This window comes from Temnothorax longispinosus, chromosome 10 (genome assembly GCF_030848805.1).
Source record: "Temnothorax longispinosus isolate EJ_2023e chromosome 10, Tlon_JGU_v1, whole genome shotgun sequence".
Taxonomy (NCBI): Eukaryota; Metazoa; Arthropoda; class Insecta; order Hymenoptera; family Formicidae; genus Temnothorax; species Temnothorax longispinosus.
The window spans coordinates 19009575-19081663 of record NC_092367.1 but is presented as its reverse complement, the minus strand read 5'-3'; the positions used below and the strand labels follow the sequence as shown (position 1 = coordinate 19081663).

Sequence of the window (72089 nt, the reverse complement as noted above, 5' to 3'; positions counted from 1 at the left end):
TTGTGCAATTCTATCCGCATTGATTTAAATAAATTTAAATAGTAATAACAGCTTTCAATATGTGCGATACCGCTTTACCTATTTATGAAATACGATAATAGGTAGTTAGTATAATATTGGTATAATCGAAAATTGATTATGCAAAATCAATTGTGGGAAAACTTGGGGAACATATAATTTATCGCAATAGATTTTTTTTCTAATAATGAAAAGACGGATCTGAGCGCAGAGCGATTCGCGTAATTGTTTCCCATCAAAGTTTATAAATTTTCCAAAGTAGCGGTAATATAGATATCTTTAATAACATAAAACGAACCCGAGAAAATTGGATTCCACGATCTTAAATTACCGTTTATCAAATTAATTAACATTATTTAGATCAAATGCATTTAAAAAATGCGAGAGTTGATTAGTTGCATGTCTTAAAAGGGACCAAAATATTTTTAAAACCTAGTAGGCATCTGAAATATGATTAAATTGAAATGTTAGGTGTGGAAGGCCGAAGCCGATGATTTGACAGGTCATCAAGGCACGACCCGATTAGTGGCAGTAAAAACTGTCAAAGAAGGTGCCTCCGATCGAGAAAAGGAAGACTTAGATCGAGAACTCGAAATCATGAAGCAATTGGGCAGTCATCCAAACGTCGTAACACTTCTAGGTTGCTGCACCGAAGAAGGTAAGTTGTATATAACATGAATCTGTTTATACTTTTAATTTTTCTTCGAAAATAATATACAGAACTTCATGAATTAGTATTAAAACATTAAAATACAACTTAAAAATTTCAATTAAAAGTGGAATAATTTTAAAACTTGAAAAATAAGAAATATATAGGATTGGTAACATTAATTTAATAGCCAACATTTCTCAAACGTAATTGCATGAAACCAACCGAACCTTGTATCATATTTTTTCAATTAACGAAAAATTGCTTCCAACCTGATTTCTGCGTACGTTGCGCATCGTACAGTATAATCAACAGAGAGGAGAAATATACTATATGGTATCAACACGTACCCCGACGGTGCGACATGCATCGCGCAATTTCCCGCGGAAACGTATCCTCGCACGCGGCCCCTATTTCGATTTGCATCGGCGAGCAATCGGCGCTGCACCTGCAGCTGTACTCAGTGAATCTTCCTCATTACCGTCACTTATCTACGACCTTGCATGTCGCCGCTCACGCACGAACCTTGGCAGCGTAAACTTTATAAAAACCGATGGTAGTGTTTTAAGTGGCGGCACTTCGACGCAGAATGCGCGGATCGCCGGTATATAGTAATTAAGTAATCAAGTCCCGCCGAAGAGAGGTATACAGAGATAGAACCGTGTCTGGATTGCGACTCCTCCAATCGGGTCGCCGCCGCCGCCGCGATGCGTTCGCGATGCTTCTTCTACTAGTCGTCCTTGTGGTTTAATCGAAATTCGCGGACGAGCAATGAGTTAGCGACCTAGCTCATCATTTAAATTATTAAAATTTCCGCGAACAATATATTCCATGTAATTAATAAATAAATTAAATATAATGAAACGATAAATCTCTGTCGCAATCTCATTCAATCTATCGCAATCTTGTACATGACTTTATCTACTTGTAATATCTAAGACGCGCCGAAATTATAAATCGCTTTGAAAAAATTTTATTGCTTCTTTAAATCGCATATTTGCATTAAGAATCGATGATTTACGTGTGTAAAATGTGCAAAATGCATTTTGCATGTTGTTGACTGACTCGTTTGTATGTTTTAAATTCTTTAATGATTGCATAAGAAGACAGTTACACAAGAACGATTAAACGGTCAGCGTGAAAATGTTTGTCTTTACGATTGTGTTCGTTAGGGGTTAGGACGATAAATTAGATAGCCATTATGATAATTGCATGAGAATCTCTTTGTTTTGTACATACAGGAAGATTTATCCGTTTCGTTGTGTTGTTATCTATGCCATAATAGATAATTACAGTTAACATCCACAAACTTGACAGCTGCAAATTAAATCGTCGTGTAAAAAATTTATGCATTATGTATTTTACTTGCAATGTTGCTTCGTCGACGTTAAATCAAAATTGTCTATCTCGAAATCTGGCTTCGTGGACGCAATTGGATTTATTAATATTTTTCAATCAAATCAATTTTTCACTTGATATGACGCAGTCGTTTCATCATGCATAAGTTTGCATAAAAATATCAATGATTGCATCTATTTGCAAACAAAGGTATAATCGACGTATGGTTCTCTGTTATTCCATCGTATCTCTTGATTGATTAAAAATCGCAGCATCCTGCTTCCATAATATCGAATCAAGTACTCGAAGAAACTTGATATGCCGAGGGTTTATTATTGGAAGCATACGCGCAACGAATTGGCAAATAATTTTCTTGCGGATAAGTGATTACTCTTTTGAAGATTGGTCCTTATTACGAAAAATTGAGAGAGAAAATTAATTACGCCTTTCCAGAACTTTAACAACGTTCAGTAGAAAAAAAAACATACACAAAATTCTGTGTGCAGTAAATCATTTATAAAACTCAGAAATGTTAAAAATTTTATTTCACGTATTACGTTTAATTCTAATATATATATATTTTTTTTGTTTTATAAAAATTATTTTAATTGAACATATATTTTTTATACATACAATATATTGCACACAATATATACATCAATATCTTAAAATCTTAATTCAAATAATATAATAATTATTATTTCTGAAATCTTACTCACAGTATTGTGTATTACTTTTTTATTTTTAAATTTGATAATTTGACGAACGAGAAAGTACGTATTACAGATCGTAAATTAATTTATTTAATTTTGCATTTTTTACGAGGAACAAATTTGCAATAGAGACGTCAAAAAAGTTCGAGCAATTTTGAACGTGTCGAGATGAATCACGGAGAGGCAGAGACCATTATACCTATGTCTTTCTCTTCTTCCACGCGCTGTTCGGTATCGTCATTCTCATCGTTCGTATAAATTTCCATACGCATCCCCGCGAAGTGCTTCTTCCCGGCACAATACGTTTATTAAGTAGGTATCCTCGCGATACGGTCGTTCCATTCGCGAATCAAAGGAAACTAAATAAAATAGCAGGCGACGATACGATCTGGACGGATGCTCGACTCATTTAAGTGCGACAATTCGATTTATTTCGATTAATGAAATTACGTCACTATTATTTCAATCAATTAATTAAAACATGTTTAAAAAGTTAAGCTAGTTATAATGATCTCGTTTCAGCGGAATTTACATACGTGTAATTTTTTTTTTAACAAGTTTCTGATTTATGGATTTATACATTTGAGAGAAATATAAATCTTTCCTTAGTAAGAGTAAGAATCGTTAAAAAATCATGACGTTAAGTTGTTACTAAAAAAGTATGAAGAATACCGATTGTTTTAGTGTTTTCTACTCTCATGAATAGCGAAACGAATGTGCTAATGGAGCTAATGAAACATTTAATCACTGAAAAAGATCGTTTACGAGAGAAATAGGCGAAAAATAAACTCGGCGAGGAAAGATATTCGTTCAGTGAGCCCGCAATCGTAACGATAAAATACTTATCGTGGGCGCAGTAAAGGTCGAGATGATTGCTGTGGCAAATCGCGGACTTTAAAGGTGTGTCTGCATTTCGGGCGTCACTAACGCATCTCAAGGTGCGGACCTTAAAGGGTTCTCTCTGTAGCTTTGCCCTCGCACAATGGTGAACGTGGAAAGTTCCTGACGGTCCAAGAACGCGAGACGAGCCATATAAAATTTACGACATTTAAATTTCGGCTCCATCGCATTTATCGTTCGCGGCCACGTCCAAATTTCTTTCCGGCGACGTTCGTCAAAGGAAAGTCTTTTTGACCGTTTTACGATCGTCGTTTAAACGAAAATAAATCTTGTGTCGAACAGTCATGCTTCGACCGCCAAGAAAATGATTAACAATCAGAGAACTGTGACAAATGAAAAAAGTTTAACAAATTCTTATATTTTTAATGTAAAATATTTTTAATAGAAAAAAAATTATTAATTTTGTCCATCTCAGAAACACAAATTAAGCTATAATATCTTCAACATATCGCGTGTCGTTAAAGTCTCGCATTAATGCCTGATGAAGACATCATCATACTTGCGTTGGATTTTTTATCGCTAAACGATTTTCTCTCCGTTTCAATTAAAAAATGCTTCGTGTCTGATAAAAACGATGAGCCTCTCTTATTTAGCTATCGTCTTTCTCTTTTTGTCCCTAATCAAGTTTCGGCTTATTTGCTTTCGCGACGACGTATGAAATAGGAGCAACATTAAAAAGGCGGCATTCTTTAAAACCTACGAACTTAAGAACGCGGTACTCTTCCTTTTAGAACGAGTTTTTCATTTGGATAATATTTTGGAAGTTTAAGAGACTGATAATATGGTTTAGACGTTTCGCTTTATGATGAAACTTCTCATTAAATAAGTTCCTGATATTTCGCGTCTTCTCAGAAACGAGTTCTCCCTAAATTCGCGGTATTAACTGCACGTCATTATACTTCACGATTTAAAAACCGTCGATTGGCGTCAAAATCTCCAATGCCACCGCGTTTATAATTTTGTTTACAGTCGACTGTTTCCGAATAATTTGCATATGATGTATGATTAAAAAGAGATCCGAAAGGAACTTGTTTCAACGCATCGCGTCGGCCGAATATATTATCTTGCTTATATGTATTGTCGCTTCGTTGTTTCGCGAATATGTTTCTATCAGTAATGCGTGCGTAAAATATGATCTACGTGAAAATGAAACGTGAACGATACCACAGCCCACGTATCGCCGTTGCGCATTCGTATGGCTTTGCATTCGTCACGGCTATTGTATCATGCGCGTGCCATATCGATCGACATAGGCGTGGATCCGCGATTTTTGCAACGAAAGCATTACAGTGTACAGTTAACACGAATTCAACGCGCGTATTTGATAATGGAACCTCGTAATATTATGTGCCAACGAGATAATAACAGGCATTGCTCTTGAAAAGAGATCATTTTCTTTATATGCAGCGATTGCTTTAATTTTATATTTTTTATTGCAATTTTCTATAACATCTAAATTATTAGATAATATATATTATATATCTTAATTAGTTGGTCACACGAATGAACGTAAAATTGCAGCAAGAAAATCTTTAAGTGTGATTTTACATGTAAACTAATCTTATCTTTTTTCCAATAAGTTATTACGTAATTGCAACTTTAATAAAGATCTATTTATTTTTACTTTTCCATTAATTGACAGTTTCTGTCAGATTTAATTAAAGTTTATGGATATATTAACGTTCGTGTACAAACATGCATCGTGTAGCATGGTAATTTGGATGCAAATTATTCATTACTGTGTCATGATATTAAATTGTTAATACACGTTTAATAACACACGACTTAACGATCGAAACAAGCATTGTAAGCATTACGTTTAATCTACTTGGAAAAACGTACTAACTCGATTAATTCGAAGCGAGGAGCGTACGCTAACATATGCTACTTAGCGAACAAGAATTATTAGGGAGAATGGCAATATCGGCCTAATATGAGAATTACGATTCGACGCGCCGACAAAAGTGGCTCCATAAGTTACAATCAAGCGGGTACTACCTAAGCGAGAGCTCTTCCAAGTGTGCATCTCTCTTAAATTATTTCAAACGTAAAATATTTCTCCAACATCCTCATCATGTGTTCCTCTAATCGTCTGTATACATTTTTATATAGCCGTTGTTACGATGAAAGCATTAAAATTTAATATAATATAATTAAATAAATTCCACGTAAAATGTAACTTCATTAAAGCAATCATTAAATATTCAAAATTGTTATCTCCGACAAATATTTTATTTGACGTCAATAATGACAAATAATTGTACAGGTTGCAATTAATTTATTGCACATTTGATATTCTGATGTTTGATTGAATTATTTACATTTAATAAAATTATACACATAGAGGCTCATTTACATGTTTGCAATTCAAGCGCGTCGATTACACTTACATCTTTTTCGACTATATTACAATAAGAGGTCACGTCGATGCAGTCGGGAAAAATTCGACCAACCTTATAGAAAGCGTAATCGATGCCCGAGAAAAAAAATGCCGTTTTTCCTTATATATGACAATGTTTTCAATTTATTGGATCACGGTATAGTGTGCCTTGAATAGTAAATCGCCATTAAAGCAAATCCATGCACGCCTCGTAATACTATACGTTCGCTTCGTCCTGTAAAAATCGCATTACTCATTTGAATCATGAGTAAGAGTTGATGAATAAGAGTTATCCTTGGTTGATTGAGATCCCCTTATTCGAAACGCAGGAGCGACACGCTCCAATGCGTTCTTCCATGAATGAACATAAACGATTTAATGATTTTTTCTGATTGCAGAGCCTCATTATCTCATACTGGAGTATGTCATGTACGGCAAACTGCTCGCGTATCTGCGTGATCACCGCACCAGGCAGTACTTTTACAACTTCAGCGAGGATTCGGCAGCCTTGACATCGAGGGATCTCACGGTTTTCGGATATTGTGTGGCCAGAGGCATGGAGTATCTTGCATCAAAAAAGGTACGAATATTTTCAAGACAGGTTTCTCGGTATATAAACATTGGCGTTTATCAAGATTTAACTCTAATGATACAATTAGACTGAGAGAACGAGTTAAATCTCAGCTGACTTTAATGTTCGTGAGAACGGCCGACATGCTTTTAATGCTCATATTTCATATTTATGGAAAAAATTAAGGGTTATTTCCCATACGATGTGTCCGCATAGAATAGAACAATATCCTCTTTTGCTTTCTTTTCCGGCTTTTCTACGACACGTGCATCGTCACATTGAAGTCCATCAAGAAAAATTCGACGAATACGAGAAAAAACGAGTCATAGTAAATTTCATTACAATATTTTTAGATTTGATGAAATCAATGCGTATGGTGTGCATTTTTATCATCTCTTTTTTAATGCACCTTTCTCTGCAGTTCTTTAATTTATATAATTTTAAAAAACTTTTCTAACTTAATCACTCGATCATTGTAATATCGTGTTAATTTTTTTATACACGACCAAGATACTTACTTATAAGTTAAAAATTCGCAAGGTCTATAACTAATCGTCGTCCGCCAAAGAGAAAAAAAAATTTCTTCCAGTATACAATAAAAATAATAAAATCTCACATTATTATGCCAATGTCTTGGCAGTTCTCAATGACATCACATCAATGTCGCGACACCGCTGCGATCGATGTTTAATAATGCGTGCTAATTAATTTTTCTTTATGGCGCATTTATGAAGGTTCTTCAGGTTTCTCTAGATAATTGTTGTTCCGTCGTATTAGGAGAAAAAGTAGCTTCAAGCCTGATCGCGCTTAACAATTGCTCGGCCGTTCGTCCCTCGTGATTTTCCTTCTTTTTTTTGCGTTACATACCGCCTAAAGGATAGGATAGTGAGACGGCTAAAGAAGAAAGGAAAGGAATCGCGATAAATTTCGGCGCGACACCTCGCCGATCGATACGCACCACAGTCGTTTAAAATGCTTAGATAGAAGCCCTCTCGTTAATCTCCCCACAATTTAACAAGCCTGAAATACTTTAATGATTAAACAATATAATACTTAACGTATACTTATATATAATATTATTTGTGTAATACTCAAGATACTGTAATCATTTATTTTGTTTAAAATTTTTTAAGTTATTAATTTCGTTATTTAGAGTTATTTTTGTAAGTCAAGGTTTCTTGTAACGTGCACGATTTTTTTTAATCAATCAATATTTTTATTACTTGCGAGATGATGAAATCACATGTTTAACAATTTTTACGACCAATTATTAACATCCTGTCGTTTGTTAGAAACATGGTAAATAGTTTTTACATTGCGCAATTTAAAATATAGATAGGTAAACTTGCAGTTGTGGGTATGCAGCGATGCGAATATAAAGAATAATGTACGTAATAATGCAAAATTATACCCATCCTTGTAGCTGAGTTGCTTCGTGCGCGATTTTAATATTTCTTCTTTATTACCGAAAAAAGATAATAGCTTCGCGAAGCACTTATGAATTCGAAGTAATACCTCGGTAATACCTAGCGTATTTTTTTTTTTATCGCGGAAGTTTCAGTCGTTTTAATTTGATAAATTAAATCCCATTTCTGTCTATATATAAAGATGAAGTTAAGAAAAGACCTCACGTAAATTTTTTTGTGCTTTGCGAAAAAAGATAAAAAGTGAAAGTCTTTCGAGGACATTTGACATCTACCTGTAGAAGGTCGCGGAGAGCATCGACTGCACGACAAATAATTCGTTAATGATGTTTAAACTCAAACATTTTCACACAGTCGTAAAATGTACCTCCATCGTATTCGTTGAAGGAACATTCCTGCCCGCAGATCTGTGTCACTAGGCAAAGATTAAGTTTTATATCTCATAAAGAGCGAGTTTAAGGATGTTCGTGTTATTCGTCCAATATTTTTTCACTCGATTCGAGAACGATAAACGGCCCCCAATAGGGTTTTTACAATCTACGCCATTTGACTAGTTTCGTGACTATCATAAGATATGCATTTTGTAGTAAAATATGGACAAAGATTTTATGTCATTTATATGTCACCGAGCAAACATTTATAACTTTTAAATTACAGAGATTTTTTGCTATGTCTTCACAAGAAAAATAATTTTATTTTTAATTTTTACACATGAATATCAATATCGCACTAAATAATATTTTGATTTTTAAACTTTTATTTGGTTGCTATTAACAAAGATGACGTATTTAGTATACATTTCTGTTTATATGTGTAGATAATTTAGTTTTATTACTAAATGCTTAGGCAGGCGATCAACTGGCTTCGGATAATATATTCAGGATCGTAATACGCGCAGCTGCGATAAACAAAAATTAACATAACGTCGACGGAATATTGGCCATGTGATACAAGTATCGCGATGCGAACCGGTATCTGCCAAAAATTCAGCCAGTGTTTTATGCAGATAGCCGAGACGAAAATTTACGCGCAATTTATTTTGCTCGATGCGCATATTATTGATTAAAACGAGAATGATGGAGTAAGTATTTCTTCATTCAGAAATTGTCATTTAGAACGGCTTCTATTACGCGTCGCAGAGAGGAAAGGGAAAATTTGCGCTTGCCTGTGGAAGAGCACGTAGCGACTCTGAGGAGGATACACCTGACGATTAATAGATAATTAGGGAAACGAAGAGCCCGAACCCTTCCTGCGAGCACCCGATCGTTCTCGTCGAATGTTGAATTACCAGTTTCCGTTCGTATAATAGTTTCCAGGAAACGGCGCAGCAAAAATTATTCTCCCAAGTTAATAGACAATTACGTAGTCGCTAAATGATAGTGTACGCGTGCCATACCATCAGCTGCGAATGTGGATGCATTCTAGACGCGCTGTTGCATTCAATACGAGAATTTTCAACAGCGAGCGCAGCTGATGCGCTCGACGTTTCGTAACGTCGTATTTGCATCATCCAGTCTCATTGCGTATAACAATTATCATCTTGGTTTGTCATTGCGGCTTTCGGAGTCGTTTAGCGAAACTTCATTTGGCCGAATGCACGTTGAACGGTTAATTAAAATATAATTAATAGTAATGGCGAGGCTGCACGAAATGGCGCAACGCGAGTATCATAATCTTCGCGATTGGGTTACATATACCTCAATTACATTTTTTTGCATTCGAATTGTCTATACCTTTGATGGCTAGGCAACCATGCAGATGTTTCTTTCACTTGTCATTGCAAGACCAAAACCCACTGAAAAAATTTAAATTCTCGTTTCTTCATTCTTCTCGGATATCCTTGCTTTCCAGTAGCACATTTGGTTGAGCACATATCGGCGGATTAATATTGCTAAATTTATCGGATCTATCGACGAGCACTCGACACTCGTGTCGCTAAAACAATATTTGTCTTCGCGCAGACACGCACTGGTCCTTTCCAGGTACCGCGAATCCCGTTTTGTCGCGCGCGAGCTCGGACTCAAGGCTGAGTTTTTCTCGAGACGACTCGCTGCACCGAACTCGTAATAGCGTGTAATTCCCCGTCATGCGGGCAGACCGTAAGCAATCGCACACGTAATGGAACATGCACCTCTCGAGAGCGAGCGCCGGTCGTTCATCGGTGTGACTTGGTTCTCTCTCTTTCTCTGCGCAGATCATCCACCGCGACCTCGCCGCCAGAAACGTCCTCGTGGATCACAACAAGCTGTGCAAAATCGCCGACTTCGGCATGTCGAGGTTCGCCAACGAGGATGGCGAGGTGATCGAGACTAGACACGGCAGAAATGCCTTACCCATCCGATGGATGGCCCCCGAATCTTTGATCTACTCCCTATTCACGACGAAGACCGACGTCTGGAGCTTCGGGATTCTGATGTGGGAGATCGTTACTTTAGGTAAGTGCCTTCATCGCCTGTCATTCGAGAATGACTAAGTGACTTGCTTGATTTCGGTAGCTTGTTATTGGAATAAATATTATTTTTTTTACTCAAAGCCTCTTAAAGTAAAAATATAAAAGATTGAGAATCCTTTTGTTGCGTTGTTATTATTTGATATGAAAATAAAGGTATGCTTGTGCAGACACGCTAATAGTTTGGAAGTAAACTTATATATTAAATGTAAACTTGTGTTATTAATTTTATTTAATTAACAAAATTACAAAGAAAAAGAAATTAATCTGCAAAATATGTCATTAAATATATCATCAAAATTTTATAGCGATTTCCTGAATCTTCCATTTTTTGTCGTCCTTATATCAGTTAAAAGAACCCGATGTGGCTACACACATACGATCATCTTGAATATCCACTAGGGAAAAAGAGAAAATATCCAATTTATACCTTGTTAAAGCATGTACTTTAATCAATGGATGGTAGCTTCTTCCTACCGCGACCTATCGTGCTGACATCCCGTCGTAATAATCGCACCACTTTGTGCTCTCTGTTCAGGTTCAACACCGTACCCGGATATGACGGCGCGGGAAGTCATGCGGAACGTGCACAACGGTTATCGGCTGGAGAGGCCTTCGCACTGTCGAACCGAGCTCTTCAGGGTGATATCCCGATGCTGGCACGCCGATCCCGACCGCAGGCCGGAGTTTCAGATCCTACGTAGGGATCTCGCTCAGCTGCTGGAGGACAACATGAACGGGCACTACGTGGACCTCGAGAGCTTTGCCTCCGAGTGCACCGATTGAGAGAGGTCGACGGAGGAAACCTCAGGCTCATCCTTGATCGCACCGGGAAATTGACCCCGTGGAGAAATTCGCGCTCAGCACACGCGTTGGTGCTACGTGAGCAGGGAGATTTTTTGACATACCATTGATCTTCGAAGCGACTTTCCTTCGCGAGTACAGAACGTAATTGAGATTATCCCAAAAGATCGAATTCCGCGAGGTCTGGGACGTCTTACTGTTTTTGACCTCCAAAATTCGTAGGAATTTTGTACGAAGTGTATTCTATATTTTGTAAAATACGCTTGAAAATAGAGTCGATAACTGGGGGCTACTTGAGATAACGGAGAAATATCAAAAAATGTTTCGTTGTAGGAAATTCGTCGATCCGCACGTAAAAATCGCAATCCGTCCACATTTGCATGGGTCTTATTATCGCTGTGCAATAGCAGAATGTAATGACAAGATACGATGTTAATTTATTATTACGTGAATACGACGTATACTCGGCAACAACATCGCATACATTCGTAATAATTACGAATGGATTTTTATCATTGGATGCTTCTACGATTCGTTGAAGTACATGTATAATTAATTATGCAATTTCCATCTTGTTGAAGAACGCAGAACGTAGAACAGAGGAACGCTGTAACGCACGATGCTGTGATAAATGACGAAAAATAAAAAAAATTACATAAGCGCGATACTGAAGCGCAATGAGAGAGTTTATAAAGTCCGCAAAATATAAGTATTTCATCTAGAATAGAGTATTATTGGGTAAGTAGAATTTTTGCAATGAATTATACACGACATTGGTTAATCCTTCAACATTTCGTCTTAATAATTTTATTTATAAACGAGAATGTATACATTGGGCAATGATTGTGCACAATTGATGATTTACGCATTTTAAAGACTTGCTTGTTGCATGTAATGTATTTTACATAAATCATTTTTTTAATATTAGAAAGGCATTTAGATATCAATTTATCGAAACAATAGCGGACATTATTTTTAAAGAATTCTGCTTTAAGTTTTTGATATTCATTTATTACTTCGAGGGAAAGAGAAGGCAATTTACAGAAAGACTTAGTTCTCCACGTTAACTTGGAAAACACAACGAGACTCAGCTCTGCGTCGCGACATTTGTACATATTATGTCCCTTACGTAATATATATACATATATACATATACATATATAGATATAACAATGAATATTATATTTGCCAGAAATCAAAAAGAGACGCCCCACTCTTCGAACCGCATTACTCGTAATACTGTAACAATAATTCTCGTTATTAATTGTCGTTAGGTATGTGCATCCCGTGTTTTTAATCGCGCCCGACGCGTTTATTCTTAATCATTCTAGTCTTTCGCGACGCGTTTTGGGGCGACGATCGGTATCGATTATATCGCACGCTATTTTTCTTTTCATTCTCCGCTTTCATAAGCGTTACGAATTCGCCCGAAATTGCGATATCAGCGACATAATATAATATATTGCGGTCGTTTTAAAGAACATATATTAATTGAAGCTCCGCTGTCAGTTGATTATAGCATTTTTTTATCTTGCTATCTTTTCCTGCGACATTGTTTCCGCTCTTTAATACGGCTCGTCTCCGTTTGTCATTATTATTCGAGACATCGTTCTCGGATATATCGCATTTTGCGCGTTACTATCGCGAAAAAAATAGTTGCGACCAATACTGTATGTAGGCTCGATTGTATTAAGAACTTTTGTCAGTAAACGTTGTGAGAAAATTCAATCGTTTGCGCATTTTATCGATTAAATTGAATTCCCATAGGAATTGAGCGTATAACGACGCTCATCTTTCCAGATTTGACAAAGGCACGATGTAAATCGTCGTGTACGCATGCGACAGTATCTTCCGACTGCCACTTTCTTCGTAAAATGTTTAAATAGCCTCGGAAGTGCGAAAAATGACAACGTGAATTATAGCGAAATCGCTATCGCGCTGCGCGCACGCACATTAATTATCTCGACGCGAAAGATCCGCGATCGTTCTGCGGTATGTAGTAAAACGTAATCTTCTTCGTTAACCCTTTATCCTTACCCCGGTGTAAAATTACCGAAGTCATTTATATTTGTTTTTTACAGGAAACGTGAATAATTTTTTCAAACGTCAAAAACGAGCTGGTTCTTTGCAAGGAGTAGATAAAACAAGTATTTGCGCATAGCCCATCTTGCTTGGAATAATATGTTATTTGAAGAAAAAATATCTTGAGATACTTACTTTGCAATAAGATATCTTATTGCAAATTGTTTCTGTCGGACTACACAATTTTCATTTCTGCTAACACATCAAATAAAGCGCATTGCAGCAATGTGTCTGCCTCGTGCAAAGTTATTTCGAAATAAAAGTGCAAATACGCTTTTTATCCACTGTTGCATATGTCAAATAAAATTTTTCTTATTAAAAAAATATAAAAATAGTTTTGAATGTAATAAAATTACAATGTAATATATAAGTGTTTAACATAAGTATTTGATATTTCAGCAATAATTTATACGATATTTATTGCTTCTTCTCCGTTAAATTTGAAGAGAAGATTTTTCAGTTCTGGAAATAAGTAAATTTTGTGATACAATAATGCAAGAGCTCAAAAAGACGTTACGATAGTTTTAAATCGTGCATATTGAATTGTCGAAAGTGTTGAAACGTTGAAAAGAAATTACAGTCCGAAATTTTCTTTCGGAGTTATCCTGGACCGCGTCGGCCGAAGACGCTTTCTTCTCTTTCAATTAGAAGGAGGGTTTTGCCTTCGGCCCTCGTGATTTATGAAATCGCGTCCGCGACGGACGCTGCAGATTTACTGCAACGGGAATATGGATTTATGCGCGCAAACGCGCGCCGGACGAGATAAAGGCGCGGTATGCAAATACGTCCGGCGCGTTTTGTCAAAGTCCGCGGGCTAAAAGGAGGTGGGCAGTGGAGATTTACAGGTGCCATCGAGCTATACTCGGGAGGAAGAGGAGGAGGCAAGGCCGAAGGAATCAAATTCCCGACCGGGATATCGATCTGGCGATCGCCGTTTCCAGACACGAAGGCGCGAAGAAGATGGCTTAATGAAATTAATTAAGACCTCCCCATCGCCGTGGCGATTTCGTGATCACGCGAACGAAACGCTCTTGTGCCGGTCTTAACTTATCGTTTTTGCAGCGTATGAGTAATAACGATATTTTAAGAGAAACAGACTTTTTTAAAACATTATATTTCTGCATTAAAAAAAATCTCAAAAAGATTGCTTTTTAAGAACGCAATTGAAACGTAGCAAATATAATAAATTAGATCGTAAAATTAATATATTTTATATTTTAGGGACTGAAGAAATTACTACAATAATTAAGATTGATATTTATAATGTATGTGTTTTATCATTGCGTAAAACGTATTCTTAAACTTATATCAAAAGTTGGAGCATTTTTTACTTTTCACGTGAGTAATCACGCAATTAATTTTTATATTTAATTTCTACTATACAAGCCACACCATAATCAGGTTTTTATGTAATAGCGACCTTGGTTGTTGGATTCGTGTCTCGAAGTCGTAAGTATCGACTTACTCGCATCAGTATCCATGATAGGGTATCCACAGAGTCGGTCGAGTGATCTTATCCGCCCCATGCAGTTGCCTTCGCTCTTCAAAGCTTGGGACAAGTACGACGTGTGTCCGACGCTGTGGATCGTTATCGTAAATTGGATCGCATTCTTGAAATCTCGAGAAATAACCATAAAATGTCCCGGACTCGTTCAAGGCAACGGATTCCCCTGCGTTCGATGACGAAGCGATGAATTCGATTACCTCGCGATCAAATCGACGTTTTCCCAAACATAAATAAATAAAAATAAAAATTGAAAAGTATGATAGAAGAGGATTGTCACTTTATTAACGAAAAGCTTATTTGTAATGTTTTAAAGGCTCAATATTTCAAAGCAGAAAAATTGGGCCAATCTAAAAGCATAACTTGCATATATTTCTAATTTTTCAAAAGCAAAAGAAGCGAGAATTATAATAATTGTGGTAAGACTAAAGTGGAAGAGAGAGTCTATGATTTTAGTTACACGTTCGTGATATTGCACTTTTCTGCGTATCAAGGAAATTGAGAGCTTCATTGATCTTTCCACGATGAACGTCATATATTTCTATGATCAGTACATTGACTGATGATGTCTTTTAGATGAAGAAATTAATCATACTTTTAACGTATACTTTCGAAAGTTCAATTAGAAGATACTTATATCCACATCGATCGACGTACGTGCCAAGCGATCGATCTTCTAGAAACATAGTGATAGCCATAAATTGCAATTATATGGAACTATTACATGGAACTCTCTTCTTGTATTTTAGATAGTTTAATGATGTGTTTGACCTTACGACAGGAGTCGAGAGAATTTCTACATTAATTTTTCAGTATAACGGAAGTTTATTAAAAGTAAACACACGCGAGATATTCTTATTTAAATTAAATAATTATAGTATTTTGAAATATTTTATTTCTTATCATTTTTGCATACTTTTTTATTTTATTTTATTTCTTTTTCTTGTAAATAATTATATATTATTGTTTTACTCTTTATGCTGTAATATTTTTATCTATGACTAGTTTATGCTAACTTTCTCTGTTTTCCAGTCGATCCCTGATCTCTCTCTAGAGTCTAGGTCTCTTTCACGATTGTCTATAATTATGACAAACTATTTCACAGGGTCACGCTCAATTTCATCGAGGTTACGATGTACGCATACGACGGCGATAAAAATGTCAACGTCCGGCTATCTTTAACGAAAGACTTTCGCCGCAGAATCTTCCGAGAGTTCTCGCAGTCGTAACCCGCGTGCGCTCCTTTCTAATCCGTGGGAGTTAAGAATCGAAGCGCGATCAAGGGAAGACCCGCGAACGATCCGCGCGTTCCACTTTCATTCATAACGCCACCCAACTTACTTTTTTTTATTGCTATTTTTCTCAAAGGTGCCTATCATCGTAATCTTTTAGAAATCGAGCGTTAGGAAAGCCATATATAGCATCACCATGCTGATTCACAGCTTCCTTATTTTCCCACCATAGATCGTTAGAATATTTAGATAGTCAGGGTACTGGAATACGAGATTAGACTATGAAGATGAGCTGTTCAATCGTCTCTGTTCCACTTTAGTACGTATAGACATAAATATATTTTTTGTTTCAAGTTCCGAAATTATATAAGTATTTTGAATGTGTGAAAAGCTAATAGAACAAACTTAGTAAAAAATATCTCAATACAGAAAATAGATAATTAAAACGTGTGATATTTGTATAACCATAAAATGTCTGGTTCTCTTTTATCACTAATGATTACGTAATATTTTACAGAACAATTACTCTCATAATATATTTTCGGAACGTAGAATCTATCGAGAATCTCCGGTACGTTCTAATCGGCACAATTTTGCGAATGTATAGAGATTCGTGAGACGCGACCCACATTTTCTGTGGCTCTTCTGGTCGGCGCGTTTCACCTGTCCGCGATTCGGACGCGAATCCGGAAAGGGAAGAATGATACAATCAGACTCGAAGAAATCTCAAAACAACGATTAAGAAATAAGAGTAAAACCTGTTTCCAGAATGGGACCGGCGCCACGCGAGAATTATTTGAGAGACTCATTTACCTACAAATTCAACAATGTTCCGTTTCAAGAAGGAAGAGAGAGACGTATTGCCTTTAAGATGTCTCACATGCAAATATCTATGACACATCTTAAAGATAACATATATAATTTTTTAAGATATATATAACATATTTTTCGAAGAAAGATAGGATTTCACAGAGAATTTCTGTGAACAGGTTTCCGTTTCTCTTTCCGATTGTTGATTCTTCCCACGCTCACCTTAGTATCCGAATTTACTCAGAGTTCTCACGATTTATAGCGTTTATTCTGCTCACTCCTAGATGGTAACATCGTCAGATCACGTAATGCCGATTTACGAATTGATATAAGACGCGGCGAACTCGTATATTTCGATCACCTGTCTGTCAATCACCTTATAAAGTGACAAGAGAAGCCGCCAAAGGTAAACAACGAAGTAAATTTATCAGAGAGAGTCATATGTAACTCTTTAAATAGCACTATAATGACGCGGAAATTTTTTATTTTGATATTCATATTACAATATACTCTCTAAATCTGAATCAGTGAATAGTTACTGATTCAGATTTAGAGAGTATAATACTTAATATACATTTTGCAAATTTTAATACCTTAGACGCTCTTATCTTATTTCAGTCATGTAACTATAAGTCGCTCCGTTTTTCAAGATCACGTTATTATATTTTTATCCAATTAATTTAATTCCCTCGTGAAAAAAATGCAGTAACAGTTTGATTAAAAAGCGTGGTAACGAATTGCTAGTGATAAATAAACACTTTTAAAGGCCCTATTTCCCAGAATGAGTGTCCTTTTTTTCCATAATACTCATCCTCTCACGAAAGTAGGCTGGTAATTCTTAATATCGGTAAATTAGCTGCACGTTTTATTCACGACTTCTCTGAAACAATTTAACCGCACACTAGATAAACGTCGGCATGCGTATCGCACGCCGCCGTGGTAACGTTAGCACGTCGCTAAGTGAAGACAGTATAAGTACTGTCTATCATACATTGAAATGCCATTTGAGCGTAGCGTAAAACCGCCGCTTTCACCCCTTCCGCCGTCATCAAGCAGCTGTTATTGGAAACGAAGTGCTGCGTTCGAGAGGAAACCGAGGGAATTTCGAACGGAATAAAGCTGCGGCGAATTTCGGACGCAGCGTTGTTTCCGCGAAGAAGAAAGTCATTTAAAATATTTTAAAGCGTACGACAGTTTCCGTTATTTTACCGTAAATTGCTCTCACCACGAAATGAAAACGGAAACGTCATGACTTCCATCAGAAATTCTGGTTTGGATACTGGATATTGAACTTTCTGTGGTTAATAACATCTATGTGTGATACATTTGATTTAGAAATTAAAAAACCATTTAGAAGGCTATACATACATAATAATTATTATACTTGTGGCAAAAATTAAATTTATAAAGCAGAAAAAAATCTTGATTAAACCCGACTCGTATAGAAGAAAGAGACAATAATTCTTAAACGACTTTGCATGTAACATATATTTAAATACTATTTTAACGAAATTTAGATTTCACGAAAACGAGAGGATCGAGAAACTCGTTAAAAAATGCACTAATGACAATCATAACAAATGCAAAATATATAATTAATGTGAGAAAGTGTTCTTGTACGATACGTGCTTATCTTAACGCGATCTTATCTTATTAAGCTTGTAATGTGTCTCGCGTCGAAATGGACGCAAATATTGCTATGTATGCTGTGTAAAATAACACTTTCGCCGTTTACCATTTCACGGGTATTACATAGATCACTTGATATTACAGTGTTTGGTGCGCTTTCCAAGCAATTTCATGTGACTCTAAAGTGAGAAAGTTTGCGATTGCATGGTATTTCCAGTAGTAAATGTGGTATTATACAATTTTTTTCTTAATTTAAATCTTAATAGCCGAACTATTTAATTCTGCAAATGAGACGATGTGGTTAACGCAAAACCAGTCTTGAATTAAATACTCGTCAATATAGTTTCTGAAATTATTTTTAAAAGTTGTTACGACGAGTACGTTAAGAGTAATGAACCACATGATCGATATCCCATCGTGTAGAAAAACGACATTGGATAACTTTCTCTAAACAATCGTATACTGTTAATCGCGCTGTAAAAAAAGAACGGCAAGAGAAAATAACTATATTCGTTAATTCATTACGGCGCTTATGCCGATTAATTTCTTTCGACGATATGCCATTTTCTAAACGAGATGAGTACCTAAGTATAGCCAGCCAAGCGTGATATTTTATAATAATAAAAACACGTTTTCGCGAAAGCGCCATGTACCTCGAGTTGAATCATGCGTGACAATTCAAATAGCTTTCGAGTAACAAGTAAAAGTGCCTATATTTTTTGTTGTCTCTATCGCAATTTTAACATTTTTTTAAATAACTTTAAGTGATCTTTTATTTATCACGTACTTTACCAGAATATTACACAAGAGTCCAGGCTTAATTGATTAGAAAAATATTTAAAAAAATATACTAATATTCTAATTTTAATTTAAAATGCATACACATTAAGGAATTAACGATTGTCCAAAATTAATGAGAAAAAACTCGGACTTTCTATCAGTATATAGGTTGCCAAAGACATTCTGTTTATAGATTTATATAGAGTCACCTGCTTCACGCACGCGACAAAAAGATCGTTATGATCGATTGAGAAGAAAAACTTTCTCGACACAATAGAGTGTCACATCGAAAGTACGAGACTACGAGATCCGGAACAGCAATCACAGAAGGAACAGCGTGTTGATCATCTGTTAACCTAATGGGTATAGCGATAGTATACATGGTGTCCTATGTTCTTCTTATTTCCTTCAACTTAATTCTTTGATCAATTTAAAGTCGATTTTTTAGAAAAAATTGTTTTTTTTTTTTTCAAAATTTTAAGTATTTTTATATAACGAATGTTTAAGTAAAAAATTGATTATATTTTGTTGAGGAAGAAAGTTCGTTTTAAATTAAATAAAATTTAATTTATGAAATCTTCGAAAGTTTATTGCCACAAAAGTTATCGGGATCCCAACATCTTTTAGGGAAGATACTTAAATTGATGAGAAAATAACTAGATGGAAGAAAGTGCGATGAACCTTGAATACCGTGTATACCGTAATACAAGTGTGCGATGCTGTGTAATCTATTGACCGAGAGTATAAAGCCCGCGCTCTCTCGCACGGACGGAGAGGAGGAGCTCGGCTGGCCGACTTCTTCCTTCTCTTCGCGGTACGACACGCTTATCCACCAACCCGACGGCGGTCCGGTTTTCTCGGTCACGGCTGCACGAGGGGGAGATCCCGTGTTCCTACATTATCCCCACGTGGACCATGCGGGGAGGCTCTTCATCTCCTACCACCTACGAGAGAGCTGATGTTTTGCGCCAGTTCAAAGAGCAGATCGGCAGCAGGTGGTTTTGGCGAACGGATCTCGGTACCGAGAAGAGTCTCTCTAGAACGGAGATCTTTCGTATTTCGTGGTTTCATCGGTCAATCGTCAAAGAGGTTCCGCGAGCGCAATCTGCGCGAATACAATTGAGTGTTTAATGATATTGCTCTATGATAGTGCTGAGAGATTGATAAATCATTGCAGTGGTAGAGTGACAGTGGAATCTGTGATAATTGTAAATCAGTTCACACTGAAACTGTTGATGAGTCTTAGTGGTTCGATAGGATGAGGATAGGACAGTCGTACTGGGTGTTGTTGGTAAGATTAATTATTCTTTCGGTAATATGTAGTTTTAATTTTTGCGGCTGGTTAAAAATAGTAAAATTTTTTGTCTTTATTTTGATCCTTTTATTGTTAACTGCTACTAATTCTATCATAATTTTTAGCTTTAAGATTTTTAATGCTTATCTAATCGCACTATAACTGTTCAAAACGAATGGACGAGGAATCTTTATAATATTTTTATGTACACAAAATATCTAAATTTTTTCTTCTTTAGTATTTAAGCTAATTATTAAAGAAATAATCACGGTGCTATTATTATTTTTTTGATCAATAACTGAATTAAAAAGTAATTAATTTTATCAGCTGTTAATTCTTGAATCGCGCTTTCAAAGAAAGTTTTATTTCCTGTTTTTGCCGAATGAATGAAGTTCCTCATTCCTTCAGTTTACTGACCGCGTGATGCTCTCTGCGTCAGTTTACCTGGTCCAAAGTGAAACAACGTTTGTCGCGACCTTGATCCAGCCGCTCGTTAAAGTGAGGAAAAGTAATAGATGCTTCGCACCTGCATTGGAATATCGAGTTTGCTCTCGCGCGAGAATTCTCGAAAGGTTCTTCATTAACGCGATAAATATGGAAATTGACTTGAAATAGCCGTCATGAAATGCTCAAACGCAGTCACGCGATTTTGTTTATTGTCGGAGAATCCATTGAATCAAGTGAAATCATCTGTTTGCCTCGACCATTATTGAGTCGTTACAGTATAAAATTACGGCATGATAGGTTCTTAATCTTAACAGGATTGTGTAAAAGAAGCATGTAAGAAGACTAAGAAGATATTATAATAAAAATGAATCAACTAAACATAATTAAATATTATTGTCTTTATATATATATTTTTTATTTTTAGATCTAGATTCTTTATTCTAAAAATGAGTGAGAGCAAGAACTAGCTCGATCCTTGATAAAAATGTATAAAGATTGATTCTCCCTTTCTCCCTTTCTCTGGTAATTTTCAACTTTTATAAATTTGCTTACAAATGAGCACTGTTCGACGTATCTTCACACACATTTCACCAAATTAAAAAGAAGAATACATTTTTAATGACTGGGTAACAATCGAGGCATTCATGTTCAAGCTGAGAAATGGATTGTTTTGGGGTTGCAGGCGCATATGCTGCATCGCGTGATGTATCATGGTTAATGGCATTCTCATGCATACATCCTGCATTGTTGTTCCGAGCTCGATTGCATTTTAGCGAAACTAAGTTGTCTTTATTAGAGTATCGAGAAGAGATTTCGCTTATATGAAGCGGTTCCATTAATTGTTAGAGCGCAATAAGAAATTAATAAGCGTTAAACATAAGAATAACGATCCAATCTATTAACATTGATGGAACTTGAGCACCAATAAATACTAGCCCCCATTTATTAATACGCCGGATATAAATCTACGTTCACGGCTAATGACTAGCTTTCGACATAATTATCTCTTATTTATGATAATTAACTTGTTTCGTTGAAAATAATGAAATTCGAGAATAAATTTATCAAGTTCAATTACAGGTTGCCAAGAGTCAGCTTAATTGAAACTTACGGTCATTTACTTTCACTAAATCCAACTCTTGGCAAAAATAATATACGTATAAATTACATATTCAAATTATCAGGTGAAGTCTCATATTTACCAAGTCATTGAACCTGCATAAGGGATATATACTTTCGCGACGGGATGTTTAAGAAGCTCCCTTTTCGATGATTGCGCAGAATCGCACTACGATCTCTTGCATCCTGCGAAAGCTCATTGCAACCACTGCGCTTCCGGTGTAACGAACGTAAACGCGCAGCCGACGTTTCTTCGGACAGACTTCCTCTTCGTAAAAAAAAAGAAGACGAAGAGAGATCTCTTGCGCGATAATCGGTCCACGTTCTTGGCAAACAAGAGATACGTGTAACGTAATTTACGCTTCCTTGCAGTTCACTCGCGGCTATGTATAGCGGCTTTGCACGCTCGTTACGATTGTTCTTTCCGGAAGTTGCATTTTATTGTCTCCTCGCTGAACCACGCGCGTCGTTTTCACTCGCGATTCAATTAAATCAGCGTCTCGCGCGCGACGCTCACTAATTAGCGTTATCAGGAGTTAATTAACATACTATTTAATTCGCTTATGAAAATTTATATTTTGATTCGCAACCACGATTTCCTAGCTAACGGTTAATTATAATTTACCGTATTAATAAGATTTAGATAACATCCATTTTAACACTTCTGACAATTAATTAGGCAGGTAACAACGTAACAATGCATAATGTAGTCCCAGATTTATTAATACGTTGCACATAATGCTTTACAAGATGTAATTACTAAATTATCTAATAATATTATCCACAGCAATTATAAAAATTGTACATCGCAATATACGACGTGCAACTTTTTGTTTCATTTTCTAGACAGTCGTGCTACTGTCTCCAATCCATGCCGAGAAGAAGAACAATGTCAGCAATGTCGATGATGGCGAGAAAGTTCAGGAGAAGATATCGACGTCCCTCAAACTCAGTGACGAGGACGTCAAAAACAGAACGACTAAAGTACGAGAAGTAATGGCATCCGTGAGTGAGCACGTTTGCATAGAAAACTTTCGAATGACATTTATTTAATATTGCTTCTTTTATTTATCATGAGATATAAATTGTGTAAAACATAAGATAGAAAATCTCTATAGAAATATGAAGAAAATTTGTGGCACGGGAAAGCAGTTGCTGATTCAGAAATAAACCTTTATAGATATAATACTCGATTGAATAAACAGCATTATACATATTTTGGTATATTATAAATTATTTTATTTAAATCGCCGTAAAATTAATCGATAAAATAATATATTATTCGCAGAATACGTGTCTTCTAAATAAAACTAATCTTCTTTTTGTCTTTTCTAGGCGATGCCGGAGAAGCGGGAACAAATCGGCGAGGTAATACCAAAAATACGTAGCACGTCACTGCCGCAAAAGCTGGCTACGCTAATCTCCACGAAAATATCCAACAATGACACGACCTCACCGCCACTCGAGGAAGTCCAGTCTCTTGTCGGCGGCGGAAACAGAGAAAACGCGAGTAGGGAATTGATGCTACCGAGCAATATGGCCATAGCGAAGATCATATCCAACGATTCCGACTCCGAGGAGAGCGAGGAGGAGGAGGATAGTGACGAGATGCCCGAAGCATTACCCGAGGTGAGTTAAAACGCGTGCAGATGAAAAAATAATATTATCTTAATGTGATGCGCGCGCACGCAGTGATCTATCGCTTCGACTTATCGCTTCGACTTTTTCCCACTATCTGAAAACGGTAGAAAGTCGAGTTTGACGTGTCCACTTGTCGTAAATTTCAACGAGATTTATCCCAGCGGTTAATAAATATGTATATTTTCCCCGGCAGTCGAGTTTCTCACGGCGCGATGTCTGTAAATATCAGTTTTTATATACATGCAATCACTAATAAATTTGAGCTTTACAGCGATTTCTAAACTACCAAGTTCATGTCTAGATTGGTATCTGCCACATAAGTATGATTATATTGATCGTTGATTACTTTTATGCAGATTCTAGATCGATGCATCATTTATTTTTACTTCCGACTGAGAGATTGAATTGTAATTGAAAATCCTTACATTACTTGATTATTTTAACACATTTTAAATATATTAAATATATTAAAAATTATTTTATAGATTTTTATATATGTATAAATTATTTTTATATATTTTAAAAGTTCTATTATGCGTTTCGTATATTTTTTATAGATAGATTATTTACATAAATTTTATAAATCGATCTTATTATACGATATCAGCATGCACATGTATGTTGGAAATGATTAATCTTGTAAATGTTTTTTTTCGTAACTTTGCCGGGTATTGAATTTACCTCCGGTTTGTGTCATATAGTACACTAAAAGGAACATAACATTTGTCGAATCTTCATTCAGCATATGCTTAGATTGCGCCATTCTCGGATTTAGAACGGGCGCATCGTATGATTTCACTTGTATAGCGGCGGCCTTTAAGCAACGCCTTTTATGCAAGTACTTTCACGTGTTCGACATATTTTATTACGACGACTCGTCGGCGTCGCAAGGACCATCTCTTGAATCTCGTGAGTGGTGGTGTCGCGGTTACTATACCGTCAGATATATCGCGCGGAAGAACGACTTTCCATTCCGGACATTAATTAGCGAGCGACTTGGACGGATATAGGCGGATGTTGATTTATTCTGCGTGAGAATAGATAAGCGGCGACGGTATTACAATGAATGAGCTTCTCTATAGAGAGTGATCGGAATAAGATAAAAATCTATTTTAAGTAGAAGCACTTCATTATTATTTCAATTGACAATACATTCATTTATTTAGTAGAATATTCTGTATTAGGTATATTGAATTGTCATATTAATAAATCTAATGCAATTTCAATCTGTGGCGCTTTTATACGCATGACACATAGAGCGCACTCGCCACTCGGTGTAAACAATATTCCTCTTAAGTATACTTAAGTAAACGATCATTAAGGTCAGTGCACACGGACAATACCTATAGGCGTTTATAATTACAAAGAATATACCGCAAATTTAATGTTCGCACGCCAAGGTGCAATTTTGAATTTATCGTACCTCGTTAAAATTAATAAGTGACAAATTAGGTAATGTTTATTACATGTATATTGTTATTAATTAGTTAAAAAAGGGAGATGGAGATGGATCTTTGAAAAGATCTTTTAAATCTGATATAACGTGATAATATGATAATAAGAACTCTCATAAACAAGTTGTCCGAATTACAGGCTCAAGAGCTGCGGCTAGTGAGGCCTCAAGAGCGACGGCGACCCGTGTTCGTCAAACCGTTGCGACCCGTGAGACCGTCTTTTCCGAACAGGCGGAACGTTTACACAGGTCAGTTTTCTAACGGTAATCGACAATCGTGGATTTATTGCGCCGAATAAAAGTGACACGGGCCGAGACAGATCGTTGATGATTTCCGCAGGTTTACCGAGGCCGCCCGTCATGCGGCCGTCTAAACGGCCGAGCGAGCCGAAGAGGAGACCCACGGAAAACGAATGCACTTTCTTCACAAAGACGGTGTGTCTCGAGGCCAGCGATTATCCGCAGTGAGTCTGCCCTGAACTTTCGTTTCGGCATTGAATTAATGACGAATATTGTTACGCGGCAATTTGCATACGGCCGAGATTAAAATCTCCCGGTTCGTCTTAATTGGCATGCCGGCGGTTTTCACTTTCCGCATCTCTCCCCTCTTCTCGAGAGTATTATTAAAATAACGGTGACCGAATTGTAAAGATAAATAAAGCATTGACCGTATACGACAACACTTAATTGGTAGAGTACAGTCAAAGTGTATTATTACAGAATTCTGTGAAGACTGTTTTTTAAATTTGTTAAATTACCTTTTTGCAAATTATTTATTTGCATTAACTGACTTATTACAGAGCTATTGCATTGAGCAATTGCAATATCAATTTGTTAGCATTTCTTGCTAAATTTCTCTAAAATTTTCATTACTTGAGTTTACATTATTCTTGCGATTAGTCTTTCGAATAAGTAGCGAAATGCATAAAAGAAATTTTCCACGTTGGAGAAAATATCGGTATTATTCGCTTTCGCGAAAAAGCATTAATAACGGTTTTAACTTTCTAGCGAAGCGATAATAAGAAGTTTAAGGTCCAATAAGGAAATGGTATCCGCATTGTTGACCGATTACAAGGCGCAAGACGGAAGCGCGGAAGAAAAATTGCCGAGCGCCCTACCGTTGGAAAATAAATATGAGAACAGATACGAGAGCAATGAGATTAAAAGGTATATAAAATACCGGTGTTTCTTCTCATCTCTTGAAAACTACTAAATTTTATATTAACATATTTTAATTTTAAATTTCTATTGATTTTAAATAAATAGAAAATAATGCGCGTGAATAATTTAAATCTAAAAATTATTTCTTTGCACGTTTTATATTTTAAATTTAGTTAACATAAATTATAAATAAAAGTGATAAAGAGTGATTAAGGTAAAAAATTATTTTTACTACTTATTGCATATTTTTGCTTTCAGACGATTTGACAATCCCTTCGACAACGTGGAGGAGGGTTTCACTTGTCCATCAACTGTCAAATATGCTCGCCCGCAATTAGCGAGAGCTGCTTCCGGAGTATGGAAATATATAATAAATACAGGTGAACACACCCAGACGATACGACTGGAGAAATGTTCGTAAGTATGACAACCAATACTTATTTTATTCAAAGAAGGGAGAGCAATTTATTTGGGCATTAATTATCAATTTACGTAATATCCCATTTGAACAGGCTAAATGAAGGCTATCTGATCAGAGAATATTAAGAATATATATTTTGTAAATCATTTTCTTAAAATATAACCTGCAGTAAAGAATTATGAAACATTAATTACGAATTAAAGTTAATGTATACATATGATTTCTCTTTATGATGATATACTAAAGAAAAAGATACATAAAAAAGATATTTTATAATAATAAATTATTTCATTTTTAATGTCTATTTTTTTATCTTTTAATAATATTAAAAAAACATTTTAATAACATTTAATGTTACTTTCATAGCAATCCACAGTCAAGTTGCTCGTTTATCTCCGAAAACTATCGTTCCTCCTGCGTGCAAGTCTACAACTATCACAGACTGCTGACTTGGGACCAGAAACTGGGACTACACATGGACATATTCAAAGTTCCGACCTGCTGCAGCTGCCACGTGCACGGCTACGCCGAGATTTTCCCACCGCATCAGAAGGATCCCCCAACGAAGCCCAAGGAGACGTTTCCGGGCGCGGATTTCGCGACGATCAACGATCAGAAGGACGATTTTCAGGATCTCAACAAGCCCGTCGTCCTCAATCACATTGCCAAGTACACTTCCACCTTAAACTACGATTCCATCCACGGTACTTTACTTCAGAATTATTCGCCGTCACCCACACAACATTAAACGACCTCAGTGAATCAGTCTCGTTTCCTTCAGGGTCCAGCAACAAGAAGCCGGTGCTGGAGATCAGTCCAACAAGTAGGCCCAGCTTTACTAATACTAGAACTAGACCGAAGAAGCCCCCATCGATCCCGCGGCCATACGACAAATTGCCGCAACAGCACGCGCCCAACACGCGAGCACCGGGCTACAAAGGTCCATTGACCAAGAGCAGGCCTACTCGACTCAACAGGCCACCTTTCAGACGAGAATCCACCGCCCATGAAGATTACACGGAAACTTCCCGCAACAGCACGACCAACCGGTGAGTAACGTGCAACATTTTTATTTTCAATTTATCAATTCAGTATTTTCTCTCTAACATACCTTTTTACAAAATATTTTTTTAGAGAAATAATTGTCAGATTGTAATATCTAGGTTTGATGAGAAACGTCAATTTTTATTTTAGAATTTAAGGGTAATTTTTGAAGCCAAAATTAATCTTTAAAAAATTGAAATTAAAAAATTGTAAAATTTAAATTAATCTTATAGTTAAAAATTTATTAGAATTGTCTGTAGCTTAGAAATAATCTTTTAGATACAGTCAGCCGTACGACCAGGACGTGGATGCCACGTCGAAATTGCAGAACGGAGGCTTCGACGACGAATACCAGGAGCCGCAGAGGAGAATCAATTATAACTATCACCCAATCATAGACTTTTTCAAGCCGGAGGCTTCCATGCTGCAATCCGCGGAACCGCAACTTGCCACCCAGCCGGCACCGGTTCAAAGCGACAACGCGTGGAAGCCGATGATATCTTAGATCGTAATGTTCTTTCTTCGGAGTACCTGACATCCTATTTTAATAAAGATTCCAAATCATATATTTCGTGAGATTCGCGTTTCGTACATTAATATTTACGACCGTGAGAGAGTATTATTTCCTAGAGGAATACCGCGTGTTCCGTGCGGTAACCATGCTTATTGTTTACGTGCCTTTCTAAGGCTTTTTCGAGTCGAGTTCAAACAAAAGAGAAAAAGAAAGATCCGAAATTTAATTAAAATTCTAAGTAAAGACTAGACTACATTTAATTTGACATTTAAATATCTTACAAGACATATCAATAATTAGTTTTTCTTCATCAATTAATTAAGTGACGCAAAGATATATAGTAAGTGATAAATTTTTATTCGGATATCACTTAAAAAATTATTTGTATAGTAAAAACGAGAAGACACATCCAGAATAGATGTTGGAATATTATGGCCAAAATGGGCAGATGCAATGATCGTTTCATTTTCTTTTTGGACTTTTGGACATGTTCGTCTTGATCTAATATTTATTAATCGTTACCTCTCCCTATAAATTATTTATAAATTATGCTTAAGGAGTTTACGATATATGATTATATTTTGTATCACCAATAAAGTATTCTTAGATTGTTCTATTTTAATCTTAACACCTATTTGTTTGACGTAGACTGATTCAATTGTGTATTTCGTAGCCGGAAAGAGAAAGTATTCGAAATTTTATTCGTGATACAAGCAATGCCAATCGCTATTAGCATGAAATGTACACGATCACAGTTTATTTGCCGTAACTTCGATCAATGATCTGTGAATGCAGTTTCACATTTCATGTATCGGAAGTCCAAAACTTTTTCCTTTTTCCTGTACAGCACGCTGTCACGCCAGGGTGACTGAACATTTTTCACAGTGAATTGAGATTTTTATTTTGCGCAAAATCTAAAAAAGATTCTAATATGGTCCAACCGCATCTTCGTACAAATGGAGAAAGCTAAATTTCTCGCAGTGTGTTTTGTAAAGACTTCTCTACGAGGTGCGTACTAACAGAGTAGAAACAGGAAAGAATCAAATCTGTTTTATTGTTGTCATGGTTTGATTTCTATTAATCCATTCTAAAATTTACGGGAACGTGTTTGTCTAAGATTTTATAAGTCTTTCATGTTATACATATATAAATTAAAATGCGCTGTCTATTTAAAAGTTTTCAACAAAGAGACGATATATGGCATAGAACATATATTATACTGTAAATGTCGGGAAAGTGTTTTAAAAGTAGATACTAAAACAGTCTTACTAAAATAGTTAAATACATACACACTTATTACGTACACTTTGTTCTTATGATAGAGCAACGTGCGTGAAATGACATTCTCGTTTTAAAACATTATATTACGCCATCGAGACTAAAAATTGATGATGAAATAATATCGTTTACTACAGTCGACTCGGTTTGCGCAATTGTAAAATCATTCGACTGATGCTCAGTTACAAATTATAAAATTAGCTTTTAACGTTAAGGCATTTAAATATATGATTATAAAAAATTCTACTTGTTTTAATGTCAAAATAATAGTTGCATCTTAATAATTGTTTTGTTTTAATATAACTTAATTATATTTCCGGAGATAAAATACATAAAAAATGATTTTTTTATTAAGCTATATTCCGAATATAAAATAATTACAGATTAAATTAATTGTTGAATGTTATAAGAAAAGATATATATTTTAGTGTAAACAAAGTCTGATCCGGTAATTCGAGATGTCTTTATTAACACAGGTTTGTAATGTTTTCATACAAACAAAGATCGTATTGGAATTACAAATACAAAGCGAAGAAAGTCCCGTAGCTCGAGCGACACGCTTCGCGGCCCAACGCGGAAAGACACGGCACACAATCGCCGTGCCGAGACGAGTGGAGCGCAGCCGGCGAAACGAACCGTTCACAGCTGACTGAATGAAGTAAATCGCGTTATGCTGTATGCTCGTCCTGTTGGATATTCTCATGGTACATCTTTATGCCTCGTGCTTTTCATGCGCCTCATCCTTCCACTTCGCGTTAATAGCGGCACACTTTGCTCGATTAACGACGCGCGCGCTCCTCTTCTCGCGCATCTTTTACGAGGCGCTCGTGATTGCGCCGTAAAATTAAGGGTATGAGCGCATAGTAATTAGGATACTGGTGGAGCTATACGTCGGAGTTTCTAATACGCGAACCGGAGAAGAGAGGCGTCTGGGTGAAACGGCCTGGCGAACGAATCCAATCGAGAGTGACAGAATCGTTGAACGATCGGATCTGCACGCTTCGCGGAGCAGGGTCTCTAGTTGTTCCAACGTTTTTCACCCTACCTCGCCTTTCGCAGATGGCTGGAAAATATAAATTAGGCCATGCGGCCCGTAGCGCCGGTCAGTTTGATGAAAGACCTCGATCAAAGATGATTAGAAATCACGTCGACGGCTCGTGCGTAAAACGCGATTTTCTCTCCTTTGTCGCGACGAACGCAAATTGATAAGCGTCACCTGCCGTCCATAGAATCCGCGTTCTCCGCAAGCCGAGTAACGTAACAGTGTGTTTTCTTCCTCCGCTGTGAAGAGTCTGAAACTGCAATTCGTTGTCATATTCGAGAAGCGAATTCGATATTCAGTGTCGTTCTATATTCGATCTTAAACTGATACAATTCGTGTTTAATATAATACCTCTTTTCAAATATTATAATATAATTTTGTAATATATATTTCTAATATTTGAATTTTAATGCTAAATATTTTAATACTATTATTCAACATAATAATTGTGATAAGATGTGCGTACTGAAAAGTGTACTTTAATGGCAACTGTTAATTACATATTGAACAATATTTTCTCATCTCGATAGTGCTATGAAGCGAAAAACAAGCCAGAGAAATGGAGCAACAACGAGAAACCTATAATCTAATTGTGATTTTTCTTTTGACGATCGTCAGCATCCATGGCGTGTCATCATCGAGTCAGAATCTCTACGCAATCACCACTACGATCGACATCGGCTCCGACGTTGACAATGTTACGGATCACTCCGGGTTGCAGCCCTTGAACACTACGACATCGATCTATCAAGATTCTACAACCTATTTACCAATTTCAACGAGTGTACAAGCGGAAGAAATACTCGATTCTTCGGAAACGAATTTTCTGAATCGATTCGCGCGGCCATCTTATCAGTATAACGAACACACGGATGACAACGACTCAGAAGAGTCTCCAGACCATCTGATACCATATTCGGAACATGAAGAGGCTAGAGACGTGCCTACTCAACCAAAATACGTAGCTCCTGGAATCTGGGCGAAGCCGCCGCCTGAAAAAGGCATCCCTCTCGACTTCGTGCCGACGAAGCTGCACGCTCAAGTTCGAGGCAGCCACGTTGTGAAGAGATTGCCACAGCAACAGGCGATCGAAAGCGCGGAGACGGACGAAGAGAGGCGTAACGCGGCCAGATTGAAGGAGGTCGTTACCAATTCGAAGGTTAATACGGTCTACACCGAAGAGGGATACGAGGATTCGGCGTACGACCACGCGGGACACGTCAGGGACGCCGATTTTCACGAAGGATACGCACGCAAGCTTCACGATCGAAAGAAAAGCGGAGAAAATTCTTCAAGCGATAAGAAGAATGAAGGGAAAAACAAGAACTTAGTGCCCGATGAATTCGAGGAATATGAAGAAGACTATGAAGATCATTTGCAGGAAAATAGAAAGTTTGAGGGGACAGATGATAAAGATAATCTGATAGGACACGACAGGAATAGCTTGGAAGGATCTGAAATAGATCCCAAATTCGTTGCTGAGAATAATATCCAGAAATTGGAAGAGGACATAGAGAAAGATGCTGAAGAGGCCGAGAGAAGTTCGAAAATATATCAAAATGCACAAGAATCGAAACTTCGCAACGATATCAAGGTTGATAGCTCGGAATTAGAGAAATCTCAGGTTAAAGATAATTTAGAACACGAGAATAAAGCTGTCAAGACAAAGAAGAAAAAATCCAAATTGCGAAATGAAAAAAATGATGATGTAAGCAAAAGAACAAAGCCGTCGAAACGCAAATTGAAACAAAAGAAGAAGCTCCAGCCTGAGAATTACGAGACGACAGTGCTTCCATTCGAAAAAGCAAGTTCAATTGATGTTGAAACGCCGGCAAGTCCCCACGGTTTTGTAACAAATTCTCCGTACTCGCAGATATACTCCATTGACGAGACGACCCTAAGCTACGTCGCTCCGATTACAACAGCTTCGTTCCAACAAGACGAGCTGACGACACCTAGTTACAGTCAGCTCTTCTGGGATTACTTCAAGGCGAGGCAAGGTCCATCGATCACCGAGGCGTCCACGCTAGTATCGAACTCGACAACCATGAATCCGCAACAGGAAGCGCGAACGCCGATCGCAGTCGCGACCATTGACGGTCACGGCCCGTATCTTTTAGTGACGAAGGAGGAGACCGTGACGTCGCCCTCGACATTCCTCGATCCGCGCAGCTTCCGTTCGCGAAATTTGTTCTCCGATCCGGTTGAATTCGGTCCAACCTCCGCTCAAACGCACAGTCGTCATCTACTTGGACAAAGCGACGGGGTCGACTACATCAACAACGTGATAACTACGTCCACAGTTGCAACGTTCACCAGCGTACCATCGTTAAGACCTGAAGGCGTAGAATACTCATCTTCGACTACTCTTCTTGACGCTACTGTGTCCAGTAGCACTCCAGCTGTAATGACACTCAATTTCACTCAGGAAGCTTACGCGCGAATAACCGATTACCATGTAAACCCTTTCCTCGGCCCTGTTCTCGACAACAGCAACATTGCCGTTGCCAGAAATAAGCTCAAATATAAGGTCCTGGCTCCTGCAAAACCGTCTCGTGATAAGAAACCTGTTAAATCCGTCACTCAGTCACCTGATCAACAAATTCCATCATCTTCCAAAGAAGAAAATGATAACAAGAAAATTCGCGATGGACTGAACGCAAAGTACAATAAGATGCTGAGTTACATTAAGAATAAGCAAGAAACCCAGTCTTTCCCGAAGGAGAAAAAGATCTTTTTTCCAGAAGATCTTACTCCGAGAAGGCTGCCGGTTCAACGAGCCGCTTATTCGATCATCTTAACGGATCATCCTTCGGCGATAAATCGTTCGACCGTGTCCACCGAAAGTGTATCGTCTCCGGAAGCTAACTGGAGAAGCAAATTGCAAAATCAACATCGTTCTCAACCGGTTAAATTACCGTATCGTTTCGATCCCTTCGCCCATGTTCAACCGGCGTATCCAATCTATCGTAAAAATTCATTTCCGACCACAAAACTATTGCCACCGCCACTACCATTGGCGAGTAATTACGCCAATTACCGTGGCAATAAGCAGAATGACAATCATCATTCTCATCTCGGTGGCAAACAGCATCAACGGCGAGATAACCCGTTTAAATATTTCCCTTTGAACCCTGAAGCGAGTTGGAGAACGCGATCCCGGAGAAAAAGATCCGACGAAGGTGAATTTCGTGACGGCGGTAGTAACGCTACGGATATTGATGTGAAAGCAGCGGCAAACAATGGTATGACTAATGACAATAAATCGGCGCAACAAGATAAAACTTCGTTTCATAGGGTAATTGATAGATCGGAAGGAAAGTTGTCGAGTCCGAGAGCAATCGATACATTGACCGATGTTCCAGACGCTATAAAACTCGTATTCCCCGCGAGATCGAGAGGAAACGAGAGCGAAACATCCAGGAACAAAAATAGCACTGTCGCTAACGGTGAAAGGAAGAATGTCGAAGACGCGAGAGAAACGATAATCGACACTTCAAACATAGATAAGAGAGGACCAATATTGATCCAATCGGCAAAGCAAAATGAGCGAATAAACGATACGGATGTTGTAGAATTGGCAAAAAAGAAAAGAAACGTCAAAAGTGAAACGCATTTGATAAAAAACTTGCAGGACAAAGTAAATGAAAAACATCACGAAGAACTATTGAACGAGTCTCCGAAAATCAGCGGTGACGTCATCGATACAGAGATTGCCGCGCGTTTTAACGAGAATGATAACGAGACTTCACCGAAGAAAAATAAAAAAGTCGAAGTTGAAGTTCCCAGCTTCGATTACGTCGAAGAACTTGTTGAAGATGATCATACAAAATCTTCGACGACGACGGAAGCCGCTATAGATTTGAAGAAGTATCCTTTTTATAACAACGAGGATTTACCCAGCGCGTCCGCGTTGAAATACGTCGTCGATCCTGGGATAATACCACGGAAGACCTCACGCGGAATGGAATTCTACGATTCTCGAAACGCTTACAAGCGGTGCGACGAGGTGGAGCCCAATCTGGACAAAGTGCTACCCGAGAAAGAGGAGCCGGATCCCGAACGAGGTCCGCCAGAGGATCTACCGCGTCTTCGTGGTCTTGGAGACAAGCTGAATTGCTTCAAGGCCAAGTACTTCGACGAGAATCCCCTCGACAATCCATTGTTCGCCGAGAAACTGGTCGAGGAGCCGACTCCGCCGACAGAATTAAATCCCACGAAGTTCGCCTCAAAGATCATGGTACTTCCCGAAGAGAACGATGAGTACGTCGTGCCTCAAGTTTCGAAAAAACCGGAACGCAACAGTCGCCAGCAGTGGCGAAACAGAATTCATCCGTACGAGACCCTTGAATCGATACGCGTCAATTACAAACACGATCCGCAAACCGGAAGAGGAAGGAACGCGTATTTTCACACTGTGCGCGGCACGAGGCTGTCCAACATTATGCGCAGAATGAAAAATCGAAAGTCTAAGCCGAAAATCTCCACCACTACGCCATCACCGAAGTATCAAACCGATTCCTATCAAAACCAGGTATACGAAGACGTGATGGGTAACATTAGAAACATGAAAAACGCTTACCAGGTCTACGAGATGACGACCTTGCCGCCGTCCACGCAGGTTCTAGTGACTGCAGGCAGCGAAAACACGTTAAAAATTGCGGAGGACACGTCGAAGGAAAAAAGTACGTCGAAGCCGGACGTTACTGACATTACTGACGTTATGAATAATACGAATAAATCATCGGAGATCAGAGGATTGGTACCTCCTCCGAAGTATTTAATCCACCGACAGATTTACAGAAAGCCTAGACCGTTGGCTAAGAACAGAGTGTCTCTTATAAGATCTCCGACCTTTCCTCGAATCATCGCTCATCATCGTACTATCAAAATAAACAAGCGCAGCACGACAGATGATATCGCGAAGAATTCTTCTGAAACTACGATTAATGAGAATAAAAATACGACAGTTAATGGATCTATAGAAGTCGAGAATGCCGTTGGAAATGATACGTTGACAGTAAAATTGATGGAAAAAGCAGCGAACAAAATAAATGTAACGACCGAACCGTTGGATTTGGAAATCGAAGAGAGTAGACCAATTAGCGTGCAAGATCGCAGTTTGTCCACGATCCTGAAGATTAATGATAAGAAGAAACGAAGAAACTCAACGAGCAGCGACCTGAAGAGTGAACCTCAGAAAATCGTCTACACGATCAGAGATCGAATTAGGTACTCGAAGCCCAAGTGGGACACGAGAGGATTCGGAAAGTTTACCAGGAGTTCGAAGACGGTGGATGAAGATAGCAGGCGAAAGGAGCCCCGGTATAATCGCATCGAAAGGAAGAAGAGACCAGTCAATGGTCGGCAGAACAATTCTACGATAATCAATTCAACTGAGAGCATTTCAAGAATCGAAAGTGCAATGTCATTAATAGAAGATAGAGAAAGTGGTACGACCGAGGTTTATCACGCAGAAGAATCCGCTGTACAACGAATGATTTTTAATAAAAAGGACGACCATCCAGAAGTAGAAAAGATCGAAAAGAGCGATACGGAATCTGAAGAAAAATTCTTCGAGGAGGACGAGGAGGAAAGTACGACCAACACATATCAGGTTCACGAGAATGTCGACGAGAACGGTTCCACGACGAATCCTCGGAGCTCGAAGGAAGTCCAGAATTTGCGACAGTACTTGGAGTCTGATCCACCGGGATACGCGGAAACATTTTCCGAGGAAGCGACAACGCCATCGAGTAAGTATCGCGCAAACATGAATGGCGAAGACAGCGAAGAGAAACAGGAGGAAGAAACTGATGATCCCGGAAATGTAGCAAATTCATGGGATAATGAGTCTTCCGAGAAAATTGAAGAACAGGTTGAAACGCCAACGAAATTATTCTCAGAAAACAACAATTCCGAGGAACTTTCATCGAAGGAAGAGAAAAGTTCGAACAAGGACCAGACATTTTTTACATATCCGAGGCGGCCGTCGTTGATTGAAAACGACGAGAATGACGAACACTCCGAGACGACGACATTCTATAAACCTTTCCCATTTTCAAGATATAAGTCGAAGCTTGAAAACGAAAGTGAGGAGAACAGTCCCGAGGAGGAGAGAGAGGAAACGAGCGAAGATTACGTATTTCCTTGGCATGCCGACAAAAAAAATAAAGAAGACAAATACAAATGGCTGCACCATCTTGACAGATACGAATATCCTTGGGAAAGGAGAGACAGATTGGCAAGAGAACGAAAGAAAGCCAGGGCGCGGTTTTTCGACGATGAAGACGAAGAAGAATCCGAATCCAGGAGATATGAAAGACCCACTTATCCTTGGAGTACCACTTATCCTTGGGAGAAGTATAATGTTCCTTCCAAAATTTACAGGATGAATACTAGACGCGATATTTCGCGCAGGAATATTGATGACAGCCAAGAATCTAGTACCGTGCCGTTTCCGAAATACAGCAGCAGATACAGTTCCAGCGGCTCAAAGCCGTCCAGCGCGCGTGAAATCAGCAGATCTATCACAAAGTTTCTGGAGAAAGACGATGAAACCGAAAGAAAAACTTCAAAAGAGATCGAAAATCACTCGCCTTCGTTCAGGCGGAAATCATCGCCTTCTTCGGGTAGAGGAATCTCCAGAGGAATGCTCGTGCCCGAAGATATCACGCAGCCGCCGAGAAGAAAGAAAGTAAGAAGAAAAATCTCTCAAGTTGACAAGAACGTGACAAATAATTCGCGTTTTGATTCGAAAAAACTCGGGAACGAAGAAATTATTAATGAAGAAAAGGAAGAAGAACCTGTGGAATATCTAAAATTAAACAAAGGTGATTTAGACGACCCAGAATTGTTGACAGAAGTAACAAGCAGCCAGGCGAGTCAGTTATCTAATGGAATGAAGGAAGTTCCTTCCGCGACTGAACAACGTAAAAAACGCCGACGCAGGATATCGAAGAGCAACTTTACGATTTCTCTCGATAATGAATCTGCCGAGTCTGTTACTAAGCCCACCAAAAAACGACGTAGAAAACCTGAAGCTTCGACAACAACATCGCCTTCGGCGAGCATCGATTTTGGCTCGAAAAAATCAGTTTTTATACCCATTCGAAAAAGATATTCAAAGAAAGACGAGACGACAAATAGATCAGATTTTGCTGATAAGACTTCAGCAGCTAAAACAGCCAAAGCTGATAATTTTCAGGCAGAAACTTCGACTCCGAAAACACGAACGGTCGAGCATCGATCGAGAGTCTCGAAAGAGAAAATCGTTACGAAGACCACTTATCCAAACGAAACAGAGAGCTTCGATTCTATGAAGACGAGTATGATGTCTGCTCGAAAAGAGCCGGTGAAGAGAATCAAAGTGAGACGCAGAAAGATTAATAATAATCGGGGTGATAATAATAAAAATTCAGATAATAAAAAGGAATTAATAAAGCCAGAGGACAAGGAAGAAAATTATGAAGTTAAGTTTGTTAATGGAGATAAGATTAAAAAATCAGTGATATTAGATAAACCTCAGGATAAAAGTAGAGATGTTTTCGGACGTTTTGGGATGAAAAAAGAGGAAGTTAAGAAGATAAATGATTTTGGCACTTACGACGGGATCGTTAACGATGAGAATGATAATGACGGCAGTGGCTTTGGGATACCTTCAGAAGTAAGTTTGTCACCGCACGACAGGACGGTTCAGCTGGCCGAATATGGCTCCAGACATATGATGTCCTCTATGTCTTGGATTTCAAAAAATTACGATTACTAAGGCACGAATTTTTTCTTATATTTTTTCGGACAATGCATTTTATTTAAATTAAGAACGGACAAGAACGAAGAATATAGCATTACAACATAAAATATATTAAAACTTTAAAAACGTGAGATCAAGTTATTTATCTATAATCTATAAAATATATAATACAAAAATAATGTCTCATACAAATATCGTGTTTTAGGCGCAAAGTAATATCATTTACAATGTCATAAATTAAGTATGAAATGACTTAAATTAAAATTAACTGTATGAATACATGTATAATTATACGTTCAATAAACTCATTCAGAGTTCATTCATGAAAGTTTGTGGTTTCAGATCTATGCAGTACGCAGCTTGATACAAAATATTCCACCGAATCGAGAAAGAAATCGAGCCAACGAAAGAACTGAGAATGTATCGAATAGGAGAACTGAAGACTGGAAGGAGCGAAATAACAGCAAAGAGGCAAACGAAAAAGAAAAGAAGGAAGACGTGGAACAAAAGCGGAAGCCGTTATTACAGGCCAAGTTTATAAAGGATCCAGAGCATAAGCTGTACTATTACGTAGAGCGTAAATAATTGGGGCCGACGTATTTTTCGTTTAATTATATAAACAACAAGAGAGACATTTCTTATTTCTATACCATAAAATCATAAATTGATATACGAAGTTTATTTAAAAATTTGTTGATAACTACAAATTTTGGCTCTTTATTTTATATTTCTTTTTATTTTATAATAAATAGTAATGTACAAGTAAATTCGGTCATATTTATCAGGAAATTAGAAATTGTCATAAACGCACCAAAAAATTGATTATAAAAACAAGCATTTTTATAAATTTTAAAATGTTTGCAAAAGAAGACGCGGCGCAAAGGTAACTTTGAACAATTGCACTCGAGTTTGTTTGAATACGCACAATATTCTTAATGTTGGCAGTAGTTGCCGTAGCATATTTTAGTTAATTAATCTTTGTTTTAGAGAAAGCGCATTTTAGACGCGGATGATTAAGCGCGATCCAATCGAGGGTGTTGTAATAGTTTCTTCCGACCTCTAATTACGTTGTTGTATATAGACTAGAATACTTTTGTTAAATAAATGTTACGGAGGGGGATTGCATAATGCCTCACTCGAAAGCGTCACCGTATCCGTTTTTTTCGACAGCGCAATTGTTGCGCGGCCTACGCGCGCGCGAAGAAATCGTGCGAAACACCGGAGAAATTATATCTCCTGTCGCTTGGCGAAACAAAAAGAAACCTCGTTAAGAGTTGAAATTTTCTGCTTACTCATTCACAATGCGCCGGCAATAATCGCTATCTTTTTCGACCTGACCGGTAACGTGATTCGTCCACTTTCGCGAACTTTGAGCTGATGATTTCAATATTAAACTCTTTCCCACGAAAGGTGTATAATTAATTATACAATGATACAAACGTGGACATTCGTGTGATGTTATATTATAATACGCAATATTTTATATGCAGAACAGAAGAGAAAGCCAATAATTTGGAATATTTTTCGTGATAATTTCCAACAATTATTTTATAATATATTGATCTTAATTATAGCGGTACAATAATTTAGTTTATGTTTAGATATTTCGTTGCATCTTTAACAATAGTGCTTTAGGACTTATTTAACAAATCTGTTTTCTCTCATTAAAAACTCTTTTAATCGAGCATTGTATCAATTATTTCTATACGTAATTATAATAGTTATTGGATGATTAAGCGCGTTTTTTATTAAATTGATATTTTTTGTTGCTTTCTCTTCTATAATTATAATACTTTGTCAGCAATATTTATCATCATAACAATCACTGCGATTCGTGAGTCTGCTGGATTGTTAACTTTGTTATACGTAATCGCAAACCGTCTTTGAAGAGCGGATACCCTTGATCTATTTTTCATCGCATGAGCGCGATAATCTTTTCGTGCAGCTTAATAAGCGACATATTGATAATAACACTGTTATCTGTCTGCAGCTATTAACGAGGGAAACTCAGGATAATTATGTCAGAGGAGAAGCCTGAGAGAGGCCTCTACATTATTGTACAAATTGATTTGTTTTTATGGGATAAAATTGTAATTAATACTCGAAATATAACAACTAATTTAATATAATATATATAACTAAATAAATGCGAAGTCAAGTTTAGCCAAAATGCATTTGATCGCATGATATTCAATAAAAGCAGAACAGCATTATAAAAAGAAAATTAAGGAATAAAGAGCATCGAGCCGTAACGGGATGTAAGTGTTAATATATTAAATGTATTACAAAATTACAGACGTTTCGAAAATGCCTTACCAAATGTTGCGTGAAATTGTCTTTCCGTCGCGATGTATAATTTACGGGCGATAATTATCTTATAACAACGGCGCCTTATGTACTTGCATTCGGTATTTATTTTTTACTGTACCGAAAAATATACGGCTTTTTGCCGTGATAATCCTGTCCCATATTGCATGGGTACGACCTTGCAGATGGCGGAAGGGCTCAGTACCTTGAGGAGTTCAGGATACCTATTATATACGGAACTTTCCAAAATGGATTTCGATCGGATTCTATTCTGAAAAGTTTCATAATGAGAACTCATCTGTACTCTAACGACGGAGAAGCCAAAGGTACTCATTGCGTTTCGCCGCCGATCGTATAAAAACGGCTCGTCGCGTCGCGCTTTCGAGAGTGCCGTTCAAAATCGTCGGGTTTTCGAAAATACCATGGCGCGAATATAGTATAATTAACAATTAATACAGATTAATACAAACATTATTTTGATAGAAATAGGATATCAATTAAGAAAAATAGTTTTCTTTAAAAGAATCTATATTTTATTTAAGTTTCTATTATTTTTTACATGCAATGTTTTAAAACAATTATGTTCCTGCAGATATAAAGCTATTGATCATAAAATTATCCGAGATGACGCATAATTGACTCATTTTTACTTAGGTCACGTATACGACCGTTAATGTAGCAGAGAGAAAGAGAACTCCATCTCACCTTACAATAATGGAATTCTGTACCGGAAAGGAAATGTACGTGGTTCTTACCGGTGACTAGGAAAGAAGTATCAGTCGTTCAAACATGCATGACGAATATATATATTTATCGTGAGTAATTTGTCATTGTTAGATTACACACGTGCAGATATATAGTTCAAGATTTCTAGTTCGAGCTTCTCCTTTTCGCGATAAACGTCCAGAGACAATGACATTAATAAATAAAAATCTTGTGAGAAGTAACTTGATTATTTCACTTCAAGTTTAATGACAGCCCACGAATGAAAGACAGCGAAGTCACTCGCATTAAAACATTGTTCCTTGACATTTAAAGTGACAAAGCAATTTGCTTAAGAAATCGCGTGTGATGCTCAATTATTTCATGTAATGTGTTTTTTTCGAGCTGTTCCTACGCGATTATAGGTAATAATATAAAAATATTAAATCGACTTAAATTACAATTATCTGACACGATTCTCTCGTTTCCAACAAGATACTTTCCAGGCATTTTCTCTCGCTGAGTAGGCGGCGCTAATGTCCATTATAAAAGCACATTATGCGACAATAATAATCGTATTATATTAGATAATTGCGAGATGCTTTCTCGGTGAGCATCCTCACATGAAAAAAATAATCAAAACTGATTATGCGCAGGTAATTAATTAAATACAGAAAATTAATTTTACATTGGTATTACTTAAATAATGTACGATCGATATATCCACATTTATGTCATATAGAAAACTTTTTTAACAAATGTGCTATAAATTTTTTAAATTTTATTAAATTTATTTACATATTAGTGTGACCTTAAACTGAAACAATAATTCACCTTCTTTGTAAACTTTATACCGTCTTTTACTAATCATCGATCTTCCGAGAACGATTTTGGCAAATCCTACGAGTAAAACTTGAGCGCGTTATTACAGCTATATTTGTATGTCCTTCCTATTTATTAACTTAACTGCATCTAATCTAAAAGGACATTGTTGACATTTGTTCTCGTTCGGCGAGGACGCGCGTCATCAACATCGTTAAAACCGCGAGCGGGCACAAAGAGAAAACAATGTCCGCCGAGGAAGTCGGTCCTTGGTGCATATGTAGGATATATAAGACTCAGCGCACCGATGTGAGAGGTGGCTGCGGTGCTCCAAGGTTAAGGTGCCACAAGGTGGGCCCCACAATAATATCCTCGCACGCGCTCCGATAAAATCCTAGACGGAGGAATAAAACGCGCGCGATCGAAAGGGAACGCTGATTGTACGATTGGCCAACGTTAAAACGCGCGTCACGCCGCAACGTGTATATAATTCGATTCTTGCCTTTGTACTCTAGTTTTACCTACGCGTTTCGTACGTGTCGTGTTCCACTGGAAACATGCTGCCTGCCAAGGTACGTGAACACCAAGGCGCTTTGTGGTCGGAAATAAATTATAGTAATCTCGAAGGTGGTCGTATCGACAGGGACATCGCGCGCGCAGGATGTGAGGTTTCTCGTAATTTTATGCGAAAATAATACCTAAGATTTGATGACGCTCTTGATGACAAATTAAACACGCTCAATATTCTTTAAAAACATATTAAATGTGTCATCGTATTATATATTTTTTATTGTAGAAAAGCGTTATACTAAAAATAATGCTGTTTAACGTCGTTTGGTTGGACATTAAAAATAAATACATAATATTTAGCAATATCTAAAGATGCGGGTTTGCGCAACAAAGTGTAGATTGTCAACAAAATCTGAAAAACTGTCATGCAAAACACGATACACTTTCTATAGGTGATTGCCTAAGATTTATTTTAATGCGACTAGTTCGAGGTCATATACCTACGCGATACGAATCTTATTTATTAATTGAATAGTGATGACACAATCGTAACAAATTATACGTTTAATTCATGAATAATCACTTAAATATCGTTTCTACTGTATAAATCACCGAATTGTTACATAATTGAAGAAATGTACGCAGTATACGCACGTGCGGCGAACTCTCATCATTTTTAAGTAATTTACTTTATGGAGAAATATACAGATCATAAAATAATATTTTACTAATGTACTTTATCAATAATACTTTTAGCTTTAGAATAATTGAATCCATTTAATTAATTTAATTTAATCTAAATAATAGATTTTTCTCATAAATTATTACGTAAGAGTTAATAACAAAAATTATAGAAAATTCTGTATTATGTACATTTTTGCCAACAAAGAAACATCATTGTAACATACGTACTGAATAAATTATATTGTAGGTATCATTTTCCTGGCATAGTTATATAAAGATATTCTCAAACACGCATTCAAGTCTCTGGATCAGGATTTTTCACATGTGATTTTTTGCAGGTCACTCTGCTATTTGGAATCGTGGCACTATTAAAATTATCGACAGTAGCACCAGACAGCGCAGGGTTAGTGGAAATGGTGAATGGATTGGCGTACGGTAAGTAAGACTCCTATTTCTCAACTCTCTCTTTCTAAAAAATTCCAGAGAAAATCCTAAAATAATTTATGAAGATTTATGTAATTATAATTTTATATTTTTATAAAATAATTATTAAAATTTAATTAGTTCTATTTATTAAAATTAATTTATTTAGACAACAAATAATTTATATAAAAATATTTACAACTCGTGTTTTAATAATTTTCATATTAAACTAGATATTTATATATTAAATATTTGTTGGATAAGTAAGTTAAGTAAAGTATTTTTATTCTTTGTCTTTGAGTATGATTCAGATTGGATTCCAACAGAAAGCAGCACTAGTGATCATTGATGACTAAATCTTCCTTCCTTTCACTCGACGAGAACAGTAACATATTGGATGTTACAACCACGCATTAACATATAGCTTAAATTAATTTATTTAACTATTTATTAATAAATATACACTTGTTTAATGTACAGTATGTACACTATTTATCTAGAATATAAATCAGAGTTGCTTTCTACAAAGTAATTGCTTTATAAATTATATAGCAAATTTATATAAAATTATTTATTTAAATCACATCAGATTTACTTCAGACAGTTAGATCATTCTCCAGACATCAGTGATTAAGGAAACTGCTTTACATATTTCCGAGATTCTTTTGAATCACATATAACGTTGCGTGAAATTCTTTCGCAGAATAGTTATTTATAGAAGACATTAATTAAAGGACTTGTTTTGTCTTGTTCGTAAAAAATAAATGTTTACAGTTTATAACTAAAGTCTGATGAATTCTACAAATGTATAATTAATTTTTTACGCTACCACGAACATCAAATTACAATTCTAAAATTACAATTTGTGAAAATAATTTACATTTGTTATAAACATTTAATTTATCGTTCGGAAATGTTAAATGAAGACAAAACAGCGTGACATTATAATCAACATATCAAAGTTATTTACATGAAAGAATTATGCTCAAAGCTTTTAATTTATTTATTACTTGTTTTATTGTATTATTCTCAATTGCAACTGTTGTAAATACTATCTAATAGTTTTACTAATGTATCAATATAATGTATTCATTCAACAGGTGGGATTCCCTATGGAAGCGTAAGCGGCATGGTGGCCAAATATCCGAGATACGGATCCGGGATTAATGCTCAGCCTCAAGACAGACAATTCAACATTTTGAGCAACACTCAACGGCCAGTAATAATTACACCGAATTTTCGAGCAACTCGGCTGATGGGAATTTCACCTCGACCCGTGCAAATTTACAATCTACCCGGTGTCATCGCCCCCGGTATCGTCGGCACGATCAGTCAAATCGGTTATTAGTTTGCCGGATTGTTAAGAGCGACCGCGCTATCAATCATCAAATGCATACATCAGTCAGTCGAACTTCTCTCTCTTCTCACGATGAAGCTCTTCAACAAGGAACGCATGTCAAACCACCTACATCGCAAAGTTGCATCTTGCAACATATTATTATCTAATATCCATTATGATACAAAGTAGAAACGATCGAATGAAGTATTATTAGTTCGTGGTTTTCGCTCAGTTAATTTATGCCGAAATTAAAATTGCACGATGGCTTTCGCGTAATTTATCCGTAATTGTGTGGATATTCATTATTTAAGAATATATTCTTGTAAGTTTTAGTTAAAACTTTGCGGTACAATATTTTACACACTATTTTATATTTGTATACTACTACATTTATTGCCATATTAAATTTATAATATCCAGTACGTAACAATGCATGAATATATGCCTTTCGAGAATGTTAGTATTATTTTAATTATTTATATAAATACAAAGAAGGATGAAGTAATATTTTATAGATCCTATAATCTGCAAGCATATATATAATCTTTTACTTATAAATTTGATAAAGCTTATTGTGTAATCAAAAGATGTGAAGATTATAATTTTATGATCCACCCTTACACCCTAGCACTCATCATCGAGGGTAAAAGGCGTTTAAGGAGAGAAAGTATAAATGACATCGGACACGATGTCTGTCCCTTAGTCGTCTCGAGTCGCACACACGATGCATTACGCGTCGCACGTGAGTATTCTTGCATATAAAATCCGTCAGTCGTATAGGGAAAAGCAACAAAATTGCAATTTCGTAACGATCCGTGATAGCGCGATAAATCATCGTAAATAATAAAAATTCATCGTGTCAAGATTTGTGTAAAGTGTCAAGTTGCGGAATGTCTGTCGAAATGCATTTCTTGCTATTTGTATTTCTTTTTTATAATCGAGTAGGCAGGAATAATTCGTCGCACAATTATTCTCAGCGTGATTACATGTAACAACCGAATAGATTTTTGAATAGATTTTTGAATTTATTAACGAGAATGTTATTGATATTTTATTTTCTTGATATACTCGCCTTTTAGTATTGTAACACATAATTTAAACAGCTTAAGAATTTGTATATTATAAATTGTTATAAATGTTAGGTATATTTTATAATAAAAGAAAATATATTCTGCTTTCGAAACAGAGCTAATAAGGAGGTTCATTCTATTTAATTTTTGTACTTTATTAGTGAGGAGTACGTATGTGTATGTTCGTATTACTATAATGTCTATAATATCAAAAATATATATGCAAGTTTAGTGTTAAAAAATATTTTTAAAAAAGTATACAGATATTTAAATTACCTGTATTTAAAAAGTTAAAAAAATTGCAATTTTATGACTCATTTTATTCACTTTAACTTCAGTAGATCGTGTACATTTCACAATTTGAAGATATTTCCGGTTTGATTCAAGAAACAAATATATTATATGGAAATTTAACAATTGTAAACGCATTATCGAGGTATGTAATTTCACACGGAAAATTTAGAGATGTCAATCTAATTCCTGATTGCAATAGTAATGATTCACTAATGCTACGCAGAGAAATGCAAGCAAGCACGTGCAAGCAAGAACGCGTGACTCGCGAAAATTAATCTCGTGAATAAATACATAAATAGAGATTCAATTTTCTTTTAACACTCGTTGAATAGACGATACGTTATTATTTTTTGTGCAGCAACATTTTTAACATTTCAGTTTTTGCTTATCTTATATGTGTGCCATTATCTTGTAGCAAAAATATTTTTGCATCCTCCTTTAATAGATTTTAATAGATATTTTTAGAGCTTTTTTGGGATGGATTAAATTCCATAGAAATAAATAAAATACTAATAGTAAAATAACATAACGTATATTTAGTACACGTATACTATGATGTAAATTTCGCATTTATATTAATATCACAGTGTACAGCGGAAGTCATATTATCCATCTATGTCGATATCTACATTAAAAAATATCTTCAAATTATTCCTTCATAACTTCGTATTTGATAAAATAACGGGTAAGTAATAATCGGTGAAACATCCATGCATAACGCAAACGTAACAATGCCTTCTCTTATACGAGTATCTTACATAAATTAGAATGAAATTTCCAATTACAAGTTTTGTTAGTGAATTTCTCTTTAGAGACCTTTTTGGAGATATTAAAATTTGGAGTAATTAATATTTATTAATTACTTTCTCAGGGACTAGTGCCAGAAATTTTTACTTATTTTGCAAATGTTACCGTTACAATCGGAAAGTATAACTTCACCGAAAATTTCATATGCAGCTCGAACAGCGTTTCCGCAATGTGTATGCCACACAAAAATGCAGATCGGCGTGACCGCACACAGACCGGTTCGATTCTATTATTATAAGAATCGAGTTTCGCATGACGAGACGCGGTAATAAGCATATCCAAGACTGATATTTGCTTATGTGTGTGTGTGTGTGCCGGCGCTTCTTTTTACCGAGATTTTGCAAAACCCTGCTGGAACGATGCGTTGATCGTCAGATTTACATGCATACGCGTCTCTCCTTACGCAATGGCAAATAAAACATAATTCTATGGGAAATATCGCGCCGGTCACGCTACTCGTCGTGCGTTACGCAGTTCGTCTTTTTGTGGGAAATCACGGATACCGAACATCGCTATAATTAAATTATTTCATGCATATCAAATATCGGATACCGAACATAGCATATAAAAAATTATTTATTATTTATTAATTAAATAAAATTAATATAATATTAATTATTTATTTAGTTATATTTTATATGTTAATAATTTCGATTATATTTAAATATATTTTTATTAAAATTAGCTATTAAAATTTAAGTATTTATTATTGTTATAATTTGTTATTATTTCGTGTAAACACAGCATCTATCTGTTTAATCTAATACTGAATTTTTTTCTTACAGATATTGCTATACTGCATCGCACTCTGGTGCGCAATAAATGATGGAAAGGCAGCAAGAAACGCAGTCAGTAAGCATGTTTCTTTCTAAAATGTATTAATTATAAACAATTTAGTGTTCATTTTTGGACAGTTAATAGTAAAAAGACAATTGATAGGTGGATTTGTCAATACAATATGTTTTCATAATTATTATTATACGAATTAAAAAATCCGGACAAAAAGATACATAAACAAATGCAATTATGTAAATTATTGATCAATAAATAAAACAGTTTACGATTGGAAAGTTTTTTATAAAACTGTTTGTAAAGATTATTAATATAAGACTTAACGAAGGAAGGAAAATTTCACTTTAAATTCAGAACTTTATTTTTAATAAATTGTTTTTTTTCAATGCAGGTCCGGATATCCTAGCAAACTTCGCTAAAAATGTAGCTTCAGTGCTGTCGCCGGCCATCTTGGGCGAGGTGCAATCCCGCAATAATCGTTCGTTTTTCCAATCACCCTTGACGGAATCTACCAATCTGAATAACGACTTGAATTCATACTCAATTCTGAATAACATAGTCGACAAAACGTCAAACGCAGCCACCTATTACGAACCACGCTCTTATCCTTTCAATGGGCCTTACGAGGATTCTTCCGAGAAATTAGAAGGATCTGAAACAAACGAACGACTCGATGAATCCCTACGAGATAATTCCTACTTACGTCAGGAACAGCCAAACTTTTACAAACCTTACGATTATTCAGCAAACAATGACAATTTTGATGCGAGTCCGAAACCCAACGATAATCTCGACTCGCCGAACGGTAATATCCAGGAGTCGTCCACCAATCTACATTCTTCTTATCATGGCGCCGGTTTTCCTAAGGCAGCCTTCCCCCACGGACCCTTTTTAGATAAACCTTATGGAGGCTTTCATGGTTTCGGACCGTACGGACACTACGGACACCATCATCATCCGTATGGAGGTGGTTCTTCGGAAGAGGCAAGCTCGGAGGAAAACAACGGGACCAACTACCGAGGTTACGGCTCGCCTTATTTCGGTCATCCCTATTCTCCATTTCCTCATGGAGGATACGGTAACCGTGACTTCTACGGACCACCCTATCAGAGAAACGGAAATAACTCTTATGGAAATGGACACAACGGATATCATCACGGACCTTACGGCGGACCTTACGGTGGACCTTACGGCGGACCTTACGGCGGACCTTATGGCGATTTTTACGGACCGCCCGGTTATGGTTACAATCGTGGCCATAATGGTAACAATAATGGGAACAATAATGGCAATACTAATGGCAATACTAATGGCAATACTAATAGCAGACAAACCGAAGAACCGACCGACAATGGCGATCAGAATAACACGACAAAAAACGGATACTCGCCTCCTTATGGGCCCCCTTGGGTCAAGCCACTACTGGGGACTATTCCCCTCCACGGTTTCCCCCCATTCAGTCTTCTGCCCTACGACCATTTTCATGGGGCGTTAAAGGGTGGCCCTGTAGTCGGAGTTGGCCACGCTGGCTATCCCATATATGCCGATCCTTATTTTGGATTCTCGTTTCATCAGCCTTACGGTCCTTTCCTTCCGGGTAAGAAATATCTACCACCGAAAGGCAAACCCGCCGATTCAGGTGGATCGGCCGAGTCAACAGAAGCACCAGCTGAACTCTCGGAGAATGAGAATCCCGAACGAATCACTGCGCTCAACAACGAAGAGATAGCGCAAGCTCCAAGTTCGAATCGATACAAGACATCGGGACGAAAGGAGCTGAAGCGGATCAATCTTGTTAATTTTCAGAGTCGAAGAGTCTGACTCCTGAAATATTAACAATTTAAGAAGTAATAAATTAAAAGAAATATCAAACTATATAATTTTAAATGTAAACGAAAACTTCAAGGCTCAGCTTAAAATTTACAAGAAAATGTTAAGATTGATAAAATATTTATATATTTTAAAAATAGCTTAAGGTAGAAATCTTTTTCTTTTAAGTTTAAAAAAAAAACATACGTTATTTAATATTATTTAAATACTGATTGTTATTAACTATGTATCCCATTAAAAATAAATTATAAAACTGATAGTACTTTCGGATGCAGGAAGGTGTTATAAATTCTATGTTGCAGATGCGCCATCCTTTGACCGTAGGAAAGATAGGTCGATAATTAACATGCGCACTAAATTACAGGCGCTGCGCGACACGCGTACATTCGTATTTATTATTAGTCTCCATTACAACGTTCTCAAGATTTATGATATAGAATATGTTCTCATGATTATTGCCGTTGGCCTTTATCTACACTATTATTCTTTGTCTCTAACAATAATGCATGGAGCGTGCATGGTCCAGTAATTTTCGTGGCCTCCATACGATTTTGCATATACGTCGCGTCTGCTGCGTCAATGACGATATGAAACGCGATTATGCAAGGCACGCAAAGTTAAAAACATTTAATTTTCATGCAATTAGTAGTATCCGTTTTCTTGCGTGAAAAAAGAACTGTTAACAAGACGTAGACATAGTTGACTTATATAAAAAAAAATAACAGAATCTTCCTTTACTCCAAATTAAGACACGTAAGTCTTAACCAAAATATATACAATCAATATTAATTTATTATAGCGTATTAAATATTTGTAGTTTGATATATTAACTGTTTATTATAATAATTATTTTTAAATTAAAACTTATCTTGGTTTAAACAAATATTTTTTATAATTTCCATAAGATTGTAAAAGGTTTATAAAAATAGATTATTATGATACATTATTCAAGGTAAATGCGTAACAATTTACGTAACACGCAGAAAAGCCTTTGTTGTTCTGAATATCGATTGTAGATCCGATCTCGTTTGCTGGGAACGGAAAAATAAATCAACACGGTGGAAAACGTGGATAATCGACCGTGAAGGTAAGTGTAACAAAGAAAATCATATTCCGATAAAAACGAAGATAATAATCGTGGAATATTCATATCGATGATGTTTCGATTGTGCGGAAGTGCGAACTGTAGTTATTAATATCATTCTTGTAAATTCTGTAGGGATTGAAGTAGCAATTGAAAAAGTTGAAAAGTAATAGTACAATTGTTCATAAAATTCTTAACGATTTACCAGTCGTTACTTATTACACTTACTATACTATATTTACAAAATACGTGAGCTTATACTTGGAATATTTAGATTTAGGTAACTTTCTATAAAAGAATGAAACTTAGAATTAGCCAATGTAATACATCAACATCTTCTGTTAACCACGTGATTATTATGCAAACCTGTGATTGTGCAAACTATGTATTACATGCGTTCTGCTGAGACATGATTGATAAGGCGGGTCAAAAGATACTCGTCGCATTTGATAAAAATAGATTGAAATACCTGGTTGTGAGAGAAAGAGGTTCTCGAAAAATTAAGACTCTGGGGAATTAATTAATTCTGTTACATGTTGGATTGGCAAACTCATATATCTTGTATCCCGTAAGGAGCAATATATCATTGTAATTGGGCGTCATTTTATTAATGATCGTTCTACATTTATACTCAATTTATTATCATATTTAATTTTCAAAATTCAGGAGTATCAGGAGACTAATGATCGGTTCTTTTAGTTATAGTCCGGCATCTCTATTTAATCAGTGCACATTATAGGTAATAAATTTCTCTATCTAGAACCTCTTCAATTTTAATATCTAAATTATTCTTCCTTTCTCGCAGACCGAAGAGGAACGGACGTCACTAGGAATGTCGCCACGCAATTGACAAATCGGACACGCATATATCAAGCGCGCGGGCGTAGTCTATCAACATAATTTCACATTTTGTAACAGAATCCCGGTTTACGTAATCATCTACCGGCGTAAGCGTCGTCTGTCACTTCTTTCTGTTTCGGTTACGATACTCGGAGAAAAGCGTTTCCTTCTCTTTGGACCCGGGTTGCTGCTGGGATTCACCGGCGGGCCCGGGAATTATTGCCGGCGATAAGCGATTAGCGATTACAGCAGCGGCATTAAGTATCGCAACCGGTGGTTGCGACGTATGATTCTTTCCCGCCGTAATATGGGGTTTACGGCGTCGCGGACACACGCGAGCAATCGCGTCGGAAAAAGAAGAAATTTGGATGTCAAGGCGCCCATCGGGCGTGGACTAATGTGTGACCCCGTCACACACGTGCGTTACCGCACATCGCCCCGTCGCGTTTCTTTCATAATGCAAAATCGCAACTCGCATAATCCCAGGGTAACAATGAAGTTTTCTATTAGCACAACAGGCGGAGGCCAGTACCAGGCCCCGGAAAAGCGTACCACTCGTGGGGGGTCCACCGCCTCACGAAGGGACCCCGCCTTACTTATAAAAGCACCAGTGTCGCAGAAACGATGGACAGTGGTGTTCGACAACGACAGATGAGAAAAAATCGGTGCGATTGTTAACGAGACGTCAGTCGGACCACAAACAACAATTGCAAATACGAGAAAGAATGGCGTGCCTGAAGATTGTAAGTGCGACGAGAACTTAAATCCAAATTCTTGTAGAAATTAAATATCGTGGTAATTTAACTTACTGCGACGTTGTTCTCTCACCGACGATAAAATATTACAAAATAAATAGAAAATACTTCTTATAATTAAATTAATATTTTTGTAAATTTAATACTATAATGTTATTTTACATTTACATGACATTATTATGAAATTTTGATATTGTGAAATGTCAGTCATTAAAGTGATATTTGCTTTATTTTATTACAACACACATGAGCAAAATCTAAGAGGATAGATACATGTGAAAAATGATAATCTCATTGCGTGGATTATCGTATTTCTTGCAACTATCTATTTCCTAATCATTATAAATTTTTTCATTATACAAGATATTTAGTTAGTGGAATGAGGCATTAAATGTAAAATTAACACTTAACCCTTTTAATTTTTTAATTTCTTATGTTTTAATCCGTAGATAAATCATCAAAAAGATTATTTTAAAGTTTATTTGTATTATATCTCGTCAATGTAATTGCGGAGGAGAAAAATAAGGATTTAGCTCATGTAAATTCCGTTTACCTGATTTTAATTTTCTTCAAGGTACATTTAAGCTGCACTAGTTTCTTGGAATTTTTTTTTAATGAGTCTAATCTGCTGCTCGCTTTACTGTTGCAGTACCTTGTTCTGCTCTTAGCCGTTGCAATCGGCGTGGCAGTTGCAAAACCGGGATACTTAGGCTATGGATATGGTGGTTACTATCCGTATTCCTATGGATATAGATTCCCATTTTATGGCGGCTACGGCGGATATGGACACGGATATGGACATGGATATGGACATGGATTTGGCTACGGTAGGATTTATAATAAAATATGTTTAATTTATTTTATTTAATTATATTAATTTAATTAATTTAATTTATTTATTATAAAATCAGAAAATTTTAATCCAATTTTAAACAATTTATTGTGACAAATTAATTATATTTCTTTGCAAAAGTATATAGTTTATGCGGTTGGAAAGTAGAATAAATTAGTTATTTACAGCGAAATAATACATAGATTTTGAATAAAAATGTCTAGGACAATTTTTTATTATACAAGTTTATATCACGCAAACTATGCAAACAGCTCACATATGCATGATAATTTGTCTTCATACAAAGAAATCGTTCACGTTCAGATATACACACGCACATTCGCGTTTTCCGAACAAACAGATCGTTCATACAAAAATATTAAAGTATTTCTTCATTGTTGTTTCATTGTAGGATTTCCGTACTACGGTGGCTATGGTCATTACGGCGGTCATTATGGTTACCATTAAGATGGACACAAAACAACGGCCTTCTTCTGGATTTTCTCTAAAATACCATCTGAAGAGTGCGTTTAATTGATTTACGTCGTTTTCTCTCTATTCTTTTTGTCGCCAAGATTGATCCAACATCGCGAAGAACATATTTATTCATGTAACGCTTGTGTCAAATTGTGCACGCAATATGTCTACTACAAAGTTCTAAAAAACTAATGACAAAGTTTCTTACAGAAATTATAAAATCACAGTGTTGCAAAGTATATTTATATGTTATAAATATAATACTATCAGGTAAAAAAATATATATATATTTAAAAAAATAAATTGTGCATTATTAAAAAGATTAAATCTTACCGTTGTCGTTTTCAGAGATTTAAAATGATAATGGGCTTCATCAGCAATTATTATTGTCATAAAAACTTTAATATTACTGATAAGACAAATAAATAAATAACTCGATATGATAACTGAAGAAAATTCAATTCAATGATCTGCTTCTTTGTTTTTGAAAATGCGAAAGGCAACGTTTTTCGTCAGCCGAGCAGATCATCCTTGCAAATGTTTATGCAAAATACGACAGGTGCGACTAATGCGAGTATGAAGTTCCGAGTACTCTCGAAGAGGAAGAACGCATATCCGCCTACGCATAGAGGCAAGATGCTCACGGTACAAAGCTCTTTGTCTTCTTATTACAGGCTGCGGTCGTCACACCTGTCTTCTTTTCTTTATCTTCTTCTTCTTCTTCTTCTTCTTACGTCACGCTTACGACAGCCGAGGACTGACCGTGTAACATCGCACGCCTCATCATGCCTGCGGCTGCTCTTTCAGTACCTTTGATATTTCATACGAAACGTAAATTCGTGTCGAATTATCTTTACATTTTTCGTTCGATGATTCATATTTTTACGTATGAGAACGATATTATGAAATGTTATTATGGATTATGGGATTACCAATATAGAGATAAATAAAACTGATAATTGACGATTATAATAATAAAATAGTAAGTAGATTATTTGAGAATATTGTAGAATTAATTATTTTTCATGCACACGACATGAAAAGGTCAGCGAAGATTGTTTTATAAAGAAATAATCAATAATAAATAATTAAATAGTAATTAATTTTTAAAAAAAATAATTTTTTTATGTATTGACGATAAGAAATATATATAACTTGCGCCCTATTTACCGCGCCGGCTCTTACTGCCTTTTTCCCTTTAATCGATTTAATCACGAGAGCCTTATAATTTTTAATTTTTATTAAATAGTAATTATTTTTAATTGTAATCAACACGGAATTGTTGCTTGACAATAAAAATAACGGTTTCATTAATAATGTAGCATTTTGGCTAATAATTTATGCAACTATAGCTTCTGGGAACAACTGATAAATTCAAGATTTAGCCCATAAATGCATGTAATGGATGATATTATTCCGGGAATTAAAAGCCAAGTGTTGGTCGAGCGATATTCTAATCGTGAGAAGTGACTTATAACATTCTCCATTCTACCTCAAGGCCGCACCGAAGGTTACCGAATTTCAACTATAAAAAAACGAAATCTCCCGTCTTGAAAGAACGAGTTTATTCGATCGCAATGCCGTAGAAATATTTTCAATCATGTAACTTATATATACATTTATTAGTCTAAAAGAAGAATAGACTATATACTCTATTTGATTTTGGCAATTATGATTTTAAGTAATCTTAGGTAAATAATTTATCGAGTTTCACTTTTTGCAGTAAATTGATCTCGCAATGTTTGTCAATATTTTCTTTGGAGTAACCAATAAGAGCTCAATCAATGAGGCATACCTTCGTGTACTCCATAGAATTCATAAAGTGACCTTGATGGATAATTTATGGAGATATGAAGATAAGTAAAACATATGTGATACACGGCACGTCGATGGTGGTTATTACAGCGGTTAACGAGTCGCCTACCACAAACAGCTTCGGCGCCCTCGTGACATTTAAATGGCGAAAATTTTGTCCACGAGGCCATGAGTGCATTATCGCTATCATTTTGCTCCTTGCAATACCGAACATTACCGAACAAAGTTGTTTTAAACTTTTTAAAGAATTCGCAGTTAAAGAAATTTCTAATGATATAAAGAAATCGCGATAAATTTGACGGAAAGTTAATTGTTTAGATATTTAAGCTGTAAGATTCTCGGGAAATTCGGTAGGTAAGTAAATGATCGAGCATAATTAACAGGAAAAAAAATACCAGCAAGCTTCCGCTCATGTTATCTAATTGCGTGTTTGCCGAAGAATGCGCTGAATGATTCTGGTGCATCACTCAAAAGAAATGGGACAATCTCGGCCACGAGTATAAATCGTCTTCAATAAATCGCCATTAACCGTAGTATATTATCGGATAAATCAGACTAAAATTATCACATTTGTAAATGAAAAAAATTCCACAAATTTTTAGACAGAATTTTAATAGATTATAATATAACTGATAATAATGTACTTTCAAACTTTGTTATCTGTTCATCTTACTGTAATTTGCTCTACTTCTTAGCTGTAGCTGAAGTTAATAAATATATTATTATCTTATTGTAATTTGCTAACAACACCATACTTTTGGCTGATATTATAATTTATTTATACACTCTCATTACGCACAATCAACCTAATATGCGATGTTAATGATAAGAACGTTTCAGATCTTATTTTCATGCAACGTGTTTATATCGCTCCTCGAAGCGCAACAGAATTAACAAGTTTTCAAGAAATAATAATGCGAGTGCCTCGACTGTGCGTATCTTCAACGAAAGGTTCCGAAGAGAATCTGAAATCCAACAACAACGAAATGCTACTGCCACGAGCATTCCTAATGAATTGGGAAATATTATGCGAACATTTTACGCAGTTAATACATTAAATAGAGAAGGCGCTGAATGTAGCAAAAATTTGTTACTTCATAACGCTTATTACCATAAGTAATACGTAATAGCGGCTGACGATGAGGGTAGTGGCGTTTTAAAGTTTCTTTCTCGAATATAAGTTCCTATTCCTTTCGCCAATACGAGATCTTAATCATTTAACGTCATAATTATTATATTATATAAAATGTTCTACGTGGAATGAGTAAATAAAGATGAAGAAAATAAAATTTTGCAGACGTTTCAGACGGGGACTGAAAAACATATACATATAAACTTAATGCTATCCTGTTGTAAGATTTAATTAATTTACAGCACTGCTATATTTAGTTAGAGACTTTATATTTTTTTCAGAAGTCTGAAAGAGATGCATTGGTAACGAACTGGCCACGTCCTTCGGGATTTCCGAATTCCATGACTTTAAGAATGTGGAAGGTAATATACGAACAATTTAAATGCAAATGCATATGATAATGCTTCAATATTCGTTGTATCAAACTCAATTTTTAGTTTTATTTTTGTTCTCTTCACAATATTCTTTAAATCTTTTTAATATACATATATGAACATTTTAATATACATATATGTATTTTTTTCTTGTTTTTATTTTATTTTTTATGTAATTCGATTTAATAAAGAAAGAATTTGTGCATCCAAAAATTAATTTGGAAATCCTTAAACTTTTACGCTCCTCAGGGACGCAAGTATCGCTTTTGATCAAGATAGGAGACGCCAAACATTCATCGCGGATGTGTTAATAAGAATCAAATTTGTATTTAAATTTTTAGAAATTCATGAAATCTACGAAATCTTTCTGAAAGACGATCTCGTCACGAAATTATAAAATTTATAGTTCATGGACAAGACGGAAAGCGAATTATTCTAATCTCCAAGGTTGCCAGCTAATCTTAATACGCAGGTGTAGATACGTTGCAATAAACCTTTGCGGGTGATATACACCGTTAATAAAATTTTTCCAGGAGAAGGTGGTAATGCTTTATGTTAGATCCTTTTTTGCCAAGCGGGCAGACAAATTTATATCAGCGCTGAAAATACTTTTTAGGAAATGTCTGCTTTTTCAAGCGTAGTGTAAACCGATCAGCTATAAAGTTGAAGTTATGAGAGATAGTCAACACTTATTGTTAATATCGCGTACATGCAAACCCACAAGTGTGTCGAAATTCTGAATAACTCATACGACCAATTTGTACATAGCGTTTCACGAAGCAAAGGCTATTTGCATATTCGTCGATAAGCCGATAAAATAATAGCAGTCTCGCCATAGTCATGTTAATGGAGTCGATAGGAACTGGTAGTAATGAAGCGTTTATTACGTTGGATCGATTTTTGTCATAAAATTTCAATGCATTCGACGACGAAAGAGACGCATCCTGATTGCAAAAAAAAACCGTGTCGCCGAAAGATCGATCAAAATTAATTAAAAATTTGTGATAAATTTGCTTTAATTTCTGACAAAACTATTTTCTTTTTAATAGATAGCTGCTCCGTCGTTTAGAAACCGATTTTCCTGTTCTGTCGAGACTGTAAGAGTCGAGACGAGAGTATCCCTTTAACGACTTATCTGGCAGTAACGACGAGACAAGCGAAGGTCGCGCGGGCAGAGCGATCACGACCTTTTCTGTGGTTGTGTCGAGCCCCTTCATTCAAGAACTAAATACTAAGTGAAAGGTTAACTTCACGAGAAGCGAATTTCATTCATGGATAATTACAACGTCGCGGGACTTATTTATACGATTCGCGGTCAGATCGAGAAGCGTACAAAAGTGCGGATGTAAGAGTGTCAATCAGGAAAAACATTTCAATTAGTCTTAATGAGGGCCAGCAGCAGCGATCTAAGATCATACCGAACATGATTTTGACCTTTGTGTGATTACATACTAAAACGTCGAGTGCAGTGAGAACGGACGAGAAAATTGCACGTTCTATGGAATCTAGATATGGAAATATCAAAATACTTTATGCATATACATATATACCTACATATATTTATTTATTTAATTATAACTAACGATTTCTCCTCGCAGTTTTAATTCGGGGAAAATTTACAGGTGGAAATCGTGAATTTTTTTCCCACGCGCGATCGACACCCACGCCTCTGAAATCACCGCGCATGGCGAGTTAACTCGCGATCAGAGAAATTTCTCACGCGACGAGTGGAGGATGCAATCCTTTTTATTTGCGATCATATTTAGCTCGTCTGCATTAAAAATTCATTAGCCTCTATAATCATTCATTCGTATCTGACGTAATTTATATTTCAAGTGTAGTAAAATTAACCTTTTGAATAATAATGATAAGGATATAAACATGATTGCTGCGAACGAGGAAAAATGTAGAATATATTTATAGTTACAAAAATAGATTTATAAAATAATGAAAAATAATAGAAATTCGCAAAAATCAGAATTTTCCAAAATAACTTTTTTTATAAATAATATTTTGCTTCATAATTACTCTTAATAATTGCGCAATAAGCATCTTTTATTTAACGCAGAATTTAGGAAACTTATCAAAAGTCGAAGATCTCTCGCATTCGGAGACATGCTTTTTTTCAGGATGAATATTACACGGTAATAAATCTGGCGTGATGTTTATCTCTGTTTTTTTATTAACGTAGCGATTTGCCGACGTTGAAAATATTATAAAACTACGACAGAGAAAAAAAAACCGACAGTTGGGAGACATACCAAGTCTGTCGTCAAGATGATTGCATCTCTACGTAATTAGGAATGTAGCATTCCGCGGAGACTAAACACCTTCGAGGACTTTTTGTTGACTCCTCATTGCTGCTACAATACATACATGTACAATACATACATATACAATACATAGATACGTTATAATTATTATTAATCGTAGGTAGTATGGAAGGAAATAAAAAATAATTAATTTATGATGATTTGATAATGTATACAAATAATGAAAATGAATTATTATCTATCAAAATTTTATTGCAGTTGAAATCAATTTCAAATATTTATAAAGTAGAGAAGTCTAAGTGCATAATTCTAAAAAATTGTCTAGTGTTTTAAGTTGATTCCTCTTCGCACAAAATTTATATGCTAAACAATCGAATCATTTATAATTTTCAGACACACCGCAATTGACTGTCACATTGAAACAAACGAGAAGAGCGCACTGACTGAAGATTTCTCTAGATGTGTACTATTCTCGTTAGTAAATAACTTAGGCTGTTATTCTAAGTACTTGCGCCACTGGCACTAAACTTTTATTGGACTCCGCGATAGCTGGTGCATCGCCACGCGCAATGCAAGCTCGCGTAACGTTTGCAATGACCCGTTGACGATCGTTGGAGCATCATTGTGTCTAAGCCCGATAACGAGTTTACATGACTCAAGAAGAAACATTAATGCCTCTACTTTGCGCAATGAAGATCTGTCGGATTTTTTTGCCACTTTTTTCCCGCATAAGTGAAAAGTCGCCGTCGTGTAAAATGTGCATCTTGCAGTCAGATGCCCGCCACGCGTGATTTAACACCCTCGTGAGATCAAGTAAGATTAATTGAAGAAATTATATATAATTAACGATTACAGAAATGAAATATGTTTTACGTAAAAGTTTTTACGTAAAATTGTATTATAGTAAAATATCAGGGCAGAGACAATATCAGGTAATTACATATTTCTGTCTTATTTATATAATTTTATTGCAAAAAATAGGATATAAAATAAAAATAGAAATGAAAGAAGAAAGGAGTAAATCTAATGCATCGAATAACTTTTAGTCCATAACTAGAGGCAGTTACAGTTTTAATGGTTTTGCGATGAGAGAAATTAGAAGATGAATATCAAAATTCTGCCAACAGTTTTCGACGTGCCGGCAATCGTAAATCGATTACATCACGCGCAGTACATAATACTCTTGCGCAGTATTCAAATGTCAACAATATCAAAATCCACAAGCAGTAAATACAAGAGGTCCGTGAAATTTGTGCAAAGCGGCCGTCACCCTCGCTTTACGACGGCAATTAAATTCGATCGCGTGTGCCGGCTCCTGCGTTACGTTATATATCAGCAGAATCGATAGAGACGCGCCTTTGACAGACATACGCATGGTAGACATTTACGATAGTAAAGTATGTTACAGTCTCTTCCCAGGCCGTCCAATCGCTTACCGTTACACGGCGATATTTATCGCCACTTTGAATTACACCCCTTAGAGCTTAAAATGAAAAAGCAGTTGCATAACAGAACAGTGAAATTTATTGTCGTGTTATGGCATAGTAATTATACCCTTTCGTTGCTTAATTATGTAGCAGAAATATAAAAAAAAACCGGGTCTTGAGCCTGTTTATATTTAAATATGCGTAGGTCAATCCTATTTTAGGGATCACAGTGCAGAAGTTTAGTGTCCTTGTTTTTCCGTAGAGAAGAATGCAGAAAAGAAGTGGCGACCGATTATGCAGTTCGATAAAATTCGATCAAGCATAACTTGATTTATTTTGATCCGTTATTTTTGTTAATTTTATAACGACAATCCAATCTTTTATATTAAATTTTAAATAACGTTCTAGACAATAAATTCTAGTGGCTCCTTCAATAAAGCTAATCAGAAAAAAAATAACTTAAGTGTGGTACACTATTACGACAATCGATCAGGTTTTAAAATTAATCATTAACATGAAACTTGCATATACCTTTCAACACACACGATCACTTTCTATCGTTTTCTATCAGAATAAGGACATCGAGAAGCCTCGTTTCGGAGAAACGTCGTTCATCTTGCTGCCATCGAATCCGCGTGTTTTTTTTTGAACGTCCACGAGAATGCATATGCACCCGCCGGCGACACGGATGCGATATCAGCATTCCTCTCTTTTGATCGCACGAGTGTCCTTGAGTCTCTCGAAAATCATCATCTCCAAACGTTCGTCGGCGCGTTCTGGAATCAGGGACGAATACGGAGTCCTTCGGCTATCGCCATTCAGCATCCATCGTTCGTTTGGTCGGACCTTTGTAATACCGCGGATGGCTCCGTCCTTCTCACGAGATGCTCACTCTCACTTTCTCTCTCTCTCTTTCTCTCTCTTTCTTCCCCTCTGATCTTCTCCGTCTTTCTCCGGGCTCTTTCTCTCCCTCTACCTTTCCAGTCCAACCCCCACCTGTGCATGTGCGTGGAAGTAGAAGAATTACAGCATCCTCTCCGTGGACGTCTCATGCTTGGCGATAATCTTCATGGACCGAACGTTCTGTCCTCCCCCCACCAGCCAATCAGGTAAATCCTATAAATGCTCTTGGTCGTCCGCAAGCGAAGAAGTCACCTCCCGGGACGCTCGCGCTCTCCCGAGTGAGGTATGTGTTCGTTTTGAAGTGTCCGTTTTTGGATCATCTTCATCGGTGATCAGCGCAGCGATCTAGCCATGGTAAGTAGCAGTGCATCACGAATCGTGGACGCGAAGTGACGTGAAAGAAAATAGGCATGGGGGTGGGTGTTGGACTCAACGCGCGAAGGGGTTGCGCAAGTCCTTTTTCGAAGTGTTCTTGAGAAGTGAGATACAGTGAACAAAACTGGTGGAAAATTGCTGCTACTCGAGAACCGAGATCGAGAAATTGAACTTTGCATGATATACCCTTCACCGTTCGTCGATCTTTCACGCTAATGTTCTGAAGTTCTTAGGAATCCTTCTCGTGCAAAACATATCAGCAGTAATGTTGCATCTCGCGACAGATGGAAATGCAAAAAACAAAAGTGATAATAATCTTGTTGCCATATTTAAAAAAAGTGATAGACATCGATATTTGTAAAAAAAGTCGTAAAAGTTTAACGAGAAAACTTATGTAATGTAATGTAATAGTAAGGTGATTTCGATTTTCACTTAGCGAGCTTTTTATTTAACATCTTTGGTATAAAATTTTCAAATTCTTAATTATTATTTAATATTAATATTAATAGTAATATTAAATTTATTTAATATTACACTTTCAATTTTCGCTGGAAAAAATTCTTTAAGAAAAATTTATGATACTATCGAGTCCGCTGTATCGTTACATAAGTTTTTTGTTAAATATATTTTGCATTGTGTATTTCAGCTTTAAAGTTTCAATTTTGTCATGCTGCAATAACGTAAAAAAAAAAATCGCGGTAGAAAGTATCGAGTTCAGCGAATGTAACGGTAAAGATGCAACGACGATAATTTATTCCGCATGCATTTTCGTGACAATGGCGAGAACACTCGGTCGCGCCTTCGATTTTCGACTCTTATGAGTATTAACACACCCGTCGTGTGCACTTTCCTTTCTGTAGAGTAGCGTTTTCGTCGGTAAGCTTGTCGTTTGGTATTTACACATAAACCCAATCTTCTCGCGGGAATTAATAGCGAGACGGCCAGCTGTTGCAGCGGTCGCAAATGTCAAGGGTTATTTTTGTTCCTTAACTTAAAATCCTTGTTACATACTTTTTTTTAAATCCTCTTATCACAATAAAAAATATATTTTTTTTATCAGAAAAGATTTAAGCTACCGAAATCATTGTGTACAAGTAAAAAAAGAAAATTAGTTAATAGATATGTTTCAAAAGAGAAATTTTTATTTTTCAAGTATGTTTTATTTAAAGTACAATTTTGACTATAGTTATTTTGAAATATATTAACATGTTCGATTAGCAAATTTTATTTAGAAGTATTATTTTCATTAAATGTGAAGCTTACATTCTCGTCGCGTAGAACAATTTTAATACATAAAATTTCTGTAGAACACCATTCACTGACTAATCCGCCAACTTGTTCACATTTATTTCTAAAAAAATCATTTTAGACTATCATCTCCGTCTGCTTCGTGACTTCTAAAAGCATTCTAAAACAAAACGCTATTATTAATCTTTTCTCTTGTAAGATGTATTAGTCACGAGCTGGTAAATTCAGTTAGCTGGTGAATTAATTTTATAGCGATCCTGCATCGATGATGCAGATACGAGATCCCAATCGGAGACCGAGAGCTAGCAACTTATGTAATATCTAATATTTCAAATTCTGTCGATCGAGTTAGAAATGCCTAATTCTTGCTTAACACGTGGGATTTAAATGGGAACGATCACGTAACAAAGTAAATTTTCGTCCGATAAAGGTCAATCGCGCAGTTCTGCGCGTAAAAAGTTCACGCCATCAAACTGTTCGGTTCGCGTGCCATTACAAGTCTCGAGGATCTCGTGACGTAATACAACCGCGTCTTCTATTCGGTATCAAATAAGACATAGTTACGATACTTACACAAGTCTTTCACTGGTTCACGGCCTAGCCCTATGCAAATTAGACGAACTGTATACGGATCGACAGCGCGATCTTTTGGGCGATCTTAATCGCTTTCATTTGTCGACTCTCACTTTCCATTCATTTCTCTGCTTCGGCAAAACGCAATGTTCTAACATCGCGCTTATTATTTATATTATTTGAAAAATAATAATTGAATAATTGAGTTAAATTTAAAATCTCTTTTAATTGAGATTTTCGTTACAGAGTACTTTAGTTTTATTAATTCTTTGAACATTGCAGTTTTTCAAATTCTACAACTTCGTATATATGATGTCGATAAATTTCTATTACTTATAACAACATGTACAGCATTCACTCACTTGCTACAAGATTCCCTCGCTACAAGATTAGCTCGTTAGCTAATCAAATGCTTTCACGGCATAGTCCCTTGATTAAATATAGTCTAGACGTTAACGAATAACTATCGACGCGAGTAGTAGGATTGGCGAAATTGTCGTGCAATAGTTTTGCATCGTGCAAAATTACATTTTGCATAATGCATAATTGAAATTCTTGTTCAAGTTAACCGAGGGTTAAAGATCGATGTACGATTAGAAATTGCATAATTCTTTATGTACATATAATTAATTAGTGTCGTCGTTTAGCCTGTAAACAAATTTTTATATTGTCATACAAATTTATATGATTGATTCGCTGACGAAGTAATTCTACAGTTATATTTGTGATATTTGCATATAGAAATTATGAATGAGACGTAAATATGTAATGATAATCTATACGTCATTGGCACAATTCTACATGCAAGAACGTCACACTTTGACGCAACACTCAGCAATATTTAATGCACGACTTAATGGTAAATCGTTAACTACAAAACTGCGCCAGTCTCACGTGAAAGGTTTTCGCATTATGAAAAATATTAGGATCGATACTTTTCAATTAATGTGATACCACAGTAGCTATGCAAATATTACATCTATACAACGTCTTATAATTAAATAAATATATTTTTTAGCTTTTTAGAATGTTAATTAAATGTAGAAATATAAATAAAGAATATATATTAAATAGCAAATTATTATAAACTTGCAATTATGAAGGAATACGTTATAATAATTATTGATTGGTATAACGTAATTTAAAGAAATTAAATCTGATACATTGTATGTAATTAAAGAATCATAAGGAATAAGTAAGTAATAATTATTATAATTAATAATTATTATTTTATTTACAAAATGTATATTTTTTACAAATTGTAATCTACAATTAATCGATTATAATACTAATTGCTCATTTTACAACGCAATCATAACTTTCACTGATCTATTCGCTGCTTGGCATCCATTCGGGCTGAATGTCAATGACTGTGGATCGTTAGCGATCCGCAAAAATGTCGTAATTACTGCCGAAGCATGTGCTCGGCGTGTTACGCAAACAGATCTTTCACCGCAAGAAGAATTCTTCTTCTAAATCCCCAGATTATTGCCCGTCGACAGAATGATAAATCGTCGTGTTGACGATTCGTCACGTCCGAGAATCTCGTCGAAGAGATTTAATTCGGTATCTTCGTTTTACCCTATTTAATGGTCATGATTGCCATCGCGAAACGATTTATTCGATCTATTAGAACTGGTATGTGTTACGAACAATGTGAAGATACAGTAATTTAATAATATTTTCGTAATTTACTTTAAGATTATAGTCGTCTTTTGTGTCATAAAATTAATCTTATTTTGATTTTGCACTTATTTCTCGTAAGGTAAAGACTATTTTTAGTTATTTGGAAGTAATTTCCTTGAAAATTAATTATCCTAGTATAAACAAAAAGCATTATAATACGATTTTCAATGTAATTTAACAGAAATTATTTATTATGTAATTAAAGCAAACAGTAAATTTTTACATTTATAATATCGATAGAGTGTCACAAATTGAATTAATATCAGTTTGTATAGATTGTAAACGCGATCATTTCAGTAAACAAATTGACGACTTATAATCGTCAATATGAATTAATTAAATCCTTGGAACTCCGACGGATTATGATAATTCTGAAATTAATTCGATGCAGTCATATTATGGCTCATCGTCACATCATATCTCGATAGCGTTAAATAACGTGTTAACATAGAAATGCCGGAATTATTTCGATAGTTCGCCAAGTAAAAATGAGAGAACTCTTGATGTCACTTAGCCGTTTTGGAAGTGACTTCCTAAAAATAAATATACCTCTACAATATCCTATTCGCTTAGCATAAATGCATGCGTTCATCCAAGTACATTTCGTAAGCGTCCTCGGAAGTCTTTTGACTGTGTATCGATCGAACAGAACACTCGACTTCGTCATTCCATGGTTGTAAAAAAAAAAATTAATTGATGAAATTTACGATACCATTAAAAGAGAATCATTGAAATTTATTAAATTGGCAGTGTTCAAAAAATGCCATTGAAAAACTAAGCTTAGGTCTTCCTCGAGGCTGTCGCGACTTTAAGAAATGTTTCCAAAATTATAAGAAATTTATAAGTTGCGCAAGGAAAATTCTTGAATTTATAAGAATATAATTTAAAAATTCCTAAAAAGCTTTAACATTTAGAGATTAAGCATATTTTAAGATTATCGTATTTACATGATACAAGAATGCATTTACAGGAGAAGCATTATTGACTGTTTCGCAATTACATATTTTAAGACTCGGTATTTCAGATATATTTGCATTGCCCAAGAACGTTTTTCAAGACTGCAAAATTTAAATTGCATTTGTTTTATCATAATTATTTCAGTTCTACGTATTTTCACGCAAAAATTTTTTTATTGTTTACAAAGTGCTTTTAAAGTTCACCCATGTAATGGAAAGATGACCGAAAAGAACCAAGTGAAAGTCTATGACAGCTTTCATACGTAATTTAACATCATCGCAAATAACTTTCAATTTCTTAGCATATTTTATATTTTTGTTGCAATTGATTTAATCCGGGACAACCGAGTCTTAAAATATAGGATTATAGGAATAAGCAGTACAGCTCAAGCTATACGAATAACATAACTTTTAATCGGATCTTGATTTCAATTAAAAAAACTTCTAAACTCGATCTATCAATGCGTGATATAATATCCTCGTTTGAAATACAGTCCTTTGTTACGAAAGAAATGCAAAGCAGCGTTACGCGATATAGAAAGCGATTCGGAGCATCTCAGCAAATCCATCTCTCGTTACAGCGAGCCGATCGCTATCTATCAATATCAAACAGTCACTCGTCAACGAGACTCGAGATTTTCGCGGTAGGACGTCCGTTTCACACGTGACTCACACAGTGTATCGTACCGCTCGTACGACGTAACGCTGACATAAATACGGAGCGCCGACGTTTATATTTGCATTTATCGGGCACCGTCCTCATCTCCCGTATTCGCATCGATCAGCCGAACTGCAACCATCAGGCGACCAGTCGACACCAGCGATGCCGTTGATTGTGGTATTTTTGATTACGCAATAACGGGTCCCTGCGGGACAAAATTGGTCAGTAAATTTCAAGATGAGTCCACGCGTCCTTTCGTAATAACGATAAATACCCGCCTGTCCTTTTTCTTCTCCCACCTCGTGCTCCCCCTCGTTTTTCTCTTCGCGAGCCGGACAGGATCGCCGATCTTGCGAGGTCAACCGCCGGTCCGCTTGCGTAATGCAATTATAATGCGGCCCATCATCATCGCGGCGAGCGCGCGAACTCCTGCCTTTTGGTAGCAGCGAGAAATTCGTCGCGACACGAGATTGAAATCTTTTTAATTATATGCCGAGGTATCCCACCACGCTGTTTCATGAAATATGAACTCGTCATTCTCTCTCACTATCGCTCAGATCATTACTCAAAAGAACGCTTCAAAAAATGTAGGGTAGCCCACCAGCGTTGCTTCGACAAATTCGAATAATTAAAAAAAATATATATATGTATATATTCGTTTCTCTAAGTGCTACAAAGTGTTGTATAGCGTCTTAAGTATGCTTTTAATTTCAGTTTAACTTTTATTTAATTAACATTTTTACAGCGCAATCTTATTGTAGTTTCTGGAATCTAGGTCTTTAACTTGCAATCAGATACAACTTGAAGTTTTTACTACAATGCTATCGCAGCATGAAGCAGTGTAATTGCTTACATACCGTTACGCCTAATACGAGGAGGAAAGTGGTACTTTTTACGATATGTCCGCGGCGAACGGATGAGTTACTGCAAGTTTCTTACTATGTAACACGCGATCGGTTGAACGCACGTGGAAATGTCATGGGGTTGAAAAGCAAAGGCACGAGTTTTCCGTTTGCACGTACCGATGCGAAAGAACGGCTCTGTCATGTTAAGCAGTGAAAACACGGTACTACACGACCGGGACTTTTGTCGGCGTTCGACAATAGCTCGTCAGTCTATCCGAGCCGCGTTGTTCTTCGATGACAGAGACGTGACACCGTGTGCAGAAAATAATTACGAGTCGCAGGTGCGATAAAACGTCGGTAATTGCAGATGTTTTTATACTTTTTATATATGATTGTACCGTGATGCATAGTAATTAATATTGACTTTATTAATAAACAAATAATTAATAATGACGCATTGATATTGACCGGTGCAAGATATATTATCTTTACTTATTCGTTACTTATACATTATTGTATGATAAGCGTAAGCAACTTAGAATATTTGGAGAATTGTGAGCTGCTAGCGAATTAATGAAGTAGGTACACATTACTCTAAATAGAAAAGGAGCGTCGCAGTTTTTGAGAAAGGAATTAATAAAATATTTTTCGTGAAGTAGATTAGCTAAATAAATAAGAATCATAATATAGTCTTCATATGTTTGTTAAATTCGAAATTTTGAAAGATAAAGAAGATAAAAGAGTTTATACTTCACAAATTGTATAATACTTTTTTAGATAATTTTTTCTTCTGTTCGTTATTTCGCTGCTATGCATAACACAGTATTCAGCGTCATGACTTTTACTTCATTTTGAGATATGACACAATCAGTGAAGAAAATTATGAAGAAGATTACGCTAATCGATACGAGCATTTATCATCGTTGAGCGAGATAATTGGAAAGCACCTGTCCCGAAGGCTTTAATCGTATTTTGTTAGAGTGCTAGTAAGACGCAACTCGCTGATGACTCTCCTGCACGAATTATGCAAGAAACTATATTTGCACCTTATAAGGTTGACCCGGCTGTGTACGTTTCACCCATTGAACATACACGCACCCCACGCTGATTAAGCCTGTTTTGCTAAGAGCGGTCGGCCGCGCGCGCGTTAAGCCGAACCTGACAAATTGCTTTCTCCACGGTTAACGTCCACTGACTAAGGCGCGATTCGCAGTCTGGGTGTCGCTCGCAAATTATGGCACCTGCTTTTTTCTGTCAAGGATGCGTGTTACGCGGAGAATCACGTCTTGCGAAAGAAAGTTCTCCCCGAATGTCTGTCGCATGAAATATATTTTTATATATAAATTTTATATATATAATATATATATATATATATATATCTTGCTTACGTTTTATATGATTTCTGCATATACGACTATAAAATAGGGTATTAATTTTTCCAGAATTTTTTATCATACATGTTTGTTACATTACCTGATTTCGTAATGTATGCTACAGACGAATACTAATAACACGAATACAACTTTATGAACCACCAGGTTACCAAAGGCCACATAATCACGAGATGACAACCATTAACTTAGTTAAGTCTCTTTACCGCATGTTTTTTTTCACAATTAATATTCAATCAATGAGCAACGCGATTATGTTAATAGGCAATGTGATTCGGTAATCCGTTGTTACAAAACACGTAATGTGACTATCAATTAGACATTACCAGAACTTTTTATTGCCATATACATTCTTCACGTGAACACCATTCAGAATATTGATTCGACAGTATTCCCCAATGCTACTGCTTTAGCTATTAGCAACTTTTTAATCCTTGACATTTATTTAAGGAAAGGTTACGTGATTTGCATAAATCCGATACAATCACTCGAAAACACTACTGATACTAGGATCCACTTGTTCGTGAAAAACATTATTAAATAAACTTTCTTCGATAAGATTTGATTAAAGTTTCTCGTGAAGATTTTTCAAGCCTTATATCACTTTTAACATTTATAGAAATTAATATAAGTCATTTTATTAAGTGGTTATATTTATATCAATTGAAATTTTATGATTCTAAGATTATGTAGAAAGTTTTTAATTGCATCTTGCTGTTTTTAATTATTATAATAAAATCTATTTTTTTATAAACTGCGCTTGCAACATTTCCTGAAGGACCCCTTTATTTATTCGTGCAATTATCTCGGAAAGGTTTATATAAAAAAAATTCTATACCTTTGGCGATCACCTCGCGATTTGATCGACTGTCTTCCGTATGTCCATTAACGACAATCGCGCGATTAGAAATTTCAACGCTCGATTACGTTGCGCAAGACATTTTGCACCTTACACGAGCCATACGTCGACCCAATGAGAAAAAGGCCATCGAGGTCCATGTCGCTTATCGGCCAGCATCTCGCGGACTCTCGCTTTCTCCAAATGTAAATGAAGCGTCTGGAGGATACTTTGTGAGAGTGATCGATTGTTTACTTAATCGGCACGGGCCCCCCTCGCACAGCGCTGAACAAACAGGATAGCGCACTGCCGGGTGTCCGCACAGTTAATATGCTCTAATAATTGTCCTACTTATCGCGTCCAGCGAGATAATCGTTCGCGATAAAGTAACGCGTGCGTGTACTCGTACAATAAAGTTTCGAAATTAACTCCTTTACGTTCTATTGCGTTGCATTTTAAATTTAAATGATCTCTCGAGACTCTTGAGAAAGCGCAACCTCTCCTCTTTCTTAAAATCTTTTGAGCATCCTACAGTTGCAAGGATAGAATGATTACTCATGTCACCGGTAAATGGTTTGCAAATATAAATCCTGTCATAAATTCCATCAAAGACTATTTCTGGCACTCGGCAGGGGAAACGGTCTACATCATGCAAATCACAGTCCTGTCTTTTTCACGAAATAATATGCCGTCTCGCAGTTGCAAGGCGCTTTGCAAGAATGTTGTTCACGAGTCCCTTTACATTTACATAACTGCAACCTGCGTAATCTGCCGAGAGACTTGAGCGAACTTACGCCGTTCTCAATAAAACTAGTAGCGTTATTACCGAATACTTCCTACACAGAATTTGTATTTACATATATAATCTTAATAAATGACTTGAAGTCTTTTTCATGATTTGAGTTCATAGTTAATCATTTTAAAGCACATGAATTTTTGAACGAAGAATTGAATGAGAATATTAACAAAATAAATTCAAAATTACATTAAAATTAGCAAATATATATAAAACAAAATTTACAAATAGCAGACTAGTTTCACAAGATAGTTTTAAGTATAATATAAAATATAATAAAGGAATCTCTCTCTCTTTTTCAGTTAAAAAAAATCAATCTTATAAGTAGACTTCAATAGCACCTTGAAATTTTTTAAAAACTTTGAACAGTTTTGCATAAGCAGTAAAAATCTGTTCGAGATCATAAGTTGCCATTGACTTATCCGACATGACTGGTTAGGTTCTTGTGATTATTGTGTCGCCTCAAGCAAAAGAGAACTCCCTGTTGTTAGCACAATAAGGTTCCTACAATGACACGTTACGAGAGAAACCTGTCTAAAGCAAATATAGAAAAGGCCAAAGGTGGAACAGATATAGTGACGAGTTAATGGATCGTAATTCGATTGACTTAGATGATGCCATAGATATATCATCAGGGAAGTGCAGAAATTATCTGATAGGTACATTGTTTCTTATAATACCATTCTTCAAAATAACAATGTATTATAATAAGCTTCCTTGTGAACTGTAAAAATTTTGCTCACACTGTTTTCAAACTATTTACGATAAGCTCTAATTT

General features: G+C 36.2%; 6 protein-coding genes across 6 annotated transcripts in view; all 6 read left to right on the top strand.

Moving 5' to 3' along the window:
* Positions 1-12974, top strand: part of LOC139820094 (uncharacterized) — a 168332-nt gene extending 155358 nt beyond the window's left edge. The window contains exons 5-8 of the mRNA XM_071790069.1: positions 490-676; positions 6397-6578; positions 10188-10428; positions 10981-12974. Of these exons, the coding sequence (XP_071646170.1) occupies positions 490-676; positions 6397-6578; positions 10188-10428; positions 10981-11228 (858 nt within the window). The 3' untranslated portion in view covers positions 11229-12974. The remainder of the gene's footprint in view (positions 1-489; positions 677-6396; positions 6579-10187; positions 10429-10980) is intronic.
* A 6530-nt stretch (positions 12975-19504) lies between these two features.
* Positions 19505-29145, top strand: Nt1 (Neurotrophin 1). Its single transcript, XM_071790561.1, has 10 exons — positions 19505-20574; positions 22990-23127; positions 23479-23772; positions 25378-25486; positions 25578-25701; positions 26246-26404; positions 26657-26815; positions 27186-27523; positions 27601-27868; positions 28143-29145. Exons 1-10 carry the CDS (start codon positions 20542-20544, stop codon positions 28366-28368), a joined length of 1848 nt encoding a protein of 615 aa, XP_071646662.1. The 5' UTR covers positions 19505-20541; the 3' UTR covers positions 28369-29145.
* Positions 29146-31256: 2111 nt separating this feature from the next.
* LOC139820582 (uncharacterized) lies at positions 31257-40693 on the top strand. The gene is made up of 2 exons (XM_071790951.1): positions 31257-38363; positions 38793-40693. The coding sequence occupies exons 1-2, from the start codon at positions 31257-31259 to the stop codon at positions 39033-39035; spliced, it is 7350 nt and encodes a 2449-aa protein (XP_071647052.1). The 3' UTR covers positions 39036-40693.
* Positions 40694-42600: 1907 nt separating this feature from the next.
* LOC139820769 (uncharacterized) lies at positions 42601-45754 on the top strand. Its single transcript, XM_071791281.1, has 3 exons — positions 42601-42853; positions 43814-43910; positions 44999-45754. Exons 1-3 carry the CDS (start codon positions 42839-42841, stop codon positions 45244-45246), a joined length of 360 nt encoding a protein of 119 aa, XP_071647382.1. The 5' UTR covers positions 42601-42838; the 3' UTR covers positions 45247-45754.
* A 93-nt stretch (positions 45755-45847) lies between these two features.
* On the top strand, positions 45848-50264 carry LOC139820768 (uncharacterized). The gene is made up of 3 exons (XM_071791280.1): positions 45848-45979; positions 48194-48260; positions 48592-50264. Exons 1-3 carry the CDS (start codon positions 45962-45964, stop codon positions 50019-50021), a joined length of 1515 nt encoding a protein of 504 aa, XP_071647381.1. The 5' UTR covers positions 45848-45961; the 3' UTR covers positions 50022-50264.
* Positions 50265-52542: 2278 nt separating this feature from the next.
* LOC139820642 (uncharacterized) lies at positions 52543-54122 on the top strand. Its single transcript, XM_071791048.1, has 3 exons — positions 52543-52697; positions 53359-53536; positions 53954-54122. Exons 1-3 carry the CDS (start codon positions 52680-52682, stop codon positions 54007-54009), a joined length of 252 nt encoding a protein of 83 aa, XP_071647149.1. The 5' UTR covers positions 52543-52679; the 3' UTR covers positions 54010-54122.
* Positions 54123-72089: the final 17967 nt, after the last annotated feature.

Coding starts and splice junctions, on each gene's coding strand:
- Nt1 (XM_071790561.1), top strand. CDS start 20,542: ATGAGGATAGGACAGTCGTACTGGGTGTTGTTG. Junction 26,405..26,656: donor GAGAGCAATGAGATTAAAAG/GTATATAAAATA, acceptor TTTTGCTTTCAG/ACGATTTGACAATCCCTTCG. Junction 27,524..27,600: donor AAACTACGATTCCATCCACG/GTACTTTACTTC, acceptor CGTTTCCTTCAG/GGTCCAGCAACAAGAAGCCG.
- LOC139820582 (XM_071790951.1), top strand. CDS start 31,257: ATGGAGCAACAACGAGAAACCTATAATCTAATTGTGATTTTTCTTTTG. Junction 38,364..38,792: donor GCTTTGGGATACCTTCAGAA/GTAAGTTTGTCA, acceptor TTGTGGTTTCAG/ATCTATGCAGTACGCAGCTT.
- LOC139820769 (XM_071791281.1), top strand. Junction 43,911..44,998: donor GGTGAATGGATTGGCGTACG/GTAAGTAAGACT, acceptor TTCATTCAACAG/GTGGGATTCCCTATGGAAGC.
- LOC139820768 (XM_071791280.1), top strand. Junction 48,261..48,591: donor GGCAGCAAGAAACGCAGTCA/GTAAGCATGTTT, acceptor TTTTCAATGCAG/GTCCGGATATCCTAGCAAAC.
- LOC139820642 (XM_071791048.1), top strand. Junction 53,537..53,953: donor TGGACATGGATTTGGCTACG/GTAGGATTTATA, acceptor GTTTCATTGTAG/GATTTCCGTACTACGGTGGC.